Source organism: Felis catus, chromosome C2 (genome assembly GCF_018350175.1).
Source record: "Felis catus isolate Fca126 chromosome C2, F.catus_Fca126_mat1.0, whole genome shotgun sequence".
Taxonomy (NCBI): Eukaryota; Metazoa; Chordata; class Mammalia; order Carnivora; family Felidae; genus Felis; species Felis catus.
In genome coordinates, this window is record NC_058376.1 from 125,218,797 (window position 1) to 125,290,885 (window position 72,089).

Sequence of the window (72,089 nt, forward strand, 5' to 3'; positions counted from 1 at the left end):
CTATTCTTTTAATAATTCTAATGTTAATTGTATTAATTGGGTAATTTGTATCTCATATACTTACAGATGTTTTAATCTGCTGGACTTGTCTTTATTTTATGTGACAAAATCTGTAACTGTGATAGTGTATTTGTCAATTTCTTTTTATAGTTTTACCACTTTTTGATTTATATAATTTGAGCATATTTTTCTAGGAAGATGTATGATTAGAATTGTTATATCTTCCTGCTAAATCAAACCTTTCATTATTATGTGGTGATATATGATCCTCATAATTTTTTTTTGTGTTAACATCTATTTCATTTGGTATTGTTATAACTACTCTGACTTTTGTTTTGAATTTTCTCGTAATGCTCTTTCCCATCTTTTTACTTTCAGTCTTGTGAGTCATATGTATTATGATTCTTCTCTTGTAAATTATACTGGTAAGTTTTTTTTTCTGGTTAGTGTGATAATCTCTGTATTTAATTGAGAAATATGTTTTGTGATTACTAATATATTTGGACTTATTTCTGCTTGGAGAAAATTCTAAGTCAATTTCTTCTGTTTCTACATATATTTCAAAAGAGGCATTGAGTGCTTTTTGTTCCAAATTATCTTTTCAAGGATATTTGTGTAGTGAACAACCTCAGAAGATAGAGAGTGTTTCCCTTTAGAACAAAGGACAGTTTTACTTACATCTTTGGAGGACGGAAATGGTTTCTCTCTCCAGAATAAAAAGCAAGAATGATTAATATCAATCATAAAACACTCAGGTTTCATAGTCTCAGGGTTCCCGTCCTGTGACACAACCTACTTCATGTGCAAGTGTCACTTGACATCTTCCTGTCATGCTGTGGGAGTTCTGGTTTTGGGAATAGGCACAAAATTGCTGATACACTGGCTACTGCTACTGCTCTGGGTAGTAAGTCATCTCTTGTCTTTGACTCAGGAGTCACATGTCTTCTACTGGAATCCAAGAAAACTGTGGCAGGCTAACTTACCAGTTTGTAAGTAGGATACAATTTCAGACTTCATGATCCTTGACAATTTCTCCAATACTATTTAGTGTTTTTTTTTTTCCATTTGTCTTTCCCATCCTATTTCCTTCCTTCTTTTCTTGTTTGCCTTCTTTTGGTTCAATGAAGGTATCCCTCCCACATTCTTTTCCTCTCCATTGGTTTGAAAGCTAAAAGTACTCCATTTATATTTTATACTATTCTCCTAGTACTTAGAAGAATAACTCTGATCACCCATTCCTGACATGTAGGCTGTTTATGTTCAATATTTAACTATGTTTCATGCTTTTTCTCAACCTTACAAATTAAACATCATCATTGCCATCATTATTGCATAGATTCAGTACTTGTTTAGGTTTATTTACATATTAACTAATTTATTTACTCAACATCTCTTCTTATATGTCAGGTCTTTCTTCCTCTTTCACTTGCTAGTTAAATTACAAAACATCAAAGATAAAGAGAACATTTTAAAAGTAGCCACAGAAAAATGGGAGATCAGCCTCAAGTGAATAAAAATTAGATATGAATCTACAGATATAGGAAACCCAACATATAATAAGCCATAAAAACAAAAAGAAAGCCATGCTTAGGCATGAATTTGAAAATGTTTTTTCAAAATGTTTTTATTTTAAAATGTCTTTATTTGGTTCTCATTGTGGAAGTGGTTTTTCTGGGTATTCATTTCTAGATTGATAAATGGTTTTTTTGAACATATTGAAGTATCATTCTACTGCTGTGTTAATTGTTGATGTTTAAGCGTCTTCTGTTCATCTAACAGTCATTCTTTTGAAGGAGATCTGTCTTTTTCTGTTGCTGCTTTTAATATGTCCTCTTTATCTTTGCTGTTTTTAGAAGTTTACTATAATGTATCTAAATGTGAACTTTTTATTTATATGCCTTGGTATATGTTGGGCTTCCTGTGTCTATAGATTCATGTTTTATAGGTGGTCTGGGAAATTTATGTCTTTGATTTTTACCTTTTTACCATTCTGTTTTCTTATTCTGAAACTCTGGTTACATATGTTCTCTCCTCCATATTGCTTAACCTCTCTTTTATAAGTTCTACTTCCTTTGTTTCTCTGTGCTGCAATCTGGGTAATTTTTTTTACATCTATCTTCCAATTCATTTTCTTTTTTTAATGTTTTTTTTTTTGAGAGAGTGTGAGTGGGTAAGGGGCAGTGGGGGGATGTAAGCAGGGAAGGGGCAGAGAGAGAGGGAGGGACAGAGGATCTGAAGTAGGCTCTGGGCTGATAGCAGTGAGCAGCTTGATGTGGGGCTTGAACTCACAAACTGTGAGATCATGACATGAGCTGAAGCTGGACGCTTAACTGACTAAGCCACCCAGACACCCCCAATTCACTTTCTTTTCAGCCCTGTATAACTGCTTTACAATCTATCCAGTGAGTTTTCAAATTGATTATATTTAAATATTAAGGTTTTATTCAATTCCTTTATCAAATCATTTTTATAGTTTCTTTTCTTTGATAATTTAACATTTCTATCTCCTTTTTATTTATTTATTTATTTATTTATTTATTTATTTATTTATTTATTTATTTATTATATGTAATTTATTCTCAGATTGGTTTCCATACAACACCCAGTGCTCATCCCAACAGGTGCCCTCCTCAGTGCCCATCACCCACGTTCTCCTCTCCCCCACCCCCATCAACCCTCAGTTTGTTCTCAGTATTTAAGAGTCTCTCATGGTTTGCCTCCTTCCCTCTCTGTAACTTCCCCCCTCCTTCCCCGCCCCACTGGTCTTTTGTTAAGTTTCTCAGGATCCACATATGAGTGAAAACATATGGTATCTGTCTTTCTCTGCCTGACTTATTTCACTTAGCAGTTCCATCCACATTGCTACAAATGGCCAGATTTCATTCTTTCTCATTGCCAAGTAGTATTCTATCCCCTTTTTAAAAAGCACTTTGAGGCATCTGGGTGGCTCAGTCAGTTCAGCATCCAGCTGTTGATTTCGGCTCAGATCAAGATCCCAGGGTTGTGGGATTGAGCCCTACATAGGGCTCCACACTGAGTGTAGAGCAAGCTTAAGTCTTTGTCCTTTGTCCTTTGTCCTTCTACTCTGCTGGCACTCTCTCTTTCTATTTAAAGTAAAAAATAAAACAAAAGCAAAAATGCTTCATACAGAGTTACTTTATAAGCTGTAACCGAAATTTCAATAACTGAAGTACTTGTGTGGAGGGATGTCTAAATTTATGGTTTGTTATTTTTTGCTGAATCTCCCTCATGGTGACTCATTTCTTTGTGTGATTTTTTTTTTCATTTTTAATTGTCAGTTCATGTTTGGTCCAACTTAATCTGTGTGAATCCTGAGGAATTAAAGAATGTTTCCTTTATTTTTACCAGGTGCAACAGAGTTTTATAAATGTTGACACTTTAATTTCTAGACTGAGAGGGTTGCTGACCTATAGATACTATACATTTGAACTCCAGATCTGATTGTGAGAGCCTAGGGTAGCAACTTTTCTGGAGAGACTAGTATAATTATCATGATTGTTGTTATTGTTGCTGCTATTGTTATTATCTACATGGAACCATCAGAGCAGAGTTCTTCCAGGCTTCCTTTGGTTGGCAGGTAGGTAATTTTACCCCTTATTTCATCAGTGATGTCACTCTTTTCAAGGGTTTTGGCATCATGTGAGAGACTTGGGCATATTTCCCACATTTTCTTGAGCCAAAGGTTTATTCTTTCATTTCCCTGCACAGTAGTTAATCCCCAAGGCATTGGTTTCTGAATTGGCAATTTTCCTTAGGGCTTCACAAAATTTTCCTTCTGGTCATCACTTATGGGTTGTTTTTGTTTTTAAATTTCAGCTTATGCTGTTTTATATTGACTTTAGATAGATTTTTTTCTTATTTGGAGTGCATTTATATGTTTATGTGCTTGTTGTAACATATTCAGGACCTAGTCAAGTTAAAATGGGAAGGCATTTTGGAATTTCTGGTTTTCCGGGCTGTTAGAAGGGAAGTCTCTTGCCTTAAACTTTTTCATTTAATAAACCATTTCTTCTTTATTAGTTTATTTTCAAGCTAAATATAAATTTAGAACTTTTGTGTGTGGATGAAAGCCAGGGAAAAATCATTTCAAAATCAATGATTTACAGTTTCCAGAATCTACCTTCTTAGTTGAAATTGAGACTATTTTGACCATCTCTAATATCTAGATAACTTTCCTGTTCTCCATGATACCATAAAAATTATCAATTGGTGAAATTGTTGGGCATTTGCTTTGCTTTTCTTAAGGTCTTCCTATGTATTTCATTTGGATCTTAAAGTTTTCTCATACTATCCCCATATCTCTTAGAATTCAGTTTTTCTTACCACTGGCTTGAAGATTATTCCTCTTAATAGAAAAGATAGAGGTCTTGTTAATACACAAATTGTGGAAGAGTTGGCAGATGAAACATTACTTTATAAATGGCTTATCTTGTCAATAAGAGAAATCCATAGAGTTTTTGGTCTTATGCTTCTATGGCTCTCAGTCATTCAATTTGGTATGTATCCTTCCTAACTTGACCTTCTGCATGATGTTGACATCTAGGTGGTTTTTCAGGGCAACTGCAGAAAGGGCCTCCCTTTCTGAGTGGTTCCTGCTACTTCTGGGTGAATTTCTCCTAAAGGAGAGTGTTCTCTATTCTCCTGATATCTGGTCCCCATTGTAAGCTCTCTGTTTTGATAGTGGAATCATGGGGGCTCTCATATCTGAGTTTTAAAAACTGGAGTTCCTCTTAAGTGTTACAAGATCCTGGTCTGGGGCACAACAATTGAAGCTTTAGGAATAAAATGCTGGTGTGTGTGGGCATGTTGGGCAGGTTCTGCAAAGTTGGGAAGCAGAGTAAGGACAAAGACATTCAGCCTGTGGCTCTGGACTCCAAGTTTGAGCTCTATCAGGTTTCAGGTAAAGCTAGGCACATAGGTGACTGGATACCATAGTAACACCCTGAAGCTTGAAGTAATAGTACAGTGTCCAAGGCAGGAGCCTCTTGGTTGCTTGAGACCTGCTGTTGTTTTTAAGGTAGCTAAAAGCTTTATGCCTCACCCTAGTGCCTGTAGTTTAAAGCAGTGGCCACACTGGTTTCCTCATGGTCATTACTCCTTAGTGGAGGCAGCCTACATGGATTAAAGGGAGGGTCAAGAAGATGTGGCCACTCCAGAGACCCTAGCTTCCTCTTTTCATTTTGTCATTATTTTTCACACAGAATTGGGCAGGGATCCTGCTCACAGGGTCCCCAAAGGACAAAGGTAGACCACATTTAGGTAATGGTAGGAGCATTTGCTTGAATTCTGTTGGGATGACATGATATCATTAAAGGAAAGGAAGAGATGAGGAAGTCTTTCATCTCACTGCATTTTTTTTTTTTTTTTTTTTTTTTTTTTTTTTTTTTTTTTGCAGCTGCAATGGTAGTTGTGTGCTAGTGTCTGAGTATGGCTTATTTGTCCAGGAGTAAATGACATGGTATCAAATTTTTCTGCGCGTGTCTCTATCTTCCTGCATTAGAACAAGAGTAGTTTTAGGGACACTGGTTTTTTTGTTTTTTTGGGTTTTTTTTGCCTTAAAATCATGACTTCCTCTCATCCCCTTAGTGGGTGGGGCCTTAGGCAGTTTCCTCAATCATTCCAAGTTTTGGTTTCCTCATCTGTAAAATGAGGACGATAACAATAGTACTTAGCTCATAATGTCATTTTGAAGATCAGTGCATGTTGAATGAATTCTGCAATGAATGAAGCATATTTTCCTTCTACTTTTATTTCCTTTCAAGAAGTTCAGGCTGGATGGTCTTAATGTTGTCAAACCATGTGGGATTGTGTGCAGTGTTCTGAGTTCTCCCATCAGGAGTGGTTGGAGAGAGAAGCCAGTGACTCACCCTTTCTTGACCTCCCCATTCTTCTCTCTCACACCTGGATCCTCACGTGTTGGAAGCTGGCTAGGGGTGGGGAAACCCCACGCTGCTGAAAAACTGCCTTTAAAGTCTTCAGAACCAAAGGCAAGGAGCCAGAATCAAAGATTACCTTGTTTTTTGGAGTGTATCACTGGCTATTGTCCCCATCAAACAAAGCCCTTTCATCAGAGGTTCTTTAAAACACTTTTTTTCCCTCCTTTATTTTGCTTTGAAATAAGCTGGGCAACAATTAATTTCAGAGAGAGAGAGAGAGAAAGATAATTCAACAAGGATCTATTACTACTCTCAGCTTCTATTGCTGTAATGAAAATCTATTTCCTTTCCCTTTTGTGTCCCATATAATTTAATGCCCATTTTATTAATGGTCTGAAATAATTACGGAACCCTTTGTGATTCTCAAGTATGTTTCATTTAATTGTGCAATAAATGCCTAATCTCTTCCTCCATCTGAAGCTATTATGGCGTTAAAATTAACAATTATGCAGCAATGCGCCGGGGTCCATAGAAATCACTCCAGATAACTAGACATATATAAATCATTCATGAGAACAATTTCTGAAAAGAGACGGAGGGGAAAAAAAATTGTGTTGAAAATGACATTGGGAAGCCAAGGGCCCAGCCTGTAAGAAGATAGTAACACCTTTAAAAAATCTTTTTTCTTTCCTTTTTTGTTATTATTATTTTATTAATTGTGTATGTGGCATAGCCCTCCCCCCCCACTTCTATTAGCCTGACAGATATTTTCAGAATTAATTAACTGTTAGCTCTGAGGATAAATTGTTCATTATCAATTTCCCCCCCTCTTTCTTTCTTTCCTTTTATAGTTTTTCTTTTTCTTTCAGGCCAGCAATTACACTCCCTGCCTTTCTCCAGCAGCTCCTGTTCTGCACAGCTATCCAAATGGGGAAAGTGCTTTTTCTTTCAGCCCTATTCACTTCTCCTCTTTTCCCTTTTGTGGGATTTAATAACCATGGCTGATAGGCTCATGCTGGACAGAGAGGTTAAGTTTGTTGTCTCAGCACTTTGCTGACAGGGGACAGTGCAGGAATTCTGTAACTTCTAGCCAGCCCTGTGGAGCTGCCTATAGCCTGGCCCACATACGCATAACCTCTAAATAGTGCTCAGGAACCCTGCTGCCCCAAACATCCTGCTTAAATAAGAATACCTCCATTGATGCTGCTAGAGCCACCTCTATATTCCTGAGTCTTAAGAGATTCCCAGCAAATATCTTCCAACTCACACCCTAGTTTAGCATAGGCATGTGTGTATACACACACACATGCACACACACATACACATGCATGCGTGCACATAGACATGTGCACGCATGCTATGGAGCAGTGGAGCAGGGACAGAAAACCAAGGGTCTGCAGGGCTATGCAGGAAATAAAGATGAGTGAAATGGGTGGGTTGGGGCTGTGGCAAACTGGAGATCCCATGCCCTGCCTGGAGGGGGCAGTTGTTACCCAGCTTCCAAAGATTTTTAGGCATGTGGGCCCAGTGTGGCCAACTCTTCTGATATTTCCAGAAAAGCCTGAAATTTTAATGTGTAACCTACCAACTAATTGTTGATAACCAATATAGAAAATTTTAAAACAGCATGGGCTAAACGGGCAGGAAGAATTCTGCATAAATCTAGAAGACTGATGTTTATTTCCAGAATTTGGTTCAGAAGAAGGTTTGTAGAAGGGACAGGCTAAGTATGCTGTCCCTTGGCTGTCCATGCTTTGCAGTTACCAGGCTTGAGTCTTTTGTGTCTAAGGAATGCCTGAGGTTGTTCTGAAGGTTGAGCTTTCTAAAGAAGATATGGGGCTGGGGAGAGGGGTGTCATATTGGATTTCCTGTCAAGTGTAACCAATTCTAAAGCATTAGTCTAAGCACCAAAGAGTCATTAGGGTTGTAGTTAAGAGTGACAGGTATGTCTGTGCTCATGTTCCTGATGATTTCACAAATTATTTGGCTAAATATTAATTGAGAGCTCATGGATTTAGAGTTCAAATGTATTTGGTGCAATAATGCTAGAAATCAGCTCTACTGGTACTAGTTAACATTTACTGAAAGCATACTAAATATTAGGCACTAATCCATGTAATTGATATTAAATTAACTCATTCAGTCTTCTTTATAACATTATGAGGTAGGTATTATCATCATTCCCATTTTGCAGGTGAAGAAATTAAGTTAAAAAACAGGCATCAAACAATTCAGCATAAATAGCAAAGGCAAGATTCAAACCCACGGCCACTTGACCCCGGAGCTTGAGCTCTTTAAAACATTTTTAAAAAATTTTTATTGGGGCGCCTGGGTGGCGCAGTCGGTTAAGCGTCCGACTTCAGCCAGGTCACGATCTCGCGGTCCGTGAGTTCGAGCCCCGCGTCGGGCTCTGGGCTGATGGCTCAGAGCCTGGAACCTGTTTCCGATTCTGTGCCTCCCTCTCTCTCTGCCCCTCCCCCGTTCATGCTTTGTCTCTCTCTGTCCCAAAAATAAATAAACGTTGAAAAAAAAAATTAAAAAAAATTTTTTTTTATTTATTTTGAGAGAGAAAGAGAAAGAACAGGGGAGGGGCAGAGAGAAAGGAAGAGAAAGAATCCAAAGGAAGAGAGAGAATCCCAAGGTCAAATCCCAAGTGGAGCTTGAACTCACAAACTGTGAGATCACCACCTGAGCCAAAATAGAGTGTTGGACACTTAACTGACTGGGCCACCCAGGCGCCCTCCTCAGAGCTTGGGCTCTTAACCATTGTGTTAAAATGCCTCCATGCCTAGCGATTGGTAGAAATGAGCAAGAACAAACACAAGGTAGGACATGACTGGAGAAAATTCAGTAAATAATAGCAATAAAAGTACATCTATGCACAGCTAAGCAGTTCCTAAAATGTTTTAATATTCATTACCTAATTGGGAGACAAATTTTAACTATTATGAACAACACACTGATAATGTGTGTTAATATCATGGTACTTCTCTCTTCACACACCGTCAGGATTATTTTCTTAAAATTAATAGACATGGAACTGTCCTATAAAAAGATCTAAAACTGTACAAAGAACTTAGATCTATGTTGTTGAATTGCCCTTCAGAAAATTTGCATGTGTCTTGCCCCACCACCAAGTCTGCATCAGTTTTACTGGATGCATAATATTCCCTCACAAAGTGCAGATAAGCTAACGTCGAAGTTCATGGTTTCATCTAGCTCTTACTTAAATCTGCCTTCTCAAATTAACCTGATTCTTTCTTTCGAGGTTAAGTTTCATACTGAAATGAAACTTCCCTGCCAGAATAACAACTCTCACAGGTTGGCACTTTGGGACACAGGGGAAGTCTGACATCCAAATCCTTTTGAAGAGCCTTTCTACTATTTCAATATTCTTTAGTTACCTTGTATGAATAAAAGGGCAGGAGTTAGGTTGCCTTCTTAGCATTTCTAGCTAGCTATTTTACTGTAGTCTTTGTCTCTTTTTATAAGTACTACCCCTGGTTTTCTCCTCTGGCAAAAAAAGAACCATCTTGCCCATGCATTTGCATGTATATAGCCTGGAGCCACCTTAGTAATGTTTTTTTTATTTAAAAAAATTTTGGGGGTTCCCGGGGTGGCTCAGTTAGTTAAGCGTCCGACTTCAGCTCATGTCATGATCTCCTGGTTGGTGAGTTCGAGCCCCGGGGTTCTGTGTCTCCCTCTCTCTCCGTCTCTCCCCCAGTCATGCTGTGACTCTCTCTCTCTCTCAAAAATAAACATTAAAAAAAATTATTTTTATTTTATTTTATTTTATTTTTTATTATTTTTATATTTTATATTTATTTTTATTATTTTATTATTTTATTTATTTTTGAGAGAGAAAGAAAGATAGAGCACAAGCAGGGGAATGGCAGAGAGAGAGGGAGACATAGAATCTGAAGCAGGCTCCAGGCTCTGAGCTGTCAGCACAGAGCCCAACACTGGGCTCCAACGCACCAACCGTGAGATCATGACCTGAGCTGAAGTCGGACGCTAAACCGACTGAGCCACCCAGGCGCCCTGCCTGTAGTAATGTTTTAATTCAGAATTTTGTGATTTTTCTAGTTGATGGGATCTAAACTATTCAACAAATGTGGTACTGAATTTTGTTATTAAGCTCCTGACTCAGATTTCTAACTGTACATTTTGCTTAAAGCTAAAATGCCTTTAAAGAAACACATTAACTGTTTCAACAGAATATACACTTCTAAACAATAAATCGCGCGGGACCTGCTTTAAGTTGTAGAATATCTATCTCACCCCTGAAGACCTTTAAAAAATAGGATAATAATAAAAGCTGACATTTATTGAGCACTTATGATCTGGGAGGCACTGGGCTTTGCAAGCATTAATTTATTTGCTTTCACAGTAATCCTACGAGGCAGAATTTTTTTTTTTTTTTAATTTTTTTTTTTATCCTATTTAACAGATAAGGAACCAAAGCTTAGAGTGTTTAAGTAATTTGCCCAAGGTCACACAGGTAGTAGATGGAAGAGCCTATATCCACCACAAGTCTGTCTCTTAATCACTGTGTTAGAGCACACAGTGTCTTGATTGGGGTGGAAACAGTCCTGGGGACAAAGACATTGCGACTCCAGGCCACGGTGAATTCTGAAGTGAGTGCAGAGGCCCTTACCTACATGTGCATTTTGAGGAGTAGATATGTGCTTTTGAGACCCACTTAACAGCCTGATGGGGTACCAGAGAATGGACACGAGAGGCACGGGGCCTGCCTTTCCCACCACTGCAAAGGCCTGGGGTCCAGAGGGGGTTCTCTAAGCCTGCCACGATCTTGGGAATGGTAATATATTCCTCTCAGAGGCAGAATTCAGGGGCGACACATTATTACCTTTCCTAGCAATTGTTTTGTTTAATTTCCATTTTAAAATGTATTTCCTGTGAGAATGAACTGACTGGAATTCATTTATGCCAGGGAGGGAAGGTGAATTTCTTATTAACTCTCCTAGGTAATGGGCAGCTGCAGCTTGGGCGGTGGGAAGGCCTGATTTACTCGTGGCTGGGGAGGGTGGGGGAACACTCAGAGAGCAGCCCAGGCAGCAAGCAGAGTGTTGTGGGCCCTGGCGATGGGGTGTGGAGGGCAGCACACTGGCTGAAGTTTTATACAAAAATCTTGTCAAGGCAACTCCTTGCAGTGTGAAGAGAGTCCTGTCTTTTCCCCCAGCTGGAACAGAGTCTGTCTTAAGGGAAAAAAAACAACAAAACACAATTTTAAGCCATTGGAAGAATCCTTTTTTTGAAACAAGGTTTATCTCCCTTCCTATGGCTGGCATATGCAAAGCTGGTGCCCACTGAAAGTTGAGAGTTGTATAAAGGGGTAGAGGTGGGGAAAAAGGATATCGTGCTCATCCCTCTGCCTGTGAACGTACTTCCGTGGGACCCTGGGCAGCTGGACCCTTATTCTGCTGTGGCCTTGCTACTCCTTCCCCTGATGTCCTCATTCTTGGACAAGCTGGATGGCTCAGACCGTATAGATTTAAAACCTCAGAGCCTACTCTCTCGGCACTGCCTTCCAGTGAGCGGCCAAGTGTCTTCTACCAAGTGTCTGTCACACGTACCTGGTGTCCATCCCTTCCTTTCTGCATCTAGTTTCAGTTCTCATTTCCTGTGCTTTGTTTCAAGTTCTCATTTCTTCCTTCAGGGGATCCCCATCATGACCCTCTTGCCTTTAGTCCATGGCCTTTGAGACTGTCTTATGCTGGCACCAGACTCACCTTCCTAAAGTGTGGCTTTGGTGGTGTCATGCTTCTTTAAAAGCTTTGGTGGCTTCCCATGGGATAAAACAGACTTCTTAGCTTGCTATCTAATGATGTTTCAGCAACATTTTCCCATAATCTAGACCCAGAGCAGGTGCTGCTCTTGCCAGTGTCCCTTCAAATGTCCCTGGCCTTCATCCCCCCAAGCCCAGAGGCAAGACTGAAATATGTTTAGGGGACAGGCAGACCTTATAATTGAAGGGAAAATGAAAAATGGTATCTAACACTTGTCTCAATTTAGGGGAGAAAAAAGAAAAGTTGTTGTAGACTTTGGAGAATTAGACAACACGCATCCCGAGGGGGTCACGGGAGCTCATCATATCCAGCTAGTGTTTCCATGCAGGTATTCTTTCCCAGCATTTCTTAGAAAATGTGCATGTCTCTCAAAACCCTGAATCCTAAGAAAAATCAATCAAGAAATAAGGAAAAAAAGAAAAAGTCTTATAATATTTCAGCAAGACATAAAGTTTAGTAGTCAACATGGAGACATCCTTGGTTCAAATGAATCCACTGATGTCAAGTTGAAAACAAAGCAAGAAACCCAGATATGCGAATTGAAGGTTATGTGTGTTTGTGTCCTGGTCTGCTGCTTTCAGTGAGTCAGTTTTGCAAATAAATATTACATTTATAGGAATAGTATACTTAATACAAGTCCTATGAATGGTGTTCTAAAAAAGAACAAGTTTGGAAGGAAAGTCAGTCCTTAAATTGACAATTTTGACATATGATTCTATGTAGTGTTAGCAACCTTGCTAGGAGATCTATTTGAATATCACCAGTGATATTCCCTGGTGTTTTCCAGTGTTTATTGTAGCCTACATTTAATTGTAAATACTGCTAAGCTTCATATTTAGTATTAAACAAAATGGTTTATAATATCCACAATAATAAGTTATGATTTTGAAGAATTTGGAAGATATTTTGAGAACACCTTATGATTTGGAGGAATTTCAAAGAACTTTCAGGAATTCTAATTTCTTATGTGTCTAAATCCCAAAGATTAATGTCTATGGGGAATTTTGAAACCTAGACTCAGCTTCTAGTTGTCAGATGAAATGCAGGGTGGTCTTAGTGCTCTTGGATCTCCTGACTTACAAAAGAAGTTAGGAATATGGACATTTATGTAAAAATCTCCCCAGTTATAAATTGGGTATTTTATAATGCTCAATTTTTATGCTATAAGTTGTTGTTATCAGGGGTACTTGGGTGGCTCAGTTGGTTAAGTGGCCGACTTTGGCTCAGGTCATGATCTCATGGTCTGTGAGTTCGAGCCCCATGTTGGGCACTGTGCTGACAGCTCAGAGCCTGGAGCCTGCTTCAGATTCTGTGTCTCCCTCTCTCTCGGCCCCTCCCATACTCATGCTCTGTCTCTGTCTCTCTCTGTCTCTCTCTTTCAAGAATAAACATTAAAAATCTTTTTTTAAGTTGTTGATATCTACTTTTTTTTTTTTTTTAGAAAATCTTTCCTCTCTTTATACTTTAAACCTACTGACAAAAATCCCTCCCACTTTTTTCAATCCATCCCCTCTCAGACATCTCTTCCTAAAGGGAAGGCTCCCTGCTACCCCTCAGCCTTTAAAGATACCTGGGCCATTTCTGTGGTCCCACTTGGGCATCCCTAATATTTGGGTCCACATCTAACAGAATTTAGAGTCTTACCTCCCTGGGACTGTGCTATATTCCTATTTGGATAACCCACAGATCCAAACACTGCAGAGACTCAATAAATATTTGAGTAAATGTGTGAAAGAAGGTACCAGGCTTCTGGGTTATAAATCCACAAATCCTGGATTTTGACCCCCCCAGAACTCATCATCAGAGGACATGTAACATTTCAATCAGTGGCCACTTTCAGGGAATGAAGATTGGCCAAAGGCCAAACAGGGAATTGGAATTAGCAAATTCATGAATATCTTGTTTACATTTCAAACAAGCTCATGGCTTGGTTTCTGTATCTAAAGGATTGTGCTTTATTTATAGACCACTAATTACCATTAATAAGTGGACTTGTGGTTGAATTTCACAAATGTCACAATTGGGGAACAAACTCAATCCACCCCCTTGTATGGAAATTACTCTGATTAGAGCATAATGACTAACTAAAGAGTTATTTGTCTATTCAATTGCAGGGCAGAGAAGGGTAATGAGTTTACTGGCTCAAGCTCCATTCTTTTAGGAGTCAGTAGGAGGGAACTTTGGTCTTTAGATACAACATTCCAGTTCTTAAGAAGTCTCAGCTAACTTTTTAGGAATCCACTCCTCTGGATCATCTCCCTGTAAGAACATGAGTTTAACTATCTGTGTGTTTCCCTTACCTCTATTATAGAGCTTTGAATTTAGGGGGTGTTAAGGAAATGTTGGAAAGAATCCCTCCAACTTATATTCTTACCCTCATTTATTTAAAAAGATGAACACATGGTGATATATAACTCAGTATAGTAAATGTTATAACCACCAAGGACCCCATGATATTGGGCATTCTCCACTATACCTTCTATGAAACTTTAATAAGGCCTTCAACTGCTCTATAGTGGAGTTTATTGTTTTTTCACTAATTTCCCCCACTACACTGTGAGCAACTTGAGAACAGAGAAGGTGCCTTATACACTAGGCTTTCCATAGGGTTAAATGAATGAATAAATGAGCAGGAGTGTCATGGGTCTCTGACACTGTAAGTTCATGCAAAGAGCAGAGTAGCCTGCTCTTAAGAGAATGCAAAGAGCAGAGTAGCCTGCCTGGAAGTCTGCCAGTAATTGGGAGTCAGGGGAATGTCTATAGGGGAAGTTATGCTCACACTTACAGGAGAGCATTAGGGACCACTGCTCAGTCAGAGGGGTGGACATGACCTATAGCTTATGTGCAACACAAGTGCCTCCAGACTGGCATAATTGACTTCCCTGAAGCTCATCAACTCCTGGTTCTGGTCAAATTAAGTATCTAAAATGGCAAAGATGAGGACCAGGTTTTGGATCATGTGAACCAGAGCTGCTTGTATTTTGTCTTCCATTGCTACCTGAAAAAAGCCATTTGCAGTAGAAAAGAATGAGGCCAACAGAGAAAAGCAGAGTCAAGGGTTGGCTCCCCAATAACATTGTTTGAAGCCCTGGATGTCACTGGCTCCTGAAAATAACTATCCTTTGCATTATCCAGGTATGGGGACCAATCCATTCCTCCCCTCCTTTCTGTAGTTTGAGTCATTATCACTCGCATCCAAAAGAGCCCTGAATAATACGCTCTTCTATTTCTACTTCTAAGAACTTTTCAGCTTCATTGAAATACCCTTATAGGTTAAGGACCTGTGCTTTGGAGTGAGATAAATCTGGCTCCAAACTCTGATCACTGAATTGTTGAGTCTCTCTATTACAGCAACTCAGCTCCTTATCCTGACTAATACACCAAGTAAAGAATGATTCAGGCCTGGAATGAGCTATTGACAGAACAGAAAGGAGCCAGATTTGAGTACTTTTAAGGAGCTAGAATTGGCAGAATGTAGTAGTTTATTATATGTGTGAGAGTTAAGGGCATGGGGAGGGCAGAGGGAAGAGTTGAGAAATCTTAATTTCTGGTGTGAGTGATTGGTGGATAGAGGTTCCCAGGACTGGCTGCATGGGCATGCTTCATGTCCCATTAACAGGGCCCTGTCCCAGCAAACATCCAGGTGGATTGTACTGCTCCTTCTGTTCTCCAAAGGCAGAGTGACCTTGAAGTGTCAAGTGACATTCTTTTTGCTCTTTTTTTCATTAATTCAACCCTTATCGAAAGCCTATGGGCCTAGTACCAGGACACAAAATTAAGGCACATTCTCTTCTCTCAAGTTATTCACAGTGAAGAGGGAGTAATGCATAGCAAGGCAATAAACACCAGTAACAGGGCAGTTGAAGATCTTAATTAAAGTCACACAGGGCCTCACACTTTGTTTAATGCTCTGTTATTGCTGTCATGAAATTCTTAATGGTTTGTGAACAAGGCATCCTATATTTTCATTTTGCACAAGGCCCCACAAGTTATGTAGCCAGTTTTGGGATACCATTCATATAGAAAGGGCATGATGGCAGAAGAACACTTTGGGGTGAAAGATATTGGACTTGGTTTGGAAGGATAAGTATGAGGCTGACCAGAGTGGTCTGGGATGTCTGGATGAGGAGAAAGAGCTGTAGTTGGAGTGGTCAGACTCCTAGAGCTTGGGGAGAAGATGTGTGAATTTCTTGTGGGCCCCCTGAGCTGCTGTAATGGAAACATAGGAGTCACAATCCCTTTGTGTCCTTGGAGTGCCTCCTCTAGTTTCTAAAGACCCCACTGACATGTAACCACACTTGTTCATGGGAGGCAGAGCAAGAGAGTGAGGACAAACACGAGGCAACTTTCTGGATGGAGGCTTATAGAATGAAGGTTAATATTCTCAATATCTTACTTATACAGATGCTGTGAAAAGAACAGAAATGATTGCCCTTAATCTGCTGCTGTATTACTTGGCAGATAATATTTTGCTTGTTTGTTTTTGTTCCAACAATTTGACAGTATGACTGTGGATACTATATCTCTCTGGCAACAGGACTCAAAGCAGTCCTGTGCAGCTCATTGGAGGGGTGTCCAATATTTTATTTTGAAAATGAAAAAAAAAAGCTTTTTTATTGATTTAGTTTGTGAGCCAGAACATCTTGAAGCATAGTGTAAAAGGTATCAGTTCTACAGTCAGGCATCTCAGGTTCAAATCAAAGCTCCATCAGTTGCAAGTTGAGTGGTCTTGGGAAAGTCTCTGAACATGTTTCCTTACCTATAAAAGATGTGTATTTTGCAGGGTGTGGTAAGGATAGGAAATGAGACTGGCAGGGTGACCTTTTTGGTTGACAAAGCTGGGAAAAATGGCGCATATATATATATATAGATATATCTATACACACACACATACATATATATAAATTTTTTTAATTGTTTAAGTGTAGTTGACATATGGGTAATCTATTTTAAGAGGTCTGAAAAGGCTTTCCAGGTGGTGGCCAAAGTGATCTGGTAACCATCTCCTCCAACAGCCTATATAATAGAAGCTTAGAAAGTACACTAAGGAAGAATCATGGAATTTGTAGGCAGAGAGGATGCAGAAGAGAGGGTTAGGAGTGCTTGTTCCTTCCTCAACCCAGTGAGGAGCAACTCAAAAGAATGACTTAGGGAGATTAGGTTCTGAAGAGGAGAGACCTTCTTTTCACTCCCTTTGCTTTTGGCAGAGTGTGGCTTGAGAGGATTCTTGGAAGACCCTCATATGTCACCCGAAGGTCAAGGGGCCTGGAAACCGCTTTCCAGAAAAAAGAAAGGGAAGACTACCTAGAGAGAGAGAGAGAGAGAGAGAGCAAGAGAACAGTTGAGGGAGTTGAAACCACTTCACTCACTGGTGGCCAAGGCTTAGTGAAGTTCCTTATGGGCTGCAAGGATGCCTTGGGAAATGACCAGGCAAGAGTAATCTTGAAAAGACTACTAAAAGAGAGCTATATTCTGAAAAAGGAGTTTGTTGAACACCTTAGGGGCTGTATCATTGAAGCAAGAGCTTTGGATATTTGCATGAGGTCAGCTAAAGAGTACGTCATCTTCATTAGGAGATGAAATAGCACACAAGACCTCACTTGTGTAATTGAACACTCTGTGAATCTTATTGAGTTGTATTCATGAATCCACCCTTTGGCAAAATAATGAAATAGGAAAGTTAGAGAAGTTTACCTCTCTTACTTCCCCATCTTCCTTCCTTCCCCTCCCTTCCTCCTTCTAATATCTTTTGTAATTCCTGACATTTTGGCCAGGACCTGAAGTTCCTTGTGGAAGTAGACTTGCACCATTGGACCAGTACTCTCACCTTTACTCCATCATAATCAGTGTGAGTGCTCTTGTATAGATTCAGGTAACTCTTTATCTTTGTCCTCATCTGCAAAATGACAGTAGCATAATTTCCATTCTAAAAATTAAATGTATCCTGCCTTATAAGAAAGGTTATAACAGATCCTTGCCCTGAATGGGCCCCATGGTAGACTAGGAAATTTGGATAGTCACCTTAGCATGTACCACCCTTTCCCCCATTGAAATCTGGGACATCCCCATGCTTGGCACTTCTCTACCCTTGTTCTAGGATGGCTCAGATCTCTACTTGTGGTTGTTAGTGACACAAAGACCCAAGAAGAGGAACAGGTAATAACCCACATTATGATCTAGTGTGAATGCTGAAAAGTGGCTTCTAAAGCCTTTTATTTAAGTTAACTTAACAAACACCTATATAGCATTTATTTTCTTCCAAGCATAGTTCAAAGTACTTTGTAAGTACTAATTTCTTTTTTTTTAATTGAAGTATAATTAACACACCATGTTACATTAGCTTCAGGTGCACAGTATAATGATTCAACAATTCTTTTTTTAAGTTTATTTTTATTTATTTTGGGAGGGTGGGTAGAGACAGAGGGAGAGAGAGAATCCCAAGCAGGCTCCATGTGTCAGCACAGAGCCTGATGGGCTTCTCCTCATCAAGTGTGAGATCATGACGTGAGCTGAAATCAAGTCAGATGATTAGCCACCTGAGCCACCCAGTGCCCCAACCCAGTGATTCAACAGTTCTATACAATACTCAGTGCTGGTCATAATAAGTGTACTCTTAATCCCCTTCACCTATTTCACCTATCCCCCCCAGTACCCACCCCCTAAATCATCAGTTCTCTGTATTTAAGAGTTTGGTTTTTTGTTTGTCTCTTTTTTCCTTTGTTCATTTGTTTTGTTCCTTAAGTCCCACATATGAGTTAAATCATATGGTATTTGTCTTTATCTGACTGACTTATTTCACTTAGCATTGTACTCTCTAGATGCATCCATGTTGTTGCAAATGGCAAGATCTCATTCTTTTTTATGGCTAAGTAATATTCCATTGTGTGCATATGCATACACATTACAACTTCTTTACCCATTCATCTATGGATGAACACTTGAGTTGCTTCCATATCTTGGCTATTATAACTAATTTTGTAGTAAACATAGGGGTGTATATATCTTTTCAAATTAGTGTTCTCATTTTCTTTGGGTAAGTAACCAATAGTGGAATTACTGGATCATATGGTGTTTCTATTTTTAATTTTTTGAGGAACCTCCATACTGTTTTCCATTGATTGCACCAATTTACCTTCCCACCAATAATGCACAAAGGTTCCCTTTCCTCCACATCCTTAGCAATACTTGTTATTTCTTGTCTTTTTGGTACTAGCCATTCTAATATCCCATTGTGGTTTTGACTTGCATTTCCCTGATTATGAGTGATGTTGAACATCTTTTCATGTGTCTGTTGGCCGTCTGTATGTCTTCTTTGGAAAATGTCTGTTCAGGTCCTCCCATTTCTTAATTGGAATGTATTGCGTTTTTGGTCTTATATGAATTCTTTTTATATTTTGGATATAATCCCTTATCAGAAATATCATTTACAAATATCTTCTTCCATTCAGTATGCTATCTTTTTGTTTTGTTGATGGTTTAATTTGCTGTGCAAAACCTTTTTATTTTGATGGAGTTCCAATAGTTTAATTTTCCTTTATTTTCTTAATATTAACCAATTTAATTTTTATAATTACCCTCTGAGGTACGTACTAATATTATTTTAATTTTATAGATATGGAAACTGAGACCCATAGATTTAACATATCTAAAGTTACACAGTTAAGGTCAAAATATATATGAAAAAAAATACTTAAAACATCTCATATAAAGATAAAGTAGATATATATCAAAATTTGACTCATTAATGAGGGGACTAACAGGATAGTTAAGGCAGTTCAAAGAGCATTTGGAGAAGAGATATTTATATTATCAGTCGGGAAAGACATACTGAGGTAGGTTTGCTAAATTGGAGACAAAACTGGTTAATGTCTTATAGGGCAATAAAACTACAACCTTTGGAGTTATCTTTCCTATAGTACAGAAACTGTTTACATCTCTTGACAACAATTTATAAATTAACAGATAACCAGAGAGATTCTGGGTCTTTAATACATTTAAAAAAAAAACAACAAATTAAATAGTCCTCCAGGGGTGCCTGGGTGGTTAAGCATCTGACTTTGGCTTTGGTTATGATCTCACAGTTTGGTTAGTGGGTTTGAACCCTGCATTGGGCTCTGTGCTGAGATCGCAGAGCCTGCTTCAGATCCTCTGTCTCCCTCTCTCTCTGCCCCTCTCTTGCTCTCTCTCTCTCTCTCAAAAATAAATAATCATTAAAAAAAATAGCCCTCCAATGGGCCTGTTAGATGATGCTCCAGTGCCATATAAAAAACAGATATAATTATCCTTTTGTCTCATTTCCAAGTTTTGGATTCAAACCCAGTGGTTTGGTTATTAGAACTGGAATGTGACCACATTATGCTGCATCTGTATATGACAGAATTCTTTTCACCAGTTATGTCCTAGTCAATAAGAATTTGTATGGGGTTAAAAAAAAAAAGGAACACTACTTTGCTTTTATAATATTTAGATAATATTAAATAATTAAATATAATATAACTTAATTATTTATTTAAAATTATAAAATTATATATTATATATATTTATATAATATATATAATATATAACATAAAATATGATTATAAATTATAAAAATTTAGATATTTAATATAATTATTATAATTAATATATAGTTATAAAATTATATTTATAATGTAAATTTTATAAAAGCACATCCACTTCCAAATACCTGCATTTAAAACTAGCTTTTTAAATGTTTATTTATTTTTAAGAGAGAGAGACAGAGAGTGTGAGAGGGGGAGGGGCAGAGAGAGAGGGAGACAAAGAATTTGAAGAAGGCTCCAGTCTCTGAGCTGTCAGCACAGAGCCTGATGCGGGGCTGGAACTAACAAACTGTGAGATCACAATCTGAGCCGAAGTTGGACACTTACCTGAGTGAGCCACTCAGGCACCCCCAAATGCTTGCATTTTTAAGAAAACTTATTTTTCCTGTGATTCTCTCTTCTGTTCCATTGGATAGGGAAAGATGGGAGGGAGGTGGGAAAAATCTGTTCCTGGGAAGATTAAACTTTCTGCAAATTCATGTGGACCTCTGACTGGGGTCGAGGCTGATTTTCTTGGAAGAGGACCTGGGGACAGAGACTTTGCCTGTCTTCACCTATTAGAGTCATTTTTTTCCATCTAGAGGAAGGGGCACTCACCTTTAGTTTCTCAAACATATTTGTTGTGCTTGTCTAAAAACATTGCATAAACAAGACATTGATAAGTACCATATAAAAAGTATCTTGTTGACTGAGACCTGACTGATAGGAGTAGGGGTAGTGGATGTGGTATATTGAAAGTTGTATACTACATACAGTGAAGTTCTAGGAAAACAGATTCACTGAGTACTTTCAGTAGGCTACATTCCCTAGAGATTTTTTTTAAAAACCCGGACTCCTTGATGATCTGTCCTTTATCAGGTCAGTTGTTTAATTCCTGCTGCCCTTTTATTGATTCTGGGCATGTGTTATCTTAGTAAGAGTTGTCTGTCAATTTCCTCTCACTCATTGTTGCTGGGACTATATTTAAGATCTTCCATTTCTGTGGCCTTGTTTCGCACCTACCACCAAATTCATGGAATAATGATCTCTTTTGTGACTTGTCTGTTGCTAACCCCCTAACATAAAAAAGGAGGTGTTCTCTATCTCAAAAGGTGGGTAAATCACCACTGTTCATTACTGCATCTTTTGGGGACCCTTGATTTCATATTATAATTTAATCTTGAAAATGTTTCCTGACAGAAGTTGATAGGCAGAAGGATGATGCTATTTATCTATTTGTAGAGACCTTGAAAGGAAGAATACGAAAGGAATGAAAGTTAAGAGAGGAAAAAAATAAATGGTGGGTAAGGAAAGGGTGTGAAAAAAAATGTATAAAAGATGAAATACTATATTCATTGGCATGAGCTAAGTTTATAAGACCCTAAGCTAAAATACATAAAGGGTTCTCCATCCCTTGGTAGATAGGTATTGATGGTAGAGCTGTACTATTTGTAAAGAACAAGCAAGAAGTGAATGTGAGCCATTCTTCTTGCCTTGACTTGGGCTCACTCCTTTATTTATTTCTCACTTTCTTCATGCTTCATTTATTAATTCATCATATATTGGACATCTGGGTATAGTGCTAAATTCAGAATACAGCAGTGAAAAAGACACATGGCTTCTGCCCTCAAATTGCTCAGAGTTCACTACTTTTTATTGCAATTTCCAGTTTGTCAATGCATGGCAGAAAAAAAATTAAGAATTGTTCAACAAAATCTTACCATCAAGCTAGGTAATTTAGCTGAAGTATTTTACATATATAGGTATAGATATACATATGTACATATATATGTACATATGTACATACATATAGTTATGATGTAGAAATATATATTTATAAGTATATATAGTACTTTATGAAGTTACAACTCTACATAATTGTCATTTAGTGAGTTCTTATCTCCATTTGCTCCCTATTGATTCATTATATTAATCTCCTGTGATATGACCACTGAAAGATCATGGATAATCTCCCAGTTGTCAGATGAATGACCTCTTCTACTTCTCTATTGTGCTTAGCTCCTTAGAGCATATGACAGTGTTGGACACCCTCTTCTTCCTAATCCTCCTTCTCTCTTCCTTGAATTCCTATCTTGGTTAGGATCATGAGCTTCAGCGCTTGAATTCCTATCTTGGTTAGGATCATGAGCTTCAGCGTCAGCCCAAATTACTTTGGATTCTTGTTCTGCCACTTTCTGACTTTTGACCTAGGAAGAAGTCACTTTTGCTTTGTGCCTTAATTTGCTCATCTATAAAGAAGGAATATATAACATTACTCCTTATCTCACAGGGCTTCATCTTGTGAGGATTAGATGAGGCAACATAGGTGAGACAGTGTAGTTAGGCTTCCTCTCAACCCCATTATCTTCTCTCCAAGTGTGTCCTGTGTCCAAGTGTCTGAATTTGAGCCTCTGTCATCGCAACTGACACCCTGTCTTCTGGATCTCATCCTTTTCTGTAGCTTCATTTCACCCCGCTAGGTGAATGAGCCTGGCTCTCCAATTATTATCTCTAATCCTGACCTCTAACCCAAGTGTCAGGCCCACCTTGGTACTTCAAGTGCTCAGTATCAAAGACAAGGATAGAAACAATCTAGTGTAGTGCTAGTGGTTCACTCCCCAGTGCGCAGTGACACAGGAGGGAGAACCAGGCTGGATGAGATAGGCTAAGGCTGAGTTGCCCATCTGTTCCCAGTTACTGAGACCAGTCCTAGACAACACATGTTGTTCCAGTGTCCTTTCACTTTCTGTGGGGTCACAGTTGGGATAATATTATTTGACACCTTAGTTAGGACTATTTGAGCATAGATAGCTGGTTGAATTACTCCATTTACTTGCTTGTTCATTTGGTCTTTTACTTGGTAAGTACTGACCTTTCTCTCTGGATCAGGACCTAGGGCCAGAGAACTGAACGACAAGTAATCTCCACTCAAGAAATGCACAGTCCAACAGAAGGAATGTATAGTAAGCTAATGATAGAAGAATGTGGTCAGGGCTGTGACAGGGATTAACCCAAGATGCCACAGGAAAGCAAAGGACAGAGAGATGAGAGAGGAACAGCCTGAAGGATATGGGTGGGGATTGAAGGGATGCAGGTGGATCTGGGGAACGGACAAAGGAATTTCCAGAATAGGTGCCAGGAAAACACTGGCATTATGATGTTAATGTATTAGGGAAACAATTTAGGGAAAGGAGAGGGGGAAAGAATTGGGGCATTTACACAGAATGGAGTTTTGAGGACATCACATCCCAGGCTGCAGAAGATCCCTTAGCAAAAGAAAAAAAAAATTGTCAGGACTCTAAGGTATTTCCTTCCCTTCACAAGGTCCTTTGCTTCCTCCTGCTTGTTATCAATGCCCCAAACTCCTCCCTCATAAAGAAGCTTAAAAATGGCCTTCCAATTAAGACATAATTTCCACACCATTTGGAATTTTCTGTTAATTTTTAAATGTAGTTAATAATTTAAGGAATTTTATTTTGCTAATTTCTTCTTCAGGAAGAATAGGTACAGCAAAATGTCTGCAGCAATCCCTGGCAATGTTTAGGGGAAGGGATAAAGAATTAGGGTTTTGCGTTCCAAATTAACTGCTGTCTTACATGCAGATAGAACCCCTTAAACTGGTGCTTCCAAGGCCATTTGCCAGTAATGCCCCAATGGTATTCACACCCGCCAGCTCATGGACAGGCTTCCCATTACCTGTCCCCACTCACAGAGAACCTCAGGGAAATGTTTGAGAAAAGCTTTAATCACAGTTGGTGAGGATATGTATAATTCTTTAGCTTCTAGGGGCCTGTAGTTTTCTTGGCAAGCCATCTTGTGGAGTTTTTTTCATTTGCTTTTACCAGGTTGAGTTTTTGTTTGCACGTAAAACCTGAGCTAAGTTGAGCAGAAAAGGGAATTTATTGAAAGGACATGGGGTAGATCCTAAAATGTACTGGCGGTGTAGAAAACTACACTTGAAAAACTGGCAACCAAGGCCTCCTATGGAGAGTCTGCTAAGGACACCGTTTTGGCACCATTGCTAACAGCTGGCTAGCTCTGTGCCACTGGATTGAGCTGACCTCTGTGTTTCTGGGCTCTTGGCTTACTCAGGGTCCCAGGAAACTCTCTCTGATTCTCCCTGTGTTTTGTGGCACTCACTGTCAGTTCAGCTCCCTGGCAAGCTCATAGGACTGCCTGAGCCACTTGGTAGCTGTAAGCAAGCAGTAAGAAAAGACATCATTCCCTCAGAGTCTAGCTCCCACTTGTCTTGGGATTCCCCTTCATACCACCCCAAAAGAGGACTGTTTGGATTCAGTAAAGAGGAAAAATGTGGTGGGATGATAATTCAGGTATATTATATACCCAAATGTGAAAGGTTAAGACAATAAGCCCTCTAGAAGACAATTTGTCAAAGTATCTTCATGAGCTTGGAGTAGATAGATTCCAAAGTAGGACACAACAAATAATAATAACAAAAATAGGTTGGTAAGTTGGGCTCCAATAAAATTAAGGACTTCTGTTCAACTAAAGACATTATAGTGTGATGGAAAAGATAAACCATGAAGCAGAAAAATTAGGGGAAGGTATTTGAAATATTTGATATATATCATATATATAAAGAATAAGTAAAAGACAGACAAACAATTAAAAAAAAATGGGCAAAGATCTGGACAGGTGCTTTACAAAAGAGGATATCCACGTATCCAGTGACATCTGAAAATACATGCAACATGGGGCGCCTGGGTGGCTCAGTCGGTTGGGCATCCGACTTCGGCTCAGGTCATGATCTCCCGGTCCTTGAGTTCGAGCCCCGCATCGGGCTCTGTGCTGACAGCTCAGAGCCTGGAGCCTGTTTCAGATTCTGTGTCTCCCTCTTTCTGCCCCTCCCCTGTTCATGCTCTGTCTCTCTCTGTCTCAAAAATAAACATTAAAAAAAAAATTAAAAAAAAAAAGAAAATACATGCAACCTTATTAATCATCAGAGAAATGCCAATTCAGACCATGATGAGATGCCTCTGTGCATCAGGATGGCTAAAATGAAAAATAATGATAGTAGTAAGTGTTGGTGAAGATGTTCAGTGACTGGAACACTCCTATATTGCTGATGGGATTGATATAGCCATGTTGAAAACAGTTTAGCAGTATGTAGCATACAACTACCTTATAAGTTAGCAAATTTACTCTTAGGTCTATAGCCAATGTGTGCAGATAATCCATCAGAACACAAGTGTGCAAGTCATCATAGTATCTTCAGCAGTATCCATAGTAGCTTCAAACTAGAAACAATCCAATAGCCACCAACAAAGCATAAAAAGAAATTGCTATATTCATACTGCTTGACAGCAGTTAACACACAACATGAGTTAATCTTAGACATGATATTGAGCAAGAAAAAAGAAAAGCTAAGAGTATATACTGTATAATTTCAGTAATATGATTTTCAAAAGCAAGTGACTCTGACCTATAATGATGGAGGTCAGAATATGGTTGTTTGGGGGTACATGGGAGAGGCCAAAGGGAACTTTCTAGGGCTTGGAGGCATCAGAAGTTTCTATGTCTTGTACTTAAGCTGTGCACTTGCACTTTATGTTTGTTTCATTTCAATACAAATGTTTTTGCCCACAAAAAATGGCATGTACTCTATTTGGTTTTCATTAAATAAATATATCCACATGGTAATAATTGAAATAGGATAGAAAAAGTATGTGACAAAAATGGACAGTCTTGTTTCACCTGTCCTTGTATCTTTATATTTTTATTATTTTATTCTTTATTTTTTAAATATTTATTTTTGAGAGAGAGTACAGGCTGGGAAGGAGTGGGGGGGTGGGGACAGAAGATCAGAAGCAGGCTCTGTGCTGACGGTAGTGAGCCTGATGCTAGGCTTGAACTCATGAACCGTGAGATCATGACCTGAGCCAAAATTGAATGCTCAACTGACTGTGTCACCCAGGCACCCCTAACTTTTTTAAAAAAATTTCTCTTTATATTTTTAAACAAGTGTTTATTTTGTTAATTTTGAGAGAGAGGGATAGGGAGAGAGAGAGAGAGGGAGGGAGAATGTGAGTGGGGGAGGGGCATAGAGAGAGGAGGCAGAGGATCCAAAGTGGGCTCTGCACTGATAGCAGGCTTGAACTCATGAACCATGAGATCATAACCTGAGCCAAAGTTGGACACTCAACCAACTGAGCCACCCTCTCTTGTCACCTGAGCCTGTCACCTCTCCTTATTTCTAGTACTAATTGCCAGATTTAATTTTTTTAATGTTTATTTCTCTATTTTGAGAGAGAGAGTGAGAGAGTGAGAGAGCAAGCATACACATAGGTAAGAAGGAGGGGCAGAGAGAATCCCAAGCAGGCTTCACCCTGTCAGCACACAGCCTGACTCAGGGCTTGATCTCATGAACTGTGAGATCATGACCTGAGCTGAGATCAAGAGTCATACAGTTAACTGACTGAGCCACCCAGGTGCCCCAGATTTAATTTTAAAAACAATTTTTTCTTTTAATTATTTTGCCATAACCCGAAATAGTATATTGTTTATACTTTAATTTCTTTTATAATATATATTAAGTAAGATATATGGAGTTTTCACTATGAATAAAAGATTTGGTCACATACATAATTTCCCCCTTCACATTCTCCAATATTTCATAATTTTGTTAACTGTTTTTGTATTATAACTTTAAGTTATATACTAAACTGTCATATCTTGCCCTGTCAACATTCAACAGTATCTTTCTACTACTAACTTTATAAGATAAGGGTAATGCAGCCTTAGACTTTCTTTCACACTTTCTCTCTAAGCCTACCTCCTTCGATAAGCTCACTTTTTCATTGTCATGGTTGCTAAAATTTACATTTTGTCCTGAAGTCACAAGCAAGTCTTCTGTGCTTAGTCCACATTAAGCAATAATTGGTATTATTACTACATACATATTGAACATTGACGGGCCAAGTAGTAGGCTAGGATTCTATTTCCTTCTCTTCCCATTCAATGCAGTGATCACTGAGTTATTACATGAAGGATGCTTCTAGCATTGTGGTAAAAACAAATGATTATACCCTGTCAACTGTGAGCTAAGACAAGACAATATGTCCTCTCCTACTCTCAATTAACAATGGCAGAACACAAATAGGATAATCAAAATACGAACTCCTGTTCAGTAAGGGGGAAATTGGGAGACATAGCATACAGTACAAAGTCTGTAGCAATCCTGAAATCCTGTTGGTGGCTGCTGCCTGGGAGCAGACTCCTGGCGGTGAGGAATATTCCTGATTCTGTGCTTAGGGAGAAGCTCCCCATCCATTGTTCTCCCAGGTTCTTTCTTTTCCCCTGTTCTTGACCATATTTGAAATGGGCATTGGAGAATATATCCTTCTTAGCATATTAGCAGCTTTCTAAGCCCACCTCCTTCCCATAGAATATTAGAAGCCCAAAGACTGATTTAAGTTTTTAGCAATCCTTGATATTTTGACCCAGGCACATTTTGAGGAAGGGGAAATAAGCATAGCTCTAGAACTCGGTCAGTTTTTCTTTTTAATATTTTCTCTTTTATTGTCTTAATGTTTATTGTGTTTTATATTAAATATAATTTATTGTCAAATTGGTTTCCATACAACACCCAGTGCTCATCCCAACAGGTTCCCTCCTCAATGCCCATCACCCACTTTCCCCTCTCCCCCACCCTCCATCAACTCTCAGTTTGTTCTCAGTATTTAAGAGTCTCTTATGGTTTGCCTCCCTCCCTCCATAACTTTTTTTCCTCCTTCCCCACCCCCATGGTCTTCTGTTAAGTTTCTCAGGATGCACATATGAGTGAAAACATACAGTATCTGTCTTTCTCTGCCCAACTTATTTACTTAGCATAATACCCTCCAGTTCCATCCACGTTGCTACAAATGGCCAGATTTCATTCTTTCTCGTTGCCAAGTAGTATTCCATTGTATATATAAACCACATCTTCTTTATCCATTCGTCAGTTGATGGACATTAAGTCTCTTTCCATAATTTGGCTATTGTTGAAAGAAGTGCCCCTATGCATCAGCGCTCCTGTATCCCTTGGGTGAATTCCTAGCAGTGCTATTTCTGGGTCATAGGGTAGATCTATTTTGAATTTTTTGAGGAAACAACCTCCACACTGTTTTCCAGAGTGGCTGCACCAGTTTGCATTCCCACCAACAGTGCAAGAGGGTTCCTGTTTCTCCACATTGTCTCCAGCATCTAACAGTCTCCTGATTTGTTCATTTTAGTCACTCTGACTGGTGTGAGGTGGTTTTGTTTTGTATTTCCCTGATGAGAAGTGACGTTGAGCATCTTTTCATGTGTCTATTGGCCATCTGGATATCTTCTTTAGAAAAGTGTCTGTTAATGTCTTCTGCCCATTTCTTCACTGGATTATTTGTTTTTTGGGTGTGGAGTTTGGTGAGTTCTTTATAGATTTTGGATACTAGCCCTTTATCCAATGTGTCATTTGCAAATATTTTTTCCCATTCCGTTGGTTGCCTTTTAGTTTTGTTAATTGTTTCCTTTGCAGTGCAGAAGCTTTTTACCTTGATGAGGTCCCAATAGTTCATTTTTGCTTCTAATTCCCTTGCCTTTGGAGATGTGTCAAGTAAGATATTGCTGCAGCTGAGGTCAAAGAGGTTTTTTTCCTGCTTTCCCCTCTGGGGTTTTGATGGTTTCCTGTCTCACATTCAGGTCCTTCATCCATTTTGAGTTTATTTTGTGAATGGTGTAAGAAGGTAGTCTATTTTATTTTTGAGAGAGAGAGAGAGAGAGAGCAGGGGAGGGGCAGAGAGAGAGACACACACAGAGAATCTGAAGCAGGCTCCAGGCTAAGGGCCTGAACCCACAAACTGTGAGATCATGACCTGAGCTGAAGTGGGATGCTTAACTGACTGAGCTGCACAGGTGCCCCAAACTTGGTCAGTTTCTTACATATTTGACTCTAACCAGTATTGTATGTCAATACATATACCCACAGGTTTTTTTTTTTTTTTTAAACATGTTTTCCCCCCACCAACTGCTTCTTTGAACTTAAATATAGGTATCTTGAATCTGTCAGGCTTACGTGGAAAAGCCACACCCTTATCCTCTTCTCTCTGAGTTATTTTGACTAACTGAAAGGATTTACTGGTCTCAAAGTCTTGACTGGGTATTTGTTCTGAGACATAATCCATTCAGAGGTTAACAATGGGTGTGACAACCATATTTTTCAATTTGCTTTTCTCTTTTATGCTGCTTGTTCTTTGCCTGGGGATCCTTGTCTGTCTTTCTGTTTGCATCAATAGGAATCCTGACAAGGAATCTCTGAATGTGGTGAATCATGGTGGGTCATTCCTACTTCACTTTAGGGAATTCCTTGTCACTCACAAAGGAATTTATAAGTCAATAAATTTAATAGAACGTTATTTAAAAATATTTGAAATTCTGTACCTAGAGCAGTAAAGACCATGGGGAAACATGAGATTCATGTTTATGGTCATAGTAACAGTAACACTGCCACCTCTGATGAAGTCCCAGTTTTGGGTGTTTTAGCAGGAGCCCTGGCTGCCCACTGACCTCTGGTTTGGGGTAGACAAGTGGGCAGAAGAGAAAAAGATACATCAGTACATTGAATGATGGCTTGATACTCTGGTAGTTGAACACAACATTGCAAGAGAGAAAAGGCATTGTGTTACAAGGTTCTGTACCAGGAGTAATAGATCAGAGATAACTATAGGATCTGTACACTGAAAAGAGACCCACTACTGGGGATAGGTTAGGTTCTGTGCTAGTTTATGAGACAGGCAGAGATTGGATGGGATGATGGGGGGGGGGGTCCCTCAGGGTAAGGTGGTACGTCACAGGAATCTCTCCATTCAGGAACTGGTGGGAAGAAAACCACCCTCCTGTGGGACATGGCCTTTGAAACCCAAGACAGAATTTATAGGCAGGATCCAAATGGGACCAAAACAAGCCCATAGCCAGACACGGGAGAGATGGGTAGAGAGGGGAGGGCAGTGATGGGACTGGTCACTCTTTGAGGTAGAGGAGGCAGTGAATTTTTGAGCTGAGTGGAAGGCAGGCTTCCTTCTGTGGTCCAGAGGGAGTAGTATTTGAGCCCATGGCACATGGCCATCACTTCCCCAAGAGGGAGAAGGGTATTGTTGAGGAACAGATGATAGTTATGTCTAAGTAGGGGTTAGTCCATCTCCTAAGGGAGAAGAACAAGTGTCAGCTACCCACTGAAGATGCCCAGAAATCCACCCAGTACCTTAAGAGTGTGTGATGGCATGGTGCCTGGTGGAGGCACTCTCCCAGAGCCATCAGCTGCCTGGTGTGTGGAAACAGTGGGACAGACTCAGACATGCCATCTGTCTTTACCCACCTATGGTTGAAGAGGGCATGTACTAGCCCTTTATGAGCACTCAAGAGTGTGGTTGGATGGGCTTGTCTTGTCAGGGCAGCAGAGAGGAAAAGAGGGAGGGATTTGAGGCCAAAAGGCCTGGGTTCCAACTCCAGCTCCAGGACTTTCTAGTTCCGTGGCTCTGGCCAGGTAACTTAGGTCCTTTTGGCTTCCTTTTATCCACCAATGAAAAGCAGATAATAATATTAGTACCTAAATAATTTCACAGTATATACATGTGTCAAATCATCCCATTGTATACTTTAACCTACAGAATGTTGTATGTCAATTAAGTGTCAATAAAGCTGAAAAACAAATATCAGTACCTATATCCTAAGGATGTTGTCAAGGTTAAATGAGGCAGTCAATGTGAAGTTCTTGGTGCAGTGCCTAGCACATAGTAAACATGAATTAAATGTCCATTGTTATTAATATCATCCACCCCCATCTCCTGGAGCTGTGTGTGTCCTAGGCTAAAGCAGTGAAAAGAGGCCTTTGTAATTCAACCCAGGGCTGAGAAGGAGACAGTTACTCTCTTAGTATATGGTTTTTCAGAGGTGCCACTGGCTCACTAATATGGCCTCCCTCCTTGCCTCTCTCCCACACTCCCCCTACGTGGTGGAGGAACCAAGGGAGGCAGAGATGGCTGACAGCCCTTTCTGGGGGATGTGACACAGCTGGACGTGGGAATTGGGTGGGGGTCAGAGAAGGGATTAAGGATGGTGGGACTATGGGAAAGGGGAATGACCTGAGGACAGCATTGGTGATTATTCATTGACATCTGTAGAGGTGGCCTGGGTGCCGTAGAGAGGCTGTGAGCCTGTGACTAGCACTCTGAGGCAGGCTGCCTCTGCCAGGGCCAGTACTCAGAGGAACGGTATCCAGGGGAACTGTACAAAGAGGCAGCTGACCTCTACCAGGATGTTCCCCAGGTTCTGTCACCCTGGAGTCTCAGAATTCAGGGAGCTGTAGAGCCTGTACCTGAAGCAGATCACTGATGGGGCATTATTGTGGCTGTCATAGGACATGTTGGTATAGAGTGGGGACCAAGAGGGTAAGGTAAGAGTCTCTTAGGAGGGGATGAAGGGGAGAGAGCAAGGCAAAGAGGAGTGAGATGATGGGTACGTTGGGGAGTGTCCCCATCTTCATGGGAGTGTAGGGATCCTATCTCTGTGCATTTTCTGCCGGTTGTGATTGGGCAAACCCGTTAGCTTCAGCGCCTCATTTCTGCAGCAGCTGAGCTGCCTGGAGCCACTGCTGCTATTTATTTTCTCCAAGCCCTGTGTTTAAGGAGTGATGAAAAACAACCTGACGGCTCAAGCACAACTGCCCCATATGAGAGACCATTAAGATAAAGTCCCACATAAGTGGCCCTAATAAAAGAAATTTATCACAAGACATGGAGAGGAAGGTGTCTTTATTCACTAGGTGAATAACACCAGGCATTGTCAATGTAGCTTTTCAAGGCTCAGAAATTATCATTCATTCTCCAAATTACTGAGCGCACAAAAATTACTAAATGGTGCGTTATCACTCCCTCTCAGCGAGAGAATGTCTTTGTTTAACGTTTGATTACAAATGGCTTTCCTATGATTATCATCAATAAATCACAGGTAAGTGTGTCCGTGGCTGGGACCAATGCAGAAAGACTTCGAACCCACTGGGAAAAGGAAGAACAAATGTGTGTGAGAGCAGACGCTTGAGGGAGGGCTGGACTTTCAGGACTGACTTTGTTGGGGGCCTGGTGGGGATACCTCAGAAGCAGAGCATCCACTCTGGCCATTCAAAGTAGGTGGGAGTCTGGAGTGATTTGACGATGTGCCTTCAGCCCTGTTTCCCACAACATCTGGAGACAGAGTTTCACATCCCTGAGGAGAGGAATTGTCTGAGAGAGGACACAAGAGGGGGGAGGAAGGTTTCGTGTGTGCAAGAAAATGGGGCCTTGGAGGGGTGACACAAGAAGTGGGAGCAAGAGGAGGAGAAGGGAGAAAAGGAGAGGGGATGCAGGAGGAGGGGAGGCTAGAGAATGACAGAGGAGGACAAAGCCGGGGAAGACAGCGAAGAGGAGTGTGGCCCAGCCCAGGCTGGCCTCTGCACCTGCCCAGCTGTCCTCTGGCCCTCCTGCCCACTCTTCCTGCCTACTGCCTCAGCTTCCTTTTGCTTGTCTCCTTGGGTCACCGACTCCCATCACTAGACCCAGGCTTTGGGATCTGCTTATGTCTCCTCCACTTTTAGACTCTTTGTCTTTTTTCTTCTTTTTCAGTGATTATAACCCCTCCCTCCTTCAGCCCCCTCCTCCCCACACATTTTTTTTTTTTTTACTTCAGACATCTCTAAAGCTTTGTATAAGACATTCTCTCCTTCTCTCCTACTCTCTGGCTCTAAGAAACCCCCTAAGTCTGGGTTTCTAATGCAGAGGGGTTTTTAGGGGAACTGGTTCCAAGGTTGAGTAGGTTGTAAGTTCAATTCCATGATAGCTGTAGTTCCCATATGTGGGTAGACGGCATTCTTGTCTGAAGTCTGTTATCATACAGGTGGAGAGTCAACTCTAAAGAATCAAGCAAGCAGTGGTTACAATAGCCAAACCACAGAGGTTTTGGAAAGTCTGCTGTGAGTTTAGGGGCACAGAGAAGGATGACGCATGGCTTTCTCTCAGCATCCTGATGTCCTAGGAGAGAATGGTTTTAGCAAAGCTGAGGATATGCATGGCATGTAGCAGAGAGCATGAGTCTGAATAAAGAGCTCGTCAGGGGAAATTTTGAGAAATGCATCAACAGGATTAGAGAAATTGGGACAAAATTTTAGGATGCTTCAAAGGAGAAACTCAGAAGTCTGGATTTGGCCACTAAGAATTTTTGAGAGGAGAGAAAACGAAAGCAATGGAATTGTGATCACTGTTGTCAGGAAGGAGAGCATCATTCTTTGTTCCATCATTTCATTCATTTCTTCATTATCCGTTCTTTCATCCAGCAAATAGTTACTGAGGACCTCCTATGTGCCAGGCAATGTAATGGAGGTATCGTGGAGAAGGGAAGAGGCAGTCCTTGCCTTCATGAAGCTTATGTTTCTGGAGAGAAATAAATCAGATAAGTACAGTTTGTTGAGTGCTGTGGAGAAAACAAATGGGTTAAGGATAGGGAATCACTGGTGTGTGGAGAGCTACTAATACTGTGGTTAGAGCAGTCAGGGTTTCTCCTCTCTGAAGAAGTATAATATTTGCAGTGAGACTCTAAAGTTGAGAAAAACAAATCTTCTGAACGAACATTTCCAAGAAGGACTTTGAAGGACAGAGAAAGATGAATGTTTCTAGTAATAATCCAGAGGACGTGATGAGCTTTGGACTCAGGCCCAACAGTGTGACTCAAATATCAACAGGCTATTTTGAAGGCAAAATGGAAAATTTAATGAAATGTAATGAGTCCTTGACCTCCTGGCTTGGATCTGCTTGTAGTACCTCGAACTGGAGTGCCCACTGGGCCACTCTTTTTAACCCAGGACTCTCCAGACCTTTCTGGAAGTGGGTCGTTACCCATGTGGGCTGCCAGCACAGGTATTTACCAGAAGGACTTCATCCTGATTCAGTGGTGTCTGCTGTGTGCTTTGCTTTGTTGTGAACGTGTGGCTTCTAGGTTCAGAGTGGGCTGCAGATACTACCAACTAGGACACTAGCTAAGGTGAGACAGTTGTTTTGCCAAATTAACAAAATAGAGGCACCAAGAAAAAAAAGTCACTCTGTTTCCATTTGTCACAAACCTTTATCTTAACTCTCTGCTTCTATTTGTGAAAGTTTGCCAAGGTATAATTTTACTTTCTTAATGATCTCAGAGATTGTGGACATTGAATTATGAACTACCCACAGAGTAAAATTAAATGTGGCCTCGTGGCACCTGGGTGACTTAGTCAATTAAGCATCCAACTCTTAATTTCAGTTCAGGTCATGGTCGCACAGTTCATCGGGTTCGAGCCTCGCATCAGGCTCTGTGATGACAGCAAGCAGCCTGCTTGGGATTCTCTGTCTCCCTCTCTCTCTCTGCCCCTCCCCGGCTCACATGCATATGCATGTTCTCTCTCTCAAAATAAACATTAAAAAAAATAAATGTGGACTAAACTTCCTGGGGACTCTTGAGGATTTAGATTTAATGGGTGTTTATGGGAGAGACAAAGGAACAATAGAGACAGAAGGATGAGAGGGAGATCCAGGATCATACGAAGAGTTCAGGAAGGAAAGAGAGACAAAGGGAGGTGGCAACACAGTACAAACATGGTACAGGAAGGGGTGAGGTGGAGGGAAGAGATTGAGACAGAGAGAGCCAAGAATGGGGAGGGAGAGGGAGGCAGTGGGCCTGCTGCCATGTGAAGGGGACAGTGTGGAGATTAAGATCTCTATCGGAGCTGTGGCTGGAGCGATTACAGTGTGTTAGGGTCCTGTCAGTGTTGACAAACACTGCCCCAATTAGGAATTAGTTCCACAAGGCATCAGATAGGGAGGCTGCTGTTGACCTGTAAATGGACAGGTCTTCCCTTCCTTCTCTCTTATTCAAATAAGTGCAGCTGTTTCCTAGAACAGTCCGGAAAGGCCAGCCCTTCAAGGCTCCTCCTAGAACAGTCACCTGGGAATGGAAATGAATACCAATCACCTGGTGTCCACATTTTTTTTTTAAACACTAATATTCTGGCAAGTACTTTCCCTAAGAATGCATGTTCGACAACCCTAAGAATTTATTCTCCCCGCCCCCCCCACCCCACTTCATCCAGCATCAATATCAAGACCCGTCTTTTACCATTGCATAAAGGACACTGTCGAGGGTAGATGCCCATTTCGTGACCAACATTCAGTAAACAATTTAAGATTAATTATCAGAGACTAGATCAAGAGGGCAGAGCACACACTGTGGACTCATCTCCCTCACCCCAAATCTTTAGAAATGATAGAAAAATGGTATAGTTCTTGGGAGGAAAAACCCACAACCAGAGTGGAAAATAAGAGATGTCACTGATGCATCCCATCCTCTAGGGAATCCTAGAGACTAAAAAGGCAGATGAAATGAGACAGAAAGGAGGAAATGTCTGCACAAGAGCTTTGCTGCAAAGGAGGGTGGGACTGCTGGGGGGCATGACCTCCAGGGGCCAGATCCTCGGAACAGAAGGGGCTGCTGGGGTTCAGAGTGAGAGCCTCCCCTGGTGGTAGAAATGCCTTCAACTCCTCACCCTTCTCTTGTCAAGGCAGGCAATAAGCCATAGATGGGTAGGGTAGACTTTTGCTCAGGAGGACAGTGCCTTGGGAGATTGGTGCTCCAACAGAGGCTCCAATATTCAGGAATTCAGCTGCTTGCTCACACTGCCCAGTATGCATTCCATGCCTCTGCTACAACCTTTGGAGGCAGGCTTTCACTTATAGGCTAAAGGGAATCACAAATACAAACATGAGCACCCAACCAGTATTCATTAAACATCTGAGGAAAGCCGAAACTATGAAAGTGAGCCACCAAACTCAACAAGTGGATGTACTGATAGCAGGAAATTGGGCTAATTAGAAGCCAAAAAAAAAAAAAAAAAAAAGAATAAGATATTAGAATAGGCATAATTAAAATCATTACAGAGCCACAGAGGATTTTGGCATCCTAATAAGCAAAGATTTGGATATTAAATTTGGATAGAAAATTTGGAAAATTTGCTCAGAAAATAGAACAATAATCAGAGAAGACACTGGAAGAAAAATAAGACAATTACCTCTAAAAAGGGCAATAGGTCCAGAGAATCTTAAGGATGAGTTTTACAAACCTTCAAGGAACAGATAGTTTTCACGTCATACAAACTGTCCCAAAAGAAAAAAAGTTTTGAGAGAAGCTACTCATTTTATAAAGTTAGCAAACCCAGTAACATAACCTACAAGAACAATGCAAGAAAACTATTGGCTAATCTCATATATGAATTTAGATGCAAAATTCTATGACAAATACTTTTCCAGTAAAACTTTGATATATTACATCCACTCTTATGGGCAGAGGTCCAAGATACTGTTCAAAAAAATTGCAGAAAAATGTGCATGATATTTTCCAACTTTGTGTATCCTCGGAAATTTGTAAATTGCATTCCAATTGCTAAAAGGCCACTCAAGAAACTCTTAATAGGAAGTTACATTCAGGCAGTGGATGTGGAATATTGGTGGGGTGGAGTAGATGGGAATATTTACTTGTCACTTTATACTTTGTATTCTGTTCGAACTTTCTTCTTTTTACCTATAAATGTGTTTATATTTACATTTTAAAAAGAAAAAAAGAGGGAAATACAATTGTTTTGATTGTTCACTGAGCTGGGGTCTAAAATCCAGAACCCTCTCCAGGATTTAACGATTCTCTCATTTGTGAGGTTAAACATCCCTGAGTTGGAGAAAGAGATTTGTTTTCTGGGATCCCAAGGAGCAGAGCTAGGAAGAATGAGTGATGATTCCCAGGAGACAGATGTCAGCTCCTGTGAGGAAAAATTTGTTCAAATTAGAAACACCTAAAGGTGAAATGGAGTTCCTTGTTGGTTGTTAAAAGTTTTTACTGTTCAGGCAGAAGTTGGAATGGGGCCAGTGGGGAGTATATAGTTTAACCCTGAGGTTCTTGCTTCCTTCTTACACCTGATCATTAATATCTGAAAAAGTGTGTTAATCCTTGTTTTGCTAATTCTGTGAGCTTCAAATTCATCTCTATAAATTCTCCTGTGTGACTACTTTTAGTGAAATTTAAAGTGCTACAAACCAAAGGCATAGTGTTTGAGCATATTCATCAGTAAGTGCTTAAATTTTTCACATTATTAGTACTTAACATTACATAATTAGTAAGTTCTGAAAAACTTACAAGTTTTTTTTTTTTTTATCATTACTTTAAAATCCTTACAATGATCTCGTTAGGCAGACAGAGGGAATAATATCTCTATTTCAGAGTCCAATAGCTAAGCTGCTCACTCATGTTCACACAGTCCAGTTCCGGCTAGTTTGGGAAAGGTGATGTCACTCTCACTATACTATACCCAAGGTTCACGTGAATTGCATCTTTAGGTCATAGCACAAAAGTTCTGTTAACAAAATCACTGCCCCTTACAAACGTAATGAGTTGGTGGGTCAAAGAAAATCTCTTTGGTTTGTTTGTTTGTCCTTCTTCGTGAATGATTTTCCTGGGTGAATAGGGAGGGTTGACGCCTAAATATTCCTGACATGTGTTTTTGAAACAACTGTTTACTTTGTACTGTGTAGACCTGGCTTGGCAAAGCCACATTTCCAAGAGGCACGTGAGTCTCCCTGTCTGCAGAAAGCCAGGCTGTTCTCACGTACTCAGTAGCCCTGGAGGATTCAGACAATTCCCGGGCCAGGCTTTGTCACCAGTGGATGAATCGTTCATTGGAAGTTGCTAATAGTCTGCGAATCTGCAGTCGGATGTGGGTAAACGGCTGAGTGGTCTTATTCGCGAGTTGTTTACACTAGCCTGTGGAATAACTCAAGGGCCAACTGGACTTAAGTGAATTACTGACACAACCAGCGCTAGGCCTGAGGGAGCTGCAATTAATGCATTAATCACACGGAGCCCCGCGTGTTAACACAGGGGATTTAGTAGCACTCCACTAAGTTGTTGATGAGGCCTGTGGCAGGATGAAAACCCTTAGAATACAAATGTGACATCCCATGCCCCTTTATTTGTTAGTCAATAATCTGAATAACCCCAGTTTCACAGCTTCTGTGTTGGATTTGCTGTTCCTTTCTCTCCTCCGCTAATCGCCAGCGAGGCGCGATAGGGTAGAGACTTTAACTTTGATTTGAAACCCCCTACCCCTCCCCCTAAATAAAAGCACAGGTTTTTATCCACATGCGTATATTGCATAGACATCAAAGAAAAAAAAAAAGCCTCATGCATTTCCATTAAAGCCGTGCGGACCAGGGGGAGGCACCAAGCTGGGTGCGGGCTTTTGAGGCGGTGGAAATTGATAAGGTTCATCTGCATACAAAAGGCTGAATGGAGAGGCAGCGGGGTGAGCGAGGTCGGACACCCAGATGGATTTTTTAATTCTGGGGAAAATAACACCACGCTCACAAGTGATAACTGAGCCTTTCTTCCCAACTCAGACCAAAATATGATTTCCATTTGTGCATTGGAGGAGAAGAAAATTATACAGAATTTCATTCTGCAGCATAATAAGGCTTCACACTGAATAATGCTACCATAAGGCAGTGTAATTACTGAAGGGCAGAAAATACACTTTCAGTTTATATCTAATCACAATACCACATTGTCTGCTTTGGGAAAAAAAATCTGGGGTGGGGGTGCAGCATGTTGCTAGACTGTGAGCGGGACCCTGGGGCGTTTGTTGGTCCGCAGCTTATCAGAGTCCTGAGAAAGGGTGTTGATGTGGGTGAGTTGGTGGCCACATCTAAAACTGGGTGCATCGGGAAGCTCTTTCCTCTGAGGATCTCAGATGTTTCTACTCTCCTAAAATGGCTTGTCCTGCTCTGTACTGACCTATTAAGATCATGGCTACGACACAGTGATCAAATAAAGAGCTGGCCTGCAGGGACGAAAAGAGAAAGAGTCTGACAAATTATTATTGATTGATTGGCCTGACTCTTGAAATGGCTACAGAGGATTTTAGTATGTGTTTCTTGTTGGTACTCATTGCACTACAAATTGTTCCTTCCATGTTGTGATCCATTTCTTATCTGCTATAATATAATGTATGTTTATTATAAAATATTTGGAAACAGAAAAGTTCAGTGGGAAAAACCAGTTACTCTACTGCCCAGAAAAAAAAAAAAAAAGCAACTGTTAATATTTTGGTGAATTTTTCTTTGTGGTGTGTGTACTTTGTTCCATTTCTTCCTGGATAATAGAATAGGGTTTCCACAATACCAGAATTTGTTCATACAGTGGATATTAAAAATATTTCTGGTTTGAAAGCAATCTATTTTAGAGATATATTAAAAAAAATTTTTTTTGAGGGAGAGAGAGAGGGAGAGTATGCACATAAGTGTGTGCACAAGTCCAGGAGGGGCAGAGGGAGAGGAGGGAGAGTATCCTAAGCAGGCTCCATGCCCAGTACTGAGCCCAATGTGGCTCCTAGCAGGCTCGATGTCACCACTGGGAGATCATGACCTGAGCTGGAATGAGAGTCAGCGCGCTTAACCAACTGAGCCACCCAGACCCTAGAATTTATATTTTAGATACAGTATAAGACGCCTCTAAGCTTAATAGTTCCTAGCTCAATGGTTCTCAAACATGTGCATACACCAGAATCACCTGGAGAGCTTGTTAAAACAGACTGCAAGGCCCCAAGTCCAGTTTCTGAATGTGTAGCTATGGGGTGGGGCTGAGATTTGACATTGATAACAAGTTCCTAGGTGATGCTGATGCTAGTTTGGATACTACACTTTTTAAGAACCACTACCTTAGAGTTGTGAGGGGTGTAGTTGAGATAACCAAAAGAAATGCAAGCTCCCAGGGCAAGAGAAATGCCCAGATTTTAGGGAGGTCTTGAAAATACTATTATGTAACTATAAAGCAAATTTATTGAAATAATCTTATTAGTAGTGTGGTAGCCAGAATAATAGTCCCTCAAGTAAGTTCACACCCTACTGCCCAGAACTTGTGATTGGCAAGAATTAGGTTGCAAGTGGAATTAAAGTTGCTAATCAACTGACCTCTGGATGGGGAGATTGTCTTTGGATGGATCTTGTATAATCACAAGAGTCCTTATAAGTGAAAGAGACAGGACAGTCAGTGTCAGAGTCAGAAAGAGTTATGAAGATGCTGTGATGCTGGCTTTGAGGGTAGGAGGAACCACAAGCCTACAAAGGCAGGTGGTGTCTTGAGATTGGACACCTCTTTTTTTTTCCCCCCTAGCTAGACTCCACGCCCAGAGTGGGGCTTGAATTCACGACCTCAAGATTAAGAGTTCATGCTCTACCAACTGAGCCAACCAGGTGCCCATCTGACACTTTGGTTTTAGCCTAGTGAGACTAATTTAAGACTTCTGACATCCAGAACTATAACATAATAAATTGGTGGGTTTTTTTTAATGTTTGTTTATTTTTGAGAGAGAAATAGAGCACAAGTGGGGGAGGGGCAGAGAGAGAGGGAGACACAGAATCGAAGCAGGCTCCATGCTCAGAGCTGTCAGCACAGAGCCTGACATGAGGCTCAAACCCATGAACCATGAGATCATGACCTGAGCAGAAGTTGGGTGTTTAATCAACTGAGCCACCCAGGTGCCCTTAAATTTGTGTTGTTTTAAGCCACTAGTTTATGATAATTTGCTACAGCAGCAACAGGAAACTTACACAAATAGCTAACCACTCACACACATATACACAATGTGCTATGACACACAGTTCCCACCATTATTTGCTGAGCAACTTTCTTCATCAGTGTGTATTGTTTCATTCACCTACCACCTGGACCCAACAGACTTGGGGAATCACTATTGTCTGTTGCCAGTTAGAAGGGAGGCTCAGAAGGCATAGGCCAAGGCAGAGACCCTCCTTGAGACCTTCTGTTCTTGGCCTGGTCCCTTGCCAGGTCAGGCTGATGGACACAAAGGCTGGAGGCTCCTCTGTTACCACCAGGGGTGAGAAAGTTGTTCATAAACATTTTCTTAATTAAGGGACACAGAGGTCAGTGGCAGGAGATTTCTTAAAGCCTAGTGATTGTAGAGCATATGGTACATTAAGAAACGTGGGCCCCAAGTGTGCAGTTTGCTAAGGATTTGGGGAAGGATAAGGTATCATTTATTTTAGTCTCAGATTCCCCTAGAGACCTTCTCCAGCTTTGGTTATAGCACGTAGACTTAGAAGATTCCATTGAACTATGTGTTTCTCCTTCTGCCAATCCTAATCTTGATTACTGTAACTCTATAATAAGTCTTGAAATTGGATAGATTGGTTCTTCCCACTTTCTTTTTCTTTTTCAAAACTGTTTTAACTAATCTAGTTCCTTTTCTTTTCCATATGAATTTTAGAATAGTCTTGTCTATATCTACAAAATATCTGGCTAATAACTTAATGGGAATTGCATTGAAACTGTATATCATTTGGGGAGAATTGACATCCTTACTATGTTGAATCTTCCAGTCTATCAACAGGGTTTGTCGTGCCATTTATTTAAATCTTTCATCAACGTATAAGCCATTTACATATTTTGTTACATTTGCATTTAAGGATTTTCTTTTATTTTGAGTGGTTATAAATGATACTATATTTTAAATTTTGGTTTCCACATGTTCATTGCTGGCATATGGAAATACAATTGATTTTTGTATCCTGTAACCTTTATGAACTCACACTTACAGATCTAAGATTTTTGGGTAACTTTCTATGTAGACATTTGTGTCATCTGTAAATAGAGAGTTTTAGTTCTTCTTGTCCTGTTCTTTATTGCACTCTCCAGGTGTTCCATGTTGAATAGCTGCAGTGAGAACAGATATCTTTGTCTTGTTCCTGATTTGGGGGAAAAGGATTCTGTCATTCATCTCTAAGTATTAAGTTAGGTGCAGGTTTTTTGTGGGTCCTCCTGGTCCTTGGCTAGAGACAGCAGCCTTTTGTTGTTGTTGCTTTGTGTTTGTGCACAAAGGGAGGGAGAGAGAGAATATTCAGTGGGCTCCACACTCAGCGTGGAGTCTGGTGTGGGGCTCAATCCCATGACATTGGGATCATGACCTGAGCTGAAATCAAGAGTTGGATGTTCAGCCAACTGAGTCACCCAAACCTAGGATTTTATAAATGAGTTTAAGGAATCAATTTTCTGAGCTCTTTATGATCTCCCTGGTACTTTCTGGCTCTCCTATTTTGATCCTTTTTTCAAAAATTTGTGGCTTCATTATCTGGCTCAGGTGTCCACTTCCATTGATGGTGCCACATCTCAGGCCAAGTGGTACAATGATCGGGAGAGGAAAAAAGTATTAGGAGTTTTCCTCTTTTAGGAATATTCGAATTGGAGAGGGAGGTTACCTCAGAATTTTTGCTAGTCATTGTTCCCCTTGATGCCACTGCTGCTGCCACTAAGGTTGGTGGCTGGGGCACAAAAGAACCTAGAAAAGAAAAAATGGAGTTTCTCCTATTCTCTCCGAATTTTAGGAATCCTTAATTTTGTTCTTTGAGTCAGAAATAAAGGTTTTCTTCCTGGAGCTTTCTCTATCTGTACCCTGGTGCCCATATCCAGGTTTTGGGCTGTGTGAAGGTTAGGCTGAAAACAAAAACAAAAATGAAAACCAGTGTTGTATTTTTTCTTCTGAAAACATTTAATGTGCTAATGTAAATTATGTATCTCCCAGAGGAAAAACTTTAGTGTGCAGCATTGCCCTAAGATGGCTATTTCACTGGGTCCCCTTTCAGAGGGGGAAGAAATCCCCAAAATCAAGGGTGTTTGCCCACCCACAGCCCACCCCTCTTTCTAGACACTGCTGCAGATACCAGGAACCCTAGAATGCACCACTCAGTTGGCCCAAGCCTTCTTCTAGAACTAGAATCTGCAGCAACTGCTACAAATCCTTCCTCCAGAGAGCAGTTTTCCCACCAGTATGCCTGAAGCAAAGCCCATCTGTTTGGAGGGGAGAAGGGTATGAATGGGATATGGATACATAAGTCAGAGTGTCTATAGGCTTCTTGGCCTGGTAGGATGAGAATGGGGGGTAAGAGTATAGACTGGGGACCAGAGACTAGGGACTGCCTCTCTTCACCAAACATATTCTGGCGTAAACACTCTATACTCCAAAATTTCTAAATGTGAACCTGGCCTTCCATGTCATTTTGAGGTATCTTTGTCAGGGTGAACAATAGAAAATACTTTATTTACGGTGCATTAGCTTGATTATAATCTCTATATTTAGATGTACAACATATGTCATGAATTGGGGTGCCCAACTGTCCAGGTTTGCTGAGGACTTTCTCACTTTAGCACTGAATGTCCCATGTCCCAGGAAATAGTTGATCACCTACCCCAGTTTTTGAAAATGTTAGAAGTGGATTTAGTTGTATAAAGCACTTCCCAAACTTATCTGATCTTGAAATCCTTCCCTCTGAACTCCCATCCCAACCTTAGAAGCATCTGAAATAAACTAGTGTAGAGACAAGTTAAATGTGTCATAGAGAAGCACATCTTAAGGAGAATCATCCTTTTAGTCCATGTATTCCATTGATTAAACATTGGCAACACCTTCCTAGTCAGAATGTTTAAGGCTGTTGTAATCATTCTTTTCAGTTAATAGGTTCATTTTTATAACTACATTATAACTAATAATAGCAAAAATAATCTAACATTTTTACTGACTCCTACTAAGTGCTAAATCCTGTACTAGATGTATTACATGCAGAGCTTTTAATCCTTATCATAACTCTAGGGGGAGGTGTTATAGTCCACATTTTATAGATGAAGAAACTAAGTGACAAAGTGGCAAAGATGGATTTTAACTCAGCTCTGTCTTTCTCTTAAACCTATTCCCTTTTTATTGGGAAAAGAATCTTGGGATAAAAAAATAGAAGAAAAGTGAGATTCTTACATTGGGTCTTGATATCTAAAGATTCCACGTTGACTATGATAGTACCAATGTATACTTGGAAAAATATCAGATCTGACTTTCCAGGAGCTAAACCAAGATGAGGAGGAGAAAGTTTTTGTTACGTATTTCCAGTTACTCAAAATTGCTTCTGCAGTTGTTTCTGTGAAGGTAGTATACCCCTGTCTCTTTTAAAATTTCTTAGTTAAGCTAAAAAAAAGTGTCAAATCTTTGAATTTAAGAACAAAATCTAGTTTCTTTTAAACAAATGGTGTCATAATATAAGAGGCTTGTTATTCAGGCCTTCCTTTCTATCTGTCAGTAAAATTATTCAGTTTTGTTATATGGTTCTTAAACAGATTCTTTTTTTTTGTAGTTATTTCATTGTTGTTGTTACTATAAGAAGGATTCCTGTTATATTTTAAAAAGCAGTGGATTTTAGGGCACCTGGGTGGCTCAGTTGGTTAAGTGTCTGACTTTGGCTCAGGCCATGATCTCACGGTTCATGGGTTCGAGCTCCACGTTGGGCTCTGTGCTGACAGTTCAGAGCCTGGAGCCTGCTTCAGATTCTGTGTCTCCCTCTGTCTCTGCCCCTCTCCTGCTTGTGTTTTGTCTCTCTCTGTCTCTCAAAAATAAATAAATATTAAAAAAAATTTAAAAGCAGTGGGTTTTAAATCATACTCCCTGGATCCCTATTGCTTTTAGGAATCCCTTGGAGGAAGGAACAGGGCAGGGACAAGCAGGCTGGACTCTAGGATCCACATCCCTGTTTCAACCAAGCAGTACCATGTTTGTTTGCTTTGAGATTCCATATAAACTTTTGTTAAAGTTTTTGTTAAAACCACTGTAAGCAAAATATAGCTTTAATTAGTTATAATTACTTACTACATTATACCAGAAAGCTGTTGCATTTGAAGTATTCTTTTTTCAACAGCTTTATTGAGACATAGTTCATATGCCATACAGCTCACCCATTTACAGTGTATAATTCAGTGGCTTTTAGTGTATTCATAGAGCTTTACATTCATCAGCATTAGAAGATTTTCATTACCCAAAAGAAACCCCAAATTTTTTAGCCATTACCCTCCAATGATCACATTGTCCTCAGCCCTGGGCAATCACTAATCTACCCTCTATCTCTAGATTTGCCTGTTTGGGACATTTAATATAAACAGAATCAAACAATATATGATCTTTTGTCACTGGCTTCTTTTACTTAGCATAATGTTTTCAAAGTTCATGTTGTAACATGCATCAGTAGTACTTCATTCCTTTTATTACTAAATAATATTCTATTTATGGATATATCACATTTTATTTATCAGTTTATCAGTGGGCATTTGGGTTATTTCTATTTTTTATTATGAATAATTCATGTTTAACTTATTGTGTGGACATATGTTTTCTTTTGGGGGGTATATGTCTGTAAGTGGAATTGTTGGATCATATGATAACTCTATGTTCAGTCATTTAAGGAACTGCCAGACTGTTTTGAAAAGCCAGGTGTACCATTTACATTCCTACTAATAGTATATAAGTTCCAATTTCTGTAATTCTTGTATCTGACTACTTATATAAGCCATCATACTAATTTTAATAGTTTATCAGTTATTTTTGCTTTTATAGTTGACAGTGATATCAGCTCTAAATAGTTTTAAATATTCATGTCTTATTGCATTGGACACAAATTTTATATTAATTTAAAATAATGCTTCTAGAACACCTCTTAATCTTGTTCCTGATTTTGCTGGGATTGCCACCAGTGCACTGGTCCTCAAACTTGGGAACTTATTGGAATCATCTAAGGAGTTAAAAGTAAAGAACACTAATGATTAGATCTCAGCCTCAGAGAGACTAATTAGTGTGGCTTGGGCATTGGAACTTTTTAAAACCCTCCAGGTGATTCATTGCTTCACTATATTCTAACTAATTTGGATGTAAATTTTAAAAAATAAAAAATAAAGTTAAAAAGAAACCTCCAGGTGATTCAAATGGGAGGTAAAATTTTAGAACCACTGTTGTAGTGCTCACAGACGTCTGTCATATAATTTGTCACATTAAACCATAATTATTGATTTCTTTTGTGTATTTAGGGTCCTTAGGAACAGGATTTATGTTCTATTTAACTTTTAGGTTTATTTTCACTTGATTTTTTCCTCTATCACTGATTTTTAAATTACTACTCATATCTTATTTGACATTGTATCCTCAATGTCAGCATGGTGCCTAAGAAATAGTAACAACTTAATAAAAGGTTCTAAATGAAGACAGGGGTCAAATAAGATCCTTAGTCTTAAATAGTAATCATTTATTTTTGATTGAAATCATTTGAAATCATTTATTTTTAGCGCAAGTCTTAGGGTACAGAGCAGAGAGTAGTTTGGGGGAGAGAATCAGAGATGAAAAAGTTTGGCTTTAAATGTCCTTGGCCTGATGTGTTTGCTTAGAAAATCATAGCCTTTCCACTGTGTTCCTACCAAAAGTTTATGTCTCTAGTCAGGTATATGCAATTTCTGCCATCTTTAGGTAGGTAGGACTTGATGTTCTTTCCTCTCCATTTCTTCCCCTTGTCAGAAAACAAAGAAAACTCTCCCTTTGGTCCAGTGTCTATGGGCAATGCACATTTAGTTAAAAGAGACTAAGTTTTGGATATTTTGAAGCAAAACTAAAAAAAAATTAGTTTTCCCTTTCATTATCAAAGAAAATCAGATGAAAACAGAGGAGGATTGTTTTTTGTTTTGTTCTCTGGTATTCTTTCATTCTTTATAATTAACTTGGAAATACATAGAAAAAGTATTTCACAATTACATAGACTTTATTTTTTCTAATTTCCCAAAATAATTACAATTATATTTATAGTGGAGAAACTATTTTAAGATTATGTTTAAGACAGAAATTTTGTTAATTAGAAATGTGTTCAATTGCAAGTATAGAAAGGTTCATTATAGTGGCTAGAACAAAAATAACTTTAATGTACTCATCTAACAATAAATTTGGATGTGATTGGCTGTTAGCATTTATTGTGCTACTAAATAATCCCACTGGGAACATAACCAAACCTTCCTGGTTTTAGCAAGTTGACTTTTATTTCCATGCATATTACCTACCTCATAGTAGCAAGATGGTTGCTGTAGATCAGAGAGCACTAGTCTATCTTCAGTGCACAGAAGGACAAAGAACAACACAAGCAGCATCTAAAGCCCCCTTCCCTCTCTTAAAAAAATCAGAATATAAAAGCTTTTCAAAAAACTTACAGGAGACTTTATTGTCTTTGGCCAGAACTGTGGTACATGGCTTCTCCCACAAACAAGGAAGATTGAGAAAGTGAGTATATCACTTCGGAATGGGAACATGGCTATCCCAAACCAAGCTGAGCTTTGTTAGCAGGGAATATCAGGGAATAGGTATTGAGAAAGCAAATAACAGTGTCTAACTCAGGCATTCTATTTAGTTGAAATATATTTTAAAAGTTTTCTCTTCTCTGACTGGTTCTTCTTAGCTTCCAATTTATAGAGAAGACTCTATCAGAGTTATAAAAGTTAATATTCCTTTAATCTTGGTCCTAGCCCCTTGCCCCCCCCCTTATTTTTCATTTGAAAATGAAAGTAATATCCACTAATAGCATCCACTCCCATAACTCTGATTACCTATAACTTAATGATTACCAAATTTATGTCCTCATCCAAGAACCTTCCTGTAAGATCCAGAATCAAAAATACATATATATTATGAAAAATGAGTTGAATAATTACTTGTTTGTTTCTGTCTCTTCTACTGAAAGGGTGGTACCATGTCTCTTTTAATCACTCTTCTACCCTAGTATCTAGCCCAGTAACTTCTACATCATGGGTAATTATGAAATATTTCATAAATTGATGAGGCTATTTTCTAAGCTACTGACCATGGAATGCATCCATAGCTACCTGCTGGCATGGGCGGCATGGTAAGCAGTGCCAGTTGATTTCTGCAAGAGCCAGTAGAGTTCTCCTGAGAACTTCAGTCATGCCACTAGAGAATAACTTTTATGAGTCTTTGGATGACCACTCCCCACCACATGGCAAAGAAACTCCTGGAGAAGCAGCCGTCACCATGCTTTTTATAGCCAATTGTTCAAGTGCTACTTTTTATTTTATTTATTTTTGTTTCTTCAAGTGTTATAATGAAAGTGCAGAAAATAAAAATGTTTATAATATCTGAGACTGCAATAACGGGAACAAGTCATTCTGGAGCCATGACAGAGCCCATCTGAACTCAAAATACTGGACAAACAAAAACCTTCCTTCCCTATGATAATGGGCAAACAAAATGTCACTAAAGTTATGACAAGACCTATAATCAACAGAGAAAGGGGACAAGGGCAGAAGTACAATTTGATATTGATTAGCACTGAGATATAGGAGTAAATATAAGAAAATCTTTACTTCATTTTATTTGTTAAAATTTATTTTTGAGAGAGAGAGAGAACATGTGTGCAAGTGGGGGAGGGGCAGAGAGAGAGAGGGTGACAGAGAATCTGAAGTGGGCTCTGTGCTGACAGCAGAGAGACCGATGTGGGGCTCAAACTCACATACTGTGAGATCAGACCTGAGCCAGAATCAGGAGCCAGATGCTTACCTGACTGAGCTGCCTAGGAGCCCCAGAAAATCTTTATTTTAAATTATGAAATTATAGAGAGCATTATATTTATAAAAAAGGAATAATTTGAAGTCTTTTTTATAGTTGAAATCCAAAAGTTCTGGTGAAATTTTTAATTTTCAAAAATGAAAGTGTGCCTGGGTGGCTCAGTTGGTTAAGTGTATGACCCTTGATTTTGAGTCAGGTCATGATCTCACATTTAGTGAGATTGAGCCCCTCCTTGGTTTCCTTGCTGACAGCGTGGAGCCTGTTTGGGATTATCTCTGTCCCTTCCTCTCAAAATAAATAAACTTAAAAAAAATTCAAGAATGAAAACCCACCCTCAAATATAAGGTCAGAAGAAAATACATAAAAAGGAAAATAAAATCCCTAGGCTTTTCATCTGAAATACTAAAATACCAGAAAATGATTGAGCAGTATCTAAAAATTTTGGCAGAATTTGTGTCCCAACGATTTTCTATACCCTTCAAATTAGGAGGCAACAGAAAAAGAACTTTTTTTTTTTTTTAGAGAGTGAGAGAGCACAAGCAGGGGAGAGAGCCAGAGGGAGAGAGAAAGAGAGTGAGACAGAGACAGAGAGACAGACTCTTAAGAAGACTCCATGCTCAGCACAGAGCCTGACACACAGGGCTCCATCCCACAACCCTGGATCATGACCTGAGCTGAAATCAAGAGTCGGACTCTCAACTGACTGAGACAGCCTGGTGCCCAGGAAAAGATTCTTACACCAATTCATGAAGATTGTCAAACCAGACACTTAGATAGCCTGAAAAGAAGTGTTTCCATGGAATAAAAAGTGATTCAAAATCAAGATCTTGAGTATAGCCAAAACTGTTACTTATTTGGCATAAATTGAGAGAGAAATTTCTGTATTTTTCTCCCTTTCTTCTTGCCCATCTCCTATTCCTCATTGCCATTCCTCTTCTAAACAAGTATCCATGATGTTTTAATTTTAACCGTTACAATTTTTCAAGCATTTTCTAACTTTTCTTTCTTTCTTTTTTTTTGTGAGGAGTTTTCTACTTTATTTATTTATTTATTTTAATATATGAAATTTTTTGTCAAATTGGTTTCCATACAACACCCAGTGCTCATCCCAAAAGGTGTCCTCCTCAATACCCATCACCCACCCTCCCCTCACACCCACCCCCACCAACCCTCAGTTTGTTCTCAGTTTTTAACAGTCTCTTATGCTTTGGCTCTCTCCCACTCTAACCTGTTTGTTTTTTTCCTTCCCCTCCCCCATGGGTTCCTGTTAAGTTTCTCAGGATCCACATAAGAGTGAAACCATATGGTATCTGTCTTTCTCTGTATGGCTTATTTCACTTAGCATCACACTCTCCAGTTCCATCCATGTTGCTACACAGGGCCATATTTCATTCTTTCTCATTGCCATGTAGTACTCCATTGTGTATATAAACCACAATTTCTTTATCCATTCGTCAGTTGATGGACATTTAGGCTCTTTCCATAATTTGGCTATTGTTGAGAGTGCTGCTATAAACATTGGGGTACAAGTGCCCCTATGCATCAGCACTCCTGTATCCCTTGGGTAAATTCCTAGCAGTGCTATTGCTGGGTCATAGGGTAGGTCTATTTTTAATTTTTTGAGGAACCTCCACACTGTTTTCCAGAGTGGCTGCACCAATTTGCATTCCCACCAACAGTGCAAGAGGATTCCCGTTTCTCCACATCCTCTCCAGCATCTATAGTCTCCTGATTTGTTCATTTTGGCCACTCTGACTGGCGTGAGGTGATATCTGAGTGTGGTTTTCATTTGTATTTCCCTGATAAGGAGCAATGTTGAACATCTTTTCATGTGCCTGTTGGCCATCTGGATGTCTTCTTTAGAGAAGTGTCTATTCATGTTTTCTGCCCATTTCTTCACTGGGTTATTTGTTTTTCGGGTGTGGAGTTTGGTGAGCTCTTTATAGATTTTGGATACTAGCCCTTTGTCCGATATGTCATTTGCAAATATCTTTTCCCATTCCGTTGGTTGCCTTTTAGTTTTGTTGGTTGTTTCCTTTGCTGTGCAGAAGCTTTTTCTAACTTTTCTGATGTTAGTTCTGTGTAGTCTGTTGAGTAATTAACCACCAAGAGAATATGATAAATTAAAATCTATGGAAATTGGCTAAATCTGAATTTATAGCAAATCCACAGACCTAAATAGAACTAGAAATGCTTTAGAACATGAGAAAGTTTGAAAATAATATCAGTTTTAAATTATAGAAATTAGAAAAAGGGCTGAAAGCTTAACTGGAAAAAATGAGAAGAAAAATGAGGGCAAAAATCAGTGAGAGATTTAAAAAATAAACCATTAAGAATAGAAAAAAAAGAAAAACATAGAAAATGGTGTTGGAAAAACTGGACAACTACATGGAAAAGAATGAAACTGGACCACTTTTTTATACCATACAAAAAGTAAACTCAAAATGGATTAAAGATATAAATGTGAGACCTGCAACCATAAAACTTCCGGAAGAAAACATAGGCAGTAATCTCTCAGACATTGGCCTTGGCAATGTATGTATGAATGTATCTCCTGAGGCAAGAGAAACAAAGACAAAAATAAACTGTTGGGACTACATCAAAATAAAAAGCTTTTTCATAGCAAAGAAAACCATCAATAAAACAAAAAGGCAGTCTAACTTAATAGAAGATATTTGCAAAAATGAATGCTTGGTTAATATCCAAGATGTATAAAGAACTACAACTCAACATCAAAAACCCCTCAAACAATCCAGTTAAAAAATGGGCAGAGGACCTGAATAGACATTTTTCCAAAAGACATACAGAAGGCCAACAGACACATGAAAAGATGCTTAGCATCACTAATCATCAGAGAAATACAAATCAAAACGATAATAAGATAACACCTTACATTAGTCAGATGGCTAGTCCCAAAAAGACAAGAAATGACAAGTGTTGGCGATGATGTGGAGAAAAGGGAACTGCCATGCACTGTTGGTGGGGATGTAAATTGGTGCAACCACTGTGGAAAACAGTGTGGAGGTTCCTCAAAAATTAAAAATAGAAATACCATATGATTAAGTAATCCCACTACTAGGTATTCACCCAAGTGAAAATAAAAAGATATATACACCACTACATTTATTGCAGCATTATTTACAGTAGCCAAGATGTGAAAACAACCCAAATGTTCAACCATAGATGAATGGATAAAGAAGATTGTGTGTGTGCGTGTATGTGTATTTATATATATGCATGTGTGTGTGTGTATGTATGTGTGTGCATATAATGTGTGTGTGTGTATACACACACACACACACACAAAATGGAATATTAGTCTTAAAAAGGAAGGAACTCTTGCTATTTGTAACAATATGGATGGACCTAGAGGATATTATGCTAAGTGAAATAAGTCAGACAGAAAAAAAAATGCCATGCGATGTCACTTATTATATGTGGAATCTAAAAGACAAAACAAAAGAACAAACAAGAAAAAAAGAAATAGACTCTTACAGAGAACAAACTGGTGGTTGTCAGAGGGGAGGTGTGTAGGGGAAAAGGTGAAATGGGTGAAGGTGATTAAGAGGTACAAACTCACAGAGGTAGAAAGCATAGCATAGGGAATATAGTAAATAATATTGTTATAACACTGTATTGTGACAGATGATGACTACACTTAACGTGGTGAGCATTGATTGAGTAATGTATAGAATTGTTGAATCACTATGTCATACATATGCAACTAATATAAAATTTTATGTCAACTGCACTTCAGATTGCCCCCCCAAGGTAGAAAAAGAGGGCAAAATTAATTTTACTGAAAATATTAGTTTATATAAACTCAACCAGTTATACAAATTTAACCAGATACACAAACATATAGTAAGTGTGGTAGAGAGAAAAGAAAGTTCATATAAATATACAATGTTAAAGAATATCACCATGTAAAAAGATGAGACTAGAGAATTTTAAAGAAAAAACCATGTACAACATGATCCTAATAAACCTTCTGGATAAAATGGATGATTTTCTGTGGAAATATAAAAAATGACCAAAATTGATTAAAAAAAGATGAAAATCTGAGTGGAAAAATAACTATGGAAGAAATAATAATTTTAAAAATTGTGACAGAGTTGTTCAAAATAATTTTCAAAATGTTCAAGTGATTTTTAGAGAAAATTTCAGCATACTTGCAAGAAACATATACTACTTCCTTTGTTATTTAAACTGCCCTAAGCATACAAAAAAAGAATGAAATTCCCAATTAATTTTACAAAGTTGACATGAACCTAGTGTTAAAGCTTAATGGTAAAAGTGGCTTAATGGTAAAAAAAAAATGGTACAGAACAATACGGTTAACAGAGTATAAATAAACCAGTGGCAAATAAATTCAGGAATGTATTAAAAAGTCAGTATACCTCATATTAGCCAAGGTTCTTCAGAGAAAGAGAACCAATAGGATACACACACATACACATTTATCAAAAGGGTTTGGCTCATACAGTCATGGAGGTTGACAAGTCCCAAAAACTGTAATTAGCAAGCTGACTCAGGAGAGCTGATGGTGTAGATCCAGTCTGAGTCTGAGGGCCGAAAACAAGGACAGCCAAGTTCCAAAAGCTGTTATATTTGACCCAAGAACCAATATTTTAGTTAGAGTCTGATGGTGGAAAGAGACTGATATCCCAGCTCAAGGACAGGCAGGAGGACTTCTTAGCCAGGGCTGCCTTAACAAAATTTCAGAGACTGGGTGGCTTAAAGAACAAAATTTCTTTTTCTCACAGTTTTGGAGGCTCAGAGTTCAAGATCAAATGCCAGCATGATCTGTTTCTGGTGAGAACTCTCTTCCTGTCTTATAAATGACCACCTTCTTCCAATGTCTTCACATAGCAAGGAGAGGAGAGCAAGTTCTCTGGTGTTTCTTCTTTTAAGGATGCAGTAATCCCATTGTGAGGGTCCCACCATCAGGACCTCATCTAAACCTAGTTAGCTCCCCAAGGGCCCCATTTCCAAATACAATCACAATGGAGGTTAAGGAGTCAATTTAGGAATTTGGGGAGGGCATAATTGAATCTATAACATTCCTTAACTAAGTAGGATTTATACCAGCAATGTAAAGGCGGTTCTGTAGTTGAAATATTTTGATTAAATTCAATTAATGCCAAAGATATGTTAAACTTGCTCCATTTCTTCTATGAGATAATAGAGACTCTTTCCGAAACCCAAAGCACTTTTTAAGAATGCAATGCTACAGGTAAAAATTAGGGACAAGGGTACTCACTATAATTGCTATTATTACATTTTTTGGAATTTTCCAGCCAGAGTAATAAGAAAAAAAAAAAAAGAAACAAGAGGCCTAAGAAGGACAAAATTATCATTGTTTGCTGATTATGTAATTAGCTAACAGGATAATCTGTTAGATCTATTAGATTTTTAGTTGAATCTGTAGTGTTCAGATTCAACTAAAAAATTATTGAAATAATATGAATTTAGTAAGTGACAGTGTATGGTTAATTGAAAACAAAAATCACTAGCTTTCTTACAACACTGGTAACCAGAAATTATGAGGAAAAAGTCAATTTATAATGTAAATAACAATACAAGTATAAGCCACCTAGGAATAAAGTTAGCAGGAAATATGCAAGACATACAGGAGAACACTTCAGGACCAATGGGGGCATAAAAGGAGATCGTGTTTTTAGAGACTCTGAGTTATATATTGAAGGGGCTATCCAGGAAAACACATTTTAAAGTAAACAACTTTACACAGCTTTTAAGATCTTTGCTTTCTCTTGGTGTTCTGAAATTTCACAAGGAAGGGTCTAGGTGGGATTCTACTTCTCATTCATCTTGCTCAGGACTGAGTGGGCTCTTTGAATTTAAAGATAGTTGCCTCTTGAACTTTTAGAAATGTTATTATTTGATAATTTCCTCCCCCTTGTTTTCATTTTTGGAGACTCCTATTATTTGGTTGCTAAACCATGTGCATTATGTTTCACCATTTATAACAGCACCACGATGTATAAGTTACTCGTGAATAAATCTAACAAAAGATGGATGTAAGATGTTAACATTAGGGGAAACCATGTGAGGGGTAAATCTAGATCTTTTGTATTATTTTTTGCTGCTTTTCTATGAATCTAAAATTATTCCAAAGTAAAAATCTCACTGAAAAAAGATATAGGAGAAAACATATTACTGAAAAATATTAAAAGCTGAAATACAAGGGAGAGATACATCATATTTGTGGATTGGAGTACCTAATAATGTAAAGATGTCAGTTTCTCCCCAATTTTCCATTGATTCAGTATAATTTCAATTAAAATATCAACAAGATTTTTAAAGGAATTTGGCAAGCTAATGTGAAAATTTATATAGATGATAAAAGCCCTGAGAGTAGCCAAAATACTCTAAAAGGAGGAGAAGGAAGGGAAAGAGGAGAGGAGAAGGGGTGGGGGAGGACCTGTTTTTTAAATATCAATAATTAGTATAAAAGTATTAAAATATGTGCAATTAAGACAGTGTGGTTTTGGTTAAAGGATGGAAAAACAGGTGAATGGAACAGAAGAAAGGGCCCAGAACTAGATACTGCATTATATCGGATCTTGATACTGACTCATTGGAGGATGTTGACTAGTGTACCCCTCAAAACTAATGTCTACCCAAAACCTTTGCAGATGTAATTAAGGATCTAGAGAGTAAATCATTCTGGGCCCTAAATCCAATACTGGTGTCCTTTAAAGAAGAGGTAAGGACAGTGTGAGATGGAGGCAGAGATTGGAGTGATACATCTATAAGCCAAGAAACACTAAGGATTGTGGGTAACCACTAAACACTAGGAGAGAGGCAAAGGATGATTTGTGCTTCAGAGTCTCTAGGAACCAACCCTGTGGACACCTTGATTTCTGACTTCTAGCTTCCAGAAATATAAAACAGTAGATTGCTGTCATTTTAAAACCACCAAGTGATTAATTTATTATAGCAGCCCTAAGAGTATCAATGGAGAGAGGGGACATAAATATAATATAAAGGATGTGTGTGTGTGTGTGTGTGTGTGTGTGTGTGTAAATAGAATGAGATTTCTAAATTACACTATATATATATATGCATACACACACACACACATATATATAGTGTAATTTTTTTAAACTCTCTGATGGATTAGACTTAAATATGGTGGTGAAACTTTGAAACTTTTATCAGAAATATGGGAGATATGTTTTTACTTCAAAATAGAGAAAATGCTAACTAAAAAATTGATAAAGTTGATCATTTTAACTTTGAGAGCCTCTGTTCATCAAAACACATTATCAATAAAGTGAAAAGATTAGCCCCAAACTTGGAAAAGATAGTCACATAGCAAACTATTGACAAAGTGTCATTTTCGAGAATATATAAAGAACTCTTACAGATCAATAAGATTAGTAAACCAAAACCTAATAGACAAATGAGCAAATAATATCAGCAGGATTTTATAGAATAGGAGATATAAGGGATGAGTATATTGAAAGTATTCAACCTCATTCAAAGGTATGGCAATGTAAATTAAGATAGTGAAGTATCATCTTACTCTATTGAAGAAGAAAAAATTAGGAAGTCTGACCGTACCAGGAGTCTGTAACTCAATGGACACTTTTATATCCTGCAAAGTGTTTATCATTTTAGAAAACAACTTGGTGATTTGGTCTTATGTGAAGTTGCATGTTCTCATGTGCTATGTATAGCCTAGCAGTTCTACTCATGGGCATAAGAATGTATATTCTAGAGAGATTTTTCATCCAGGCACCAGGAAACAGGTATAAGAATGTTTATAGCATTACAGATTTTATTAGCAAAAAAGTAAAACAACCCAAATGTAGATTGACAAGAGAATGAGAAGTTAAAATATAGCATGTTTCAATGATAAAATGTTAGGCAGTAGAAGAAAATAATGAACTATAGCTATATGCAACAAAATTGATAAATCTTTAAACATAAAATAAAGTGGGAAAAAAGTCACAGAAAACAAAGTACAGTACAATAATGAAAGTGGTAAATACTTACATAGCAGCTTTTCTGTGCCAAGCTCATTCTAAGCATTGTATGTGTATTACTTGATTCAGTTGTCGTGACAACCCTCTGAAGGTGATATTATTATCTCTGTTTTGCAGATGAGGAAGCTGAGGCTCTAAGAAGTAAGCAATTTGTGTAGTAACTTTACCAGTCTGGGAGTGGCAGAGCCAGGGTGTGAAATGGCAGTCTTACATTTAATCACCGTGCTTTCCTGCCTCTCAGTCTAGCCTTATGTCCTTTTATCCCTCCATACCAACCTGTTGGTATGATGCCATTTTTATTAAGTTTAAAAACAAATAAAACTATTGTTTAAGGGTACATTCATATGCACAAAAAACGAAATTTCGAAAACAAGGTCATAACACAAAATTCATAATTGCAATTAACTCTGGTTAGAAGGCAGGCAGTGGGAACAGGGAAGGAGTAAGCAGGTTGGTGATGCTCTGCTTGAGCTGGACTCCGTGGTGTTCATGTGATTATCATAAGTTACATATATGTTACATGTATTTTCCTATTTGTCAGATATTATACAATATAAATTATAAAAATAATTTTTCTTAACTTTTTCCTCGTGCTTTCAGTTTTTGTCTTTTGGTCTACTTTGCAGATTTCTTGTTATTTCAACTGTTTGAAGCACTTTTAATTTTCACAACCATATTTTTAATTTCCAAGATTTCTTTCTTGTTTCCTAGTTGCTCCTTCCTCATAGCAGCCTAAACTTGTTTTGCAGCTGCAGCATCTTCTCAAGTCTCTCTAAAGAAGTTCACTGGGATTTTTTAAAGCCCTCTACTGTTCTCTGAGTAGTTTCTGCTTCCCCTACACCAGTTGTTTGATTTGCTATCTTGGTCCTTTTTCATGCGTGCTGTTGTTTTCCTCATTGGTCTGCTGGATTTTGGTTACGAGTGAAAAATTACGTGATGAATGAGAGCTATTGTGGGCCATTCTTCTTAGGGGCCTCTTGCTTAGGACAAAATCCTGGGATCATGGGAAGAACATCTTTGCTCAAGGACAGGAAAGTTCTTTTCTGAGGCCGTGGGTCTAATCTCTCTTGCCCATGCAAGCCCAGATCCCAGACCCAAATATGAGCATGGGCTCCAATTTTTGTCTCATTTATGATTTGTAGAAATTTCCACTTATTTCTTTGTTTCAAACTTGGCTGTGTATTTTAAAGTTATTTTTAACAAAAAAAAAATTACCTATACGTCTGTCTGTAGTTGTGGTGGTTCTCTTACATAAGCTTAGTAGACTATCTTGGCAGGAAATCTGCACTGTGATTTCTGTAATCCTTTTAAAAAACACCTCTGCTTGTATGGTATTTCATCTATCTCCATGCACAAGGAATTTTAGCATACATTTTTTGAGAACACATCAGAAAAAAGCACGATCCCTACCAGATCCTCTAGTTATAAGACATAGAGTTATCTACTTAACCAGAGCTAGTTTCCTCTCTTCTTAAAACAGCAGCCCCTTACTGTCTGGAGGTGGCTTATCTTCCTTTTACTGGCTCCTGGCTCACATCTATATGTTAGTATACAGGTTTATACAAATAATGCTGTAGTCTAAACTTAGGGACTTTTGTGCAACCCTTTACCATGGGCTCAGATCCAACCTGCACTTTGCTCCACAGGCAAATGGAGAGTAGATGTAGCTGTGCTAGCCTAACTCCTATCTGGTGATGCTGGGGGCAGATGCTAACATGGCTGTAGTCATTCTCTAATGTCCAGTCTACCCACAGGTCTAAGCATATGGTCTTGATTCCTGGCCTCTCTACTTGAATTCTCTCTCTCATAACACTTGATCCGCGTTTTCTAACCTCTTCCTGGGGCTAAATTGTACTTCATATCCTTAGCTCCTTGACTGGCTAGTGTTGAAAACTTGTGAGCTTTTATCTTCACTTATTCAAAGATGACTCCCATGGTGGTATCTCTAGCCCAGCCTATTGGATCTCTCCACTAGAATATGCAAGAGGCCATTAAAATAAACAAAAATAGGATAATATTTTCCCAAGCACTTCTCTTTTCTAGTGTCTCTTTGTAATCATCAAATTCTCCCAAGCCAGAAATGTATAAAGTATCACAGATCATTCTCTTATTCCATCTTCATATCTAAGCAACCAAGTCCTACTGAGCATAACTCCTAAATATTTGTCTGTCTCCATCTTTACTATTATAGCCCTTTCTAAAGCAGCTTAATAGAATACAAATCTGCATCTTTTCTTGTGTCAAGTCTGAGGGCCTCCCCATTACCTACAAGTCAATGCCTGAGCTCCTTGTAGTGGGATGAATGGTGACCCCCCCCCCCAAAAGAAATGTCCACCTGGAACTTGTGAATGTGACCTTATTTGGAAGAAAGGGTCTTTCTGGATATAATTAAGTTGAAGATCTTGAGATAAGTTGAAGATCTGGATTTGGGTGGGTCCTGAATCCAACAATGAGTGTCCTTAGACAAGAAGAGAATGGAGGAAGACACAGAGGGAAAGTTGATGTGAAGATGAAGGTAGAGATTAATGTGATGCATCTGCAAGCCAAGGAGCACGAAGGGTTGCCTGCAGCCACCAGAAATGAGGAGGCTGGCAAGGAATGGACTCTTTTTCAGAGCTTCCAGAAGGAGTTAAATCTGATTTCAAACTAGTACTCTCCAAATTATGAGAAAATGAGTTTGTTGTTCCTAGTTAGTGATAATTTGTACAGTAGCCCTAAAAAACAAATACACTCCCCAATATGTTGAACAAGGCTTTCCAGTCTTCAATTTCTGCCTACTTTCAAGGCTCAGTATTCCTTATTCATATTTGAATTAACTGCATGGTCCATGCTGTTCCTCTGCACAGACTATATTCTTGCTTGTTTCCATGACTTTACCCACTTCTTCACTTCTTCCTGAAACCTTGCTGCCCTGACACCTGCACCCATTTTCCCGCCTCACATTCTTCCTTCAGGGTTTGGCTTGGACACTTTGTCCATAAAGCCTGCTGGGACCCCTTTAGCTGAGTCAGGGGCTCCCTCTACTCACTGTGTGGGTCACTCTCCTATGTGGAACAAAAAGCTTGAGGTACTAGAAGAAGCCATTGTTGGTACACCTGTCCCTTTCCCTTATGCATGTTTGGAACGAATTCTCATTTGAAAACTAAAAATGAGAATTCATGAGACAAAGGTGCCTTAGTTTTTTCCCTTTTGAAATGGATTGTATGAAAGGCTGAAGTACATTTCTGAAAAGAAGAAAAAGTAGTAGCCTTTTGGAAATTACTCCAGTGGCTGAAAAGGGAGAGATCAAGTCTGCAGACAGCCATCACTCTGAAGACAATTCCAAAAACAAGCTTCCCAAGTGAAAAATAACCATAAGTTGGTGAGAAAAAGATTCAAAGATTTGCTTCACTTGGTTAAGAAAGGGAAGGAACAAAGAAATAGGTAGAGCACTGATTGACACTGGATACTTAATGTCTTTAAATGTTACTCCCAATTGTGTATTATCTACATCTACCATTTGTAGAATACTGTACTAATAGAAATCTATGCTTGTCCGTCACATGTGTTCTTATTTCTATAAGAAAGACACAGTTGAGAAGAAAAGGATGCTCTTCTTTTAACTCAGTTTGCCACCCTTATGGGAAGAATGGTTGTCTAAAAAGATACAGTGCCCACCTGCCACCATATTTCCAAATAGAAATATGTTTAGAAGGGAACAAATTGATTTCTGAGTGTTTTCTTTCTAATCAATAGTCATTTGAGTTGTGGCAGATATCACAATGTCATACTTACAAAACCAAAGCTGGGAAATATAGAAATGACCAATACTTTTGTTTATTAAAGGTAGCCATGTGATGGTATAACTTTGGTATGCTGTCACTTGGTACTCAAAAAACACCAGTAACTATATTAAATGTCTTAATTATTTCGGAGTTTCTATATTTTAATTGTTCCTTGTGTGAAATTACCTTAAAGCCATATCCTAAAAGAGGAGTGCCCTTTATGTCATGAATTTATGAGACCTGAAATTAAACCATTATGTATCTTGGGGCATCAATTTTCTTCATTTATTCATGTCACAAATATGTTTCAAAGTAGAACAAACAGAATTTTCTGAAAAGTTCTATGTGGACTGTGAACAAAAGAGTGGAATCAAGGAGAAATCCAATCAGGGAATAATATTACTTCCTGAAATTGGGAATGTTTTTGGGAGGGGTTGTTAAGAAGTCAAGGGCTTATTTTCTGCATCTTAAATGTGAGTTGCCTATTAACACATCCTAGCAAAACCATCAGATAGGCTGGTGGATCTGTAAGTCTGGGGTTTAAGGAAGCAGTTGGACTGGAGATATATACTTGGGAGTCATTGGCATAGAGCTGGTTGTTAAAGTCAGGAAATTACCTTTGCAGGATGTGAGAATAGATAATGATGAGAACTGAGCTCACAACATCCCATAATTTTGAGTAAAGGGGAAGGACCTAGCAAAGGAGAAAAAAGGGCCAGTGAGAAGAGAGGAAAAACAGGAGATGTGGTGTCTCTGAAGCCAAGAGGCAAAAGTGTGAAATGCTGCTAAGAGGTAGAGACCTAAACTTTATTTGGCCAGGTAGAGACTACTGGTGGCATTGACAGGAGCAATTTCAGTGGAGTGATAAAATAAAAGCCTATTAGGGTGCATGGGTAGCTCGGTCAGTTAAGCATCAGACTCTTGATTTTGTCTGGGGTGATGATCTCATGGCCATGATCTCGAGCCCAGCATCAGGCTCTATGCTCAGCACCACTGAGATTCTCTCTCTCCCTCTCTCTCTGCCCCTTCCCTGCTTTCTCTCTCAATATAAATAAAATATTTAAAAATAAAGTAAAATAAAAGCCTGATTGAAATGGGTTCGAGAAAATCTTTGCAAAGAACCAATGGAGATAGTGATATAGACAACTTTTTGCAGAATTTACTTTTAAGGAGAAGTAACAAACAGGGCAGAAGAGAAGCAGAATGTGGGATTAAGGAACATAACAGAGCATGTTTGTTCATTGATAGGCATTTTGAAGCTACTGACAGTAAAAACAAGTAAAGTCTTAAAACATCAAAGCAAGAATTCCAAAGCAATTCAAAGCATAAAAATATGGTTTATTTTGAAAAGTTAGGCAATGGCACAAAAACAGACACATAGACCAATGGAATAGAATAGAAACCCCAGAACTAGACCCACAAACGTATGGCCAACTCATCTTTGACAAAGCACGAAAGAACATCCAATGGAAAAAAGACAGCCTCTTTAACAAATGGTGCTGGGAGAACTGGACAGCAACATGCAGAAGGTTGAAACTAGACCACTTTCTCACACCATTCACAAAAATAAACTCAAAATGGATAAAGGACCTAAATGTGAGACAGGAAACCATCAAAACCTTAGAGGAGAAAGCAGGAAAAGACCTCTCTGACCTCAGCCGTAGCAATCTCTTACTCGACACATCCCCAAAGGCAAGGGAATTAAAAGCAAAAGTGAATTACTGGGACCTTATGAAGATAAAAAGCTTCTGCACAGCAAAGGAAACAACCAACAAAACTAAAAGGCAACCAACAGAATGGGAAAAGATATTCGCAAATGACATATCGGACAAAGGGCTAGTATCCAAAATCTATAAAGAGCTCACCAAACTCCACACCCGAAAAACAAATAACCCAGTGAAGAAATGGGCAGAAAACATGAATAGACACTTCTCTAAAGAAGACATCCGGATGGCCAACAGGCACATGAAAAGATGTTCAGCGTCACTCCTTATCAGGGAAATACAAATCAAAACCACACTCAGGTATCACCTCACGCCAGTCAGAGTGGCCAAAATGAACAAATCAGGAGACTATAGATGCTGGAGAGGATGTGGAGAAACGGGAAGCCTCTTGCACTGTTGGTGGGAATGCAAATTGGTGCAGCCGCTCTGGAAAGCAGCGTGGAGGTTCCTCAGAAAATTAAAAAAAAACCTACCTTATGACCCAGCAATAGCACTGCTAGGAATTTATCCAAGGGATACAGGAGTACTGATGCATAGGGGCACTTGTACCCCAATGTTCATAGCAGCACTCTCAACAATAGACAAATTATGGAAAGAGCCTAAATGTCCATCAACTGATGAATGGATAAAGAAATTGTGGTTTATATACACAATGGAATATTACGTGGCAATGAGAAAAAATGAAATATGGCCTTTTGTAGCAACGTGGATGGAACTGGAGAGTGTGATGCTAAGTGAAATAAGCCATACAGATAAAGACAGATACCATATGGTTTCACTCTTATGTGGATCCTGAGAAACTTAACAGGAACCCATGGGGGAGGGGAAGGAAAAAAACAAACAGGTTAGAGTGGGAGAGAGCCAAAGCATAAGAGACTGTTAAAAACTGAGAACAAACTGAGGGTTGATGGGGGGTGGGAGGGGGGAGAGGGTGGGTGATGGGTATTGAGGAGGGCACCTTTTAGGATGAGCACTGGGTGTTGTATGGAAACCAATTTGTCAATAAATTTCATATATATATAAAAAAAGAAAAGTTAGGCAAATTTCCCTTAAATATGCAAATATGCTTGTATTCCACAGTATAATGGGTCTTTGCAGGCAGTATGACTATCTGCATTCAAAATCTATAAACTTGCAAAATTTTTGACTTGAAAGTTTAGTAAAGTTGTTGGATATATGTGGTTTATACTTATATAATTATCAATGTAATTATATTTCTCTTGAATATGACAATATATAATATACAACACATTTGATTATATTAACATTCAATAGAGGAATTATAGAGAGAGAGAATAATAAAGCAAATGTGACAAAATGTTGACAATTGGTGAATCTAGGTGAAAAGTAACTTATAACATCTCTGTATTTGAATTACTTGAAAATGAAATGTTAAAGTAAATACAGGAAAATATCATACTTATGAATCCACATATCAAATGCACAAATCATAAAGAGAAAGATTTATAAATTTCACTACACTAAAATTTTCTAAAAGTGTCAGTGTAAGGAAGAAAGACAAGTCACACATTGAGGGAGAGTTGTAAAATTATAATCAGGATCCAAAATATATTTAAAATCCCAATAAATTAGCAAGAGAAAACCAACAAGCTTAAGTATGTAAATAGGCTATTCACAGAAAAAGAAAGCTTAATGGCTACTAGATATACATCATTATTCAACCATTTAGGAATCAGGAATGTGAAAATTAAAGCAATAAACAATTTTACACCAACCATATAGACAAAAAATTTAAAAGAGACCATACCAAATATTCGCAAGGGTGTTAAGTATGAATTCAAGGATAGAGCTGGTGGGTGTTTAATTTGTTATTACTGGTTTTGGTGAGCAATTTGGCAATACATTCTAAAGACTGAAGATAGATGCACAGGGGAGGGGCCAAGATAGTAAGCAGCATGGGAGTTCTTAGCTTTTCTCATCCCTGAAATGCAGCTAGATCAGAACCATACCATTTTGCACACCTAGAAAATTGATCTGATGACTAACACAACAATCTGCATGAGCTACAGAACTCAGCAGGTACATGGTGCAGAGAGGTGAACTGGAGGCAAGAGAAGTCATGGAGGGTAGGGAGCTGTTGTTGTGGACAGAGACAGAGAAAGGGTGGAGAGTACAGGAAAAGCATTCCCCCTGAATGTAGCTGGAGAGAAAGAGAAAGAGTGGAAATACCCATAAGTTACTGAACAAGAAAGGGAGAAAGGAGAAAGGAGAGGGTTTCAATATCATTAGGACTATATAAACAGGGGAGAGCAGAGTTGGAAATTCTGCACCTCAATACCTGGTGGGGATCTGGTGGAAAGGGTGAATCCCTGGGAGCAGGCAGTGAGGTTAGAGGGGTCTGTGGGCCACATGGGGAGAAGCTGTTCCTCTGCTAGGAGGGCATTTGGTAGAGGCTGTACAGCTTTCCCACAGGCGAAGGTCCCATGGACCCCAGAGAATAGCCACGTTTGCAGGTATTGGAACAAAGATGCCAGGGTGTGGTGAAACATGGCACCTGCTATGTATTGTGTTTTGCTATATGACCTCTGAATCTCTGCTGCTGCATGATTGCACGAACTTTTCTGGGACAAGCAGGCACCTAGCCATAAACTCTGAACCTCTGCAACAGCATGACTATAAGAATGTCCCTGGGGGAAGCCCAGCACCCGGCCATTGCCCTGTGAGACCCTCTCCCAGAGAGTTGGAGTGGGTCCAAGCTGCAGGGCTCTCAGAAGTGAGGGGTTTAGAAACACAGCCTATATGAGATATAATTCAGAAGGGAGGTGCCACGGGCAGGATGACAGCTTGGACATGGACAGTGTAGAAGTAGGGAGTGGATGGAAGCCAGAGACAAAGGAGGGGTGCTTGACTGCAGGTAGGTGAGAGCACAGAGTTCTGGTGCCAAAGACTGGGAAGCTGGGTGAGGCCACTTTCTCCTTTCCTGTGTATGCACATACACACATAAATGTGCCACACCAATCTACCCCAGTGAACTAAGCACTGCCATCTAGTGGAGAATGGAGCCATTACACCAAGACCCGTCCAACTGCCCCAACCAGGCCCAGGTCCTAGAGGACCACCACAAGTCTCTCTGCCTGCTTAGTGTACAGACTATAAAGTGTTTCATAGTTAGACTTTCAGTTTGTTCACTGGTCCACTATTCTTTTTTTTTCTTTCTTTTTTTTCTTTTTCTTATTCTTGGATACAGAAAGAGAAAAAAATATTTTTATTTTCTGTTTTTAAAAAGCATTAAAAAAATTTTTTTTCAATATATGAAGTTTATTGTCATATTGGTTTCCATACAACACCCAGTGCTCATCCCAAAAGGTGCCCTCCTCAATACCCATCACCCACCCTCCCCTCACACCCACCCCCCCACCAACCCTCAGTTTGTTCTCAGTTTTGTTTTTTTTTTTAATTTTTTTGTTTCAACGTTTTATTTATTTTTGGGACAGAGAGAGACAGAGCATGAACGGGGGAGGGGCAGAGAGAGAGGGAGACACAGAATTGGAAACAGGCTCCAGGCTCCGAGCCATCAGCCCAGAGCCTGATGCGGGGCTCGAACTCCCAGACCGCGAGATTGTGACCTGGCTGAAGTCGGACGCTTAACCGACTGCGCCACCCAGGCGCCCCTGTTCTCAGTTTTTAAGAGTCTCTTATGCTTTGGCTCTCTTCCACTCTAACCTCTTTTTTTTTTCCTTCCGCTCCCCCATGGGTTTCTGTTAAGCTTCTCAGGATCCACATAAGAGTGAAACCATACGGTATCTGTCTTTCTCTGTATGGCTTATTTCACTTAGCATCACACTCTCCAGTTCCGTCCATGTTGCTACAAAGGGCCATATTTCATTCTTTCTCATTGCCACGTGGTACTCCATTGTGTATATAAACCACAATTTCTTTATCCATTCATCAGTTGATGGACATTTCGGCTCTTTCCATAATTTGGCTATTGTTGAGAGTGCTGCTATGAACATTGGGGTACAAGTGCCCCTATGCATCAGCACTCCTGTATCCCTTGGGTAAATTCCTAGCAGTGCTATTGCTGGGTCATAGGGTAGGTCTATTTTTAATTTTTTGAGGAACCTCCACACTGTTTTCCAGAGTGGCTGCACCAGTTTGCATTCCCACCAACAGTGCAAGAGGCTTCCCATTTCTCCACATCCTCTCCAGCATCTATAGTCTCCTGATTTGTTCATTTTGGCCACTCTGACTGGCGTGAGGTGATATCTGAGTGTGGTTTCGATTTGTATTTCCCTGATGAGGAGCGACGTTGAGCATCTTTTCATGTGCCTGTTGGCCATCCGGATGTCTTCTTTAGAGAAGTGTCTATTCATGTTTTCTGCCCATTTCTTCACTGGGTTATTTGTTTTTCAGGTGTGGAGTTAAAAAAATTTTAATGTATTTTTAATTTTTAAATTTTTTTATTCTATTTTACTTTTTTTCATTTCATTTTCTATTTTATTGTATATACTTTTTCAAATTTTTAAACGTTTTCTTATTTTTTTCCCCTTTTTTCTCTATTCTATCAAGCTTCTTTCAACAACCAGATCAAAACACACCTAGAATATAGCTTCCTTTATTTGATTTTTTGTGTTGTTTTTAATTCTTTAATTTTCATTTCTTATTTTATTTCATTCCTTTTCTGCCTCCAAAATGACAAAACAAAGGAATTCACCCCAAAAGAAAGAACAGGAAGAAATGACAGCCAGGAACTTAATCAACACAGATATAAGCAAGATGTCTAGAGTTTAGAATCACGATAATAAGAATACAAGCTGGGGTTGGAAAAAGCAGAGAATCCCTTTCTGCAGAGATAAAAGAAGTAAAAGCTAGTCAGGAAAAAATTAAAAATGTTATAAATGAGATGCAATCTCGAATGGATGCTGTAGCGGTAAGGATGGATGAAACAGAGCAGTGAATCAGTGATATAGGAGACAAAATTATGGACAGTAATGAGGCAGAAAAAAAAAAGAGGAAAGCTAAGGCAAAAGAGCACAATATAAGAAATAGAGAACTCAGTGACTTATTAAAAGTAAATAACATCCAAATCATAGGAGTACCAGAAAATGAATGAAAGGAAAACGGGTAGAAGTTTTATGTGAGCAAATCATAATGGAAAACTTTCCTAGCCTGGAGGAAGACACACATCAAAATACAAGAAAAACAGAGACTCCCATTAGGTTCAACAAAAACCGACCATCAATAAGGCATATCATAGTCATATGCACAAAATACACAGACAAGGAAAGAATTATGAAAGCAGCAAGGGGAAAAAAAGTCCCTAACTATAAGGGAAGGTGGATCACATTTATATCAGACCTATTGACAGAAACTTGGCAGGCCACAAAAGAGTGGTAGGATATATTCAATGTACCAAATTGGAAAAATATGCAGCCAAAAATTCTTTATCCAGCCAGGCTGTCATTCAAAATAGAAGGAGAGATAAAAAGTTTCCCAGACAAACAAAAATTAAGGAGTTTGTGACCACTAAACCAGCCCTGCAAGAAATTTAAGGGGGACTCTCTGAGGAAGAAAAGATGAAACAAAACAAAAAAGACCAAAAGCAACAAAGACTAAGAAGGACCAGAGAATACTACCAGAAACTCCAACTCTATAGGCAATACAATGGCAATAAATTCATACCTTTCAATACTCACTCTAAACGTCAATGGACTAAATCTCTAATCAAAAGACATAGGGTAACAGAATGGATAAGAAAACGAGCCATCTCTATGCTGTTTACAAGAGACCCATTTTAGACCTGAAGAGCCTTGAGATTGAAAGTAAGGAGATGGAGAACCATCTATCATGCTAATGGTCCACAAAAGAAAGCCAGAGTAGCCATACTTATATCAGACAATCTAGATTTTAAAATAAAGACTATAACAAGAGATAAAGAAGGCCATTATCATAACTAAGGGGTCTATCCACCAAGAAGACCTAACAATTGTAAACATTTATGCCTCCAAAGTGGTACCGCCCAAATATATAAATCAATTAATCACAAACATAAAGAAACTCATGATAATAATACCATAATAGTAGGGGACTTCAACACCCCACTTACAACAATGGACAGATCATCTAAGCAGAAAATCAACAAGGCAACAATGGCTTTGAATGACACACTGAATGACCGGATGAACTTAACAGATATATTCAGAACATTTCATCCTAAAGCAGCAGAATGCACATTCTTCACAAGTACACATAAAATATTCTCTAGAGAAGAGCACATACTGGGACACAAATCAGCCCTCAACAAGTACAAAAAGATGGAGATCATACCGTGCATATTTTCAGATCACAATGAGATGAAAGTCAAAATTAACAAGAAAAAATTTGGTAAGACCACGAATACTTGGAGATTAAAGAACATTCCAGTAAAGAATGAATGGATTAAACAAGAAATTGAAGAAGAAATTAACAGTTACATGCAAGCCAATGAAAATATTAACACCATAGCCCAAAACCTCTGGGATGCAGCAAAGATGGTCATAAGAGGGAAGTATATAGCAATCCAGGCCTTCCTAAAGATGGAAGAAAGGTCTCATATATATAACCTAACCTTATACCTTAAAGAGCTGGAAAAATAACAGCAAATAAAACTCTAAACCAGCAGAAGACAAGAAATGATAAAGATTAGACCAGAAATCAATGCTATCAAAATAAAAACAAACAGTAGAACAGATCAATGAAACCAGGATCTGGTTCATTGAAAGAATTAACAAGATTGATAAATCCCTTGCCTATTGGACCAAAAAGAAAGGAAAAGGAAAGGACCTAAATAAATCAAGAATTAAAGAGGAATGATCACAACCAACACTGCAGAAACACAAACAATAATAAGATAATATGAGCAATTATATGGAAATAAATTGGGCAATCTGGAAGAAATGGAGAAATTCTTAGAAACATATAAACTACCAAAACTGAAACAGGAAGAAATAGAAAATTTGAACAGACCCATAATTAATAAAAAAAAAAATAGTAATAAAAAAATCTCTCAAAAAACAGGAGTGCAGAGCCAGATGGTTTTCCAGGGAAATTCTATCAAACATTTAAAGAAGAGTTAACACCTATTCTCTTGAAGCTGTTCCAAAAAAATGGAAATGGAAAGAAAACTTCCAAACTCATTCTATGAAGTCAGCATTACCTTGATTCAAAACCACACAAAGACCCCACTAAAAAGGAGAACTATAGACCAATTTCCCTGATGAACATAGATGCACAAATTCTCAAGAAGATATTAGCCAACTGGATCCAACAATACATTAAAAGAATTATTCGCCATGACCAAGTGGGATTTATACCTGGGATGCAGGGCTGATTCAGTATCCTCAAAGCAATCAATGTGATACATTGCATCAATAAAGGAAAGGATGAGAACCACATGATCCTCTCAATAGATACAGAGAAAGCATTTGACAAAATACAGCATCCTTTCTTGATAAAAACTCTCAAGGAAGCAGGGATAGAAGGAACACACTTCAAGATCATAAAAACCATATATGAAAGACTCACCGCTAATATCGTCAATGGGGAAAAACTGAGAGCTTTCCTTCTAAGGTCAAGAATAAGATAGGAATGTCCACTCTCAACACTGTTATTCAACATAGTATTGGAAGTCCTAGCCTCAGCAATCACATAACACAAGGAAAAAAAAAAGCATCCAAATTGGATGAGGAGGAGGTCAAACTTTCACTCTTTGCAGACAACATGATACTCTATATGGAAAACCCAAAAGATTCCACCAAAAAACTGCTAGGACTGATCCATGAATTCAGCAAAGGGTACAAGATAAATCACAGAAATAGGTTGCATTTCATACACCAAGAATGAAACAAAGTCCCATTTACAATTGTACCAACCCCATAAAATACCTAGGAATAAGCTTAACCAAAGAGGTGAGAAATCTATACACTGAAAGCTATAAAAGCTTATGAAAAAAATTGAAGACACACAAAAAAGTGGAAAAACATTGCAGTATCATGGATTGGAAGAACAAATATTAAAATATCAGTAGTACCCAAAGCAGTCTACATATTCAATTCAATCCCCAACAAAATAACACCAGAATTCTTCATAGAGCTAGAACAATCCTCAAAATTGTATGGAACCTGAAAAGACCCCAAATAGCCAAAGCAGTCCTGAAAAAGAAAACCAAAGCTGGAGGCATTACAATTCCATACTTCAAGCTGTATTACAAAGCTGTAATCATCAAGACATTATGGTACTGGCACAAAAACAGAAACTTAGATCAATGGAACAGAATAGTGAACCCAGAAATGGACCCACAAATGTATGGCCAACTAAATTTGACAAAGCAGGAAAGAATATTTAATGGAATAAAGACAGTTTCTTCAGCAAATGATGTTGGGAAAACTGGATAGTGACATGCAGAAGAATGAAACTGGACCACTTTCTTATACCATACACAAAGATAAACTCAAAAATAATTAAAGACCTAAACGTAAGACAGGAAGCCATCAAAATCCTTGAGGAGAAAGCAGGCAAAAACCACTTTGATCTTGGCTGCAGCAACTTCATACTCAACACGTCTCTGGAGGCAAGGGAAACAAAAGCAAAATGAACTACTGGAACCTCATCAAGGTAAAAAGCTTCTGCACAGTGAAGGAAACAAATAGCAAAACTAAAAGGCAAATGATGGAATGGGAGAAGACATTTGGAAATGACATATCAGATAAAGGGTTAGTATCCAAAACCTATAAAGAACTTATCAAACTCAACACCCAAAAAACTAATAATCCAGTGAAGAAATGGGTAAAAGACATGAATAGGCACTTTTCCAAAGATGACATCCAGATAGCTATTAGACACATGAAAAAATGCTCAGATGCTTAACATCTCTCATTCTCAGGGAAATACAAATCAAAATCACAATGAGAATATCACCTCATACCTATCAGAAAGTCTAAAATTAACAACTCAGGCAATGACAGATGTTGGCAAGGATGCAGAGAAAGAGGAACACTTTTGCACTGCTGGTGGGAATGCAAACTGGTATAGTCACTCTGGAAAACAGTATGGAGGTTCCTCAAAAAATTAAAAATAGAACTAGTCTACAACCTAGCAATTGCCTAGTAGGTGTTTATCCAAAGGATACAGGTGTGCTGTTTTGAGGAGGCATGTACATCCCAATGTTTATAGCAGTGCTGTCAACAATAGCCAAAGTATGGAAAGAGCCCAAATGTTGATTGATGGATGAATGGATAAAGAAGATGTGGTGTGTGTATGTGTATGTGTGTGTGTATATATGTATATATATATGTATATATATATATACACATATATATGTATATATATATACATATATATATACACACACATATATATATATATATATATTGCAACAATGTGGACGGAACTAGAATGTATTCTCTTAAGCGAAGTCAGAGGAAGCAAATATTTAACTTCACTCATATGTGGAGTTTAATATACAAAACATGAGCATAAGGGAAGGGAAGCAAAAATAATATAAAAACAGGGAGAGGGACAAAACATAAGAGACTCTTAAATATAGAGAACAAACTGAAGGTTGCTGGAGGGGTTGCGGTTGGACACTTGTTGGGATGAACACTAAGTGTTATATGCAGGGGCTGAATCACTGGGTTCTACTCCTGAAATCATTATTGCACTATATGCTAACTACTCGTATGTAAATTTTAAAAATAACAATAATAAAAAATGAAAGGAATAAAAATAAAATGAAAAAATAAAGACCAAAGATGCCCAAATCCTACAAACCTAGTCCCCAGTCCTGGACCTTAGACTAGGTACCTTACACAAACATTCACACAGG